We start from the raw sequence: 72,089 nt of genomic DNA on the forward strand, positions 1-72,089 counted from the left end.
TGAATGGTGCACCGTGCGGAAGATTTCCACCATCCAGCAAACAAGGGGAAAGTATAAAAGGGTGACATATAAATATTAGAGCTGCACCGATGTACTGGCCCATAATTGGTATCGACCGATAAAGGCGATTTTTCACGCTATTGGCCATTGGCTGATAGTTTAAAAACATCCGATGATCAGGCTCGATTATATCCTGTCAATCAAAAGAGGGCAGGAAAACATCGATTTTGTGCTGTGTGTAAAGATGATGTCTCTGGTGTGGAATGAAGACAAAACTGCAGTTTCTAAGCTCTGTAAGCTCTGCACTGTTAAAAATTTTGCACCAAAAGAGAGCAACAGTGAAGCAAGAGTTTCGGCGTCGAGTCTAAACAACCCCCCCCAGCGCCCCGGCTGCTCACTCACCCTTGGGCTGAATTAAAGGGCCATACACTGTTGAAAGATTTAAATGAAGATGAGTTGACAAAAAGGTATATATTGCACATAAAATATATTTGTAGAGTAGTGTATTTCATATCCATTTAATGTATATATATAAAAAGTTTTATATAATAAATAATAATATTATTTATTATATAATAAATAACATTCAATAAGTTAAGAAAACTTACTTTAATCTTCAGAATTTAGTTCATGTGTTAATGTTAATGTGTTTAATGTGTTTTCTGTTTATGAAACCAGTTACTGTGAAATAACTTTTTAAAAACTTTTTAAAGTTTTAATTTGCATTTCCTTCAGAATAGTGGAATAAATTATTATTCATTTAAAAGAAGGTATAAAAGGCAGAGCCACCAAACTATCGGTATCAGCCAATATCACTCTGAATAATTGGTTATCAGTAATGTAGTATCGGTTGTAAAGTAGTAAAGTAGAAAGAAATAGTATCAGTAGTATCAGTGCATCTCTGATATATATATATATATATATATATATATATATATATATATATATATATATATATATATACACACACACACACATATATATATATATATATGTGTGTGTGTGTGTGTGTGTGTGTGTGTATGTATGTATATATATGTATATATATGTATGTATGTATATATTAGACATTTTTTTCTATTCTATTCCCATTTAATGTGTATTCTTTCTTATTTTTTATTTTTTTTATGTAATTGAGCTGCTGTAACGAGGGAATTTCTCCAGTGTGGGATCAATAGAGTTTAAGCTTATCTTATCTTATCTAATGGAACCGACATTCCTGTTAAAGCAGATGAAGGAGACTATGTTACAGGCTCCTAGCCAGCCTAGTGGAAGGGGAGGTTCTTTTTTCAAAAAGTGGACCTTTATGCAATTTTTCCCCTCATTTTGTATTTAATTATGAGGTTCAAATACTTTATTTTTGGTGACTTTTTATGCATTATTTTGCATTATAATGCATTATTATGCATTATTTGTCAGCCTGTCCCTCTTTATTAAAAGCTCTTATCTGCACTTGCTCCTCCATTATGTTAACAATAGGGCTGCAACTAACAATTATTTTCATAATCGATTAGTTGGACAATTATTATTATTATTTTTTTTTAGATTAATCGATTAATCGGATGGGGCGGGGCAAACTTTCAGTGCCTTTTTAAAAAAAAATAAAATCCACAAGCCGAGTGTTACAAATATAAATTCAGACTAAAACTTTACACAACTGTTTATCCAAAACAGAAAAGAACCCAACACACACACACACACACACACACACACACACACACACACACACACACACACACATGAATGTATATTATTAATTTAGGAGTGTAGTTTAATTCTGTGCTTTTTGTGAATCCATAAAAAAATTATGCATAAGTACTAATATATAATATAAATATAAACTAACTAAATAAGATGGATAGATAGATAGCATTATTTTTTATGGATGCACAAAAAGCACAGAATTAAACTACACTCCTAAATTAATAATAAAAACTCACTTTCTCTGCACCTTGTGGTTTCTGTTACTCGTTGTTGTACTCGTTTCTGTTTCTTGTTGTCTTTAGACATATTATTTTAGGTCAACATTATTGAGGTCAACATGGTGACCGTCTCCCCAGAGCCCCAGCACGAGACCCATGAGGTGATCTCACCTGCTGAACTCCCATCGGAGGTCAACAAGGTGACCTCTTCCCCAGAGCTCCAGCATGAGACCCACGAGGCGGTCTCATCCCCAGAGCTCCAGCATGAGACCCACAAGGTGGTCTCATCTCCAGAGCTCCAGCATAAAGTCAAGTTCCTGCTAGAGGTCAACAAGGTGACCTTCCAATCCATGTTCCTGTCTGAGGTCGTAGAGACTGCCTCCCAAGCCATGTTCCTGTCTGAGGTCGAAGAGATGACCTCTCCAGCCAAGTTCCTGTCCGAGGTCAAAGAGACGACCTCTCCAGCCAAGTTCCTGTCCGAGTTCGAAGAGATGACCTCTCAAGCCCAGTTCCTGTCCGAGGTTGAAGAGACGACCTCTCCAGTCAAGTTCCTGTCCGAGGTCAAAGAGATGACCTCTCAAGCCCAATTCCTGTCCGAGGTCGAAGAGACGACCTCTCAAGCCGAGTTCCTGTCCGAGGTCGAAGAGACGATCTCTCAAGCCAAGTTCCTGTCTGAGGTCGAAGAGATGGCCTCGCAAGCCAAGTTCATGTCTGAGCTCAATGAGGTGACCTCCCACGCCAAGTTCCAGCTAAAGGCCGACGATGTGACCTTCCACACCAAGTTCCAGTCTGAGATCGACCATGTGACCTTCTATGCCAAGTTCCAGTCTGAGATTGACGATGTTACTTTCCATGCCAAGTTCCAGTGTGAGATCAACAAGGCGACCTCCCACACCAAGTTCCAGTCCAAGGTCGCTGACAAAGACAACCAAGTTATGCTCACACCTGAGTCTGTTGACACGACCAACCAAGTTCTCCTCATGCCTGAAGCCAACGTCACGACCAACAAAGTTTTGCTCATGCCTGAATCCAACGTCACAACCAACCAAGTTCTGCTCACGCCTGAAGCCGACGTCATGACTGACCAAGTTCTGCTCACGCCTGAGTCTGTTGACTCAAACAACCAAGTTCTCCTCATGCCTGAAACCAACGTCACGACCAACCAGGTTCTGTTCACACCTGAAGCTGACGTCACGATCTATTCAATTCAATTCAATTCAATTTTATTTGTATAGCGCTTTTTACAATAGACATTGTCTCAAAGCAGCTTTACAGAAATATCAACATGGTATACAGATATTAAAGGTGCGAATTTATCCCAACTGAGCAAGCCACTGAGTGGCGACGGTGGCAAGGAAAAACTCCCTAAGATGTTTTAAGAGGAAGAAACCTTGAGAGGAACCCGACTCAGAAGGGAACCCATCCTCATCTGGGTAACAACAGATAGTGTGAAAAAGTTCATTATGGATTTATATGAAGTCTGTATGGCCTTAGGAGCAGCCGTAGTCCCAGCAGTCTGGAATTAGAGAAGATTTGAGCTCCATCCAGAGGCAGAAAGGATCTGGATCTCTAGTATCTCCATAAATTCATGTGGGGCTCGGCGAAAGGAGAGAGGGAGAAAAAAGATTATTATGACTGCGAAGTAGTAGAACAGAATCTAGTCAAGGTAGGCTTTAGTAAACAAATACGTTTTAAGCCTAGACTTAAACACTGAGACTGTGTCTGAGTCCCGAACACTAATAGGAAGACTGTTCCATAACTGTGGGGCTCTATAAGAGAAAGCTCTTCCCCCTGCTGTAGCCTTCACTATTCGAGGTACCGTCAAATAGCCTGCATCTTTTGATCTAAGTAGGCGTGGCGGATTATATAAAACCAAAAGGTCGCTTAGATATTGTGGCGCGAGACCATTTAGTGCTTTATAGGTTAATAAAAGTATTTTATAGTTAATGCGAGATTTTACTGGGAGCCAATGCAGTATTGATAATATCGGTGTGATACGGTCGTACCTTCTAGTTCTAGTTAGGACTCTAGCAGCTGCATTCTGGACTAACTGGAGCTTATTTATATTCCTACTGGAACATCCAGACAGTAAGGCATTACAGTAATCTAATCTAGAGGTGACGAATGCATGAACTAGTATTTCCGCATCATGTAGTGACAATATGTTTCTTATTTTAGAAATATTTCTGAGATGAAAGAAGGCTATCCTAGTAATATTATCTACATGAGCATCAAATGATAGGCTGGAGTCAATAATCACTCCAAGGTCTTTAACTGCTGCACATGATGAAACAGAAAGACCATCCAGAGTAACCATGTGATCAGAAAGATTACTTCTAGCTACACGTGGGCCTAATAAAAGTATTTCTGTTTTATCAGAATTAAGTAGAAGGAAGTTAGTTAACATCCAATGTCTAATGTCCTTTACACAATCCTCAGCTTTACTAAGCTTCTGTCTGTCCTCTGGCTTCGCTGAAACATACAACTGTGTATCATCAGCATAACAGTGGAAGCTAATTCCATGTTTACGAATAATTTGACCTAGGGGTAGCATATATAAAGTAAAGAGCAGTGGGCCTAAAACAGAACCCTGTGGAACTCCAAAAGTAACCTCAGTACGCATGGAGAATTCACCATTTACATCTACGAACTGATAACGATCGGTCAGATAAGACCTGAGCCAGGAGAGGACTGTTCCCTTAATACCAACAACATTTTCTAATCTATCAAGGAGAATAGTGTGATCTATAGTATCAAAAGCTGCACTAAGGTCGAGTAACACAAGCAGAGAGACACAACCCTGATCGTAGGTCAGTAGAAGGTCATTTACTACTTTAACTAATGCTGTCTCTGTGCTATGATGAGGTCTAAACCCTGACTGATACATTTCATGAATGTTATTCCTATCTAAGTACGAGCATAACTGCTTTGCTACAACCTTTTCTAAAATCTTAGAGATGAAGGGGAGATTTGATATTGGTCTATAGCTGGACAATTGAGACGGGTCAAGATCAGGTTTTTTAATCAAGGGTTTAATAACTGCTAATTTAAGTGATTTAGGTACATAGCCAGTGCTTAGGGAAGAATTGATTATATTTAGAAGTGGTTCAATTACTCCTGGACAAATCTGTTTAAACAAACATGTAGGTACGGGATCTAGTATGCAAGTTGATGAATTGGCTGAAGAGATTAATGTAGCTAGTTCGGTCTCTCTAAGCGAAGCAAAATACTCTAAACATTGATCTGATATTGCTACATTGTCATGTAATGGGTTTGTTACAGTACTGTCCGGTTTTAATTTAATGGCCTGTATTTCACGTCTAATATTTTCAACCTTATCGATGAAAAATTTCATGAAATCTTCACTGCTATGTAATGATTGAGTGTTTCTCTCTGTAGTGGTTTTATTCCTAGTTAATTTTGCTACTGTGTTGAAAAGGAATCTAGAATTGTTTTTGTTCTACCACGTTCTGCTCATGCCTGAAGCTGACGTCATGATCAACCAGGTTCTGCTTATGACTGAAGCTGACGTCACGGCCAGCCAGGTTCTGCTCACACCTGAAGCCGACGTCATGACCAACCAGGTTCTGCTTACACCTGAAGCCAACATCACGACCAACCAGGTTCTGCTCACGCCTGAAGCCGACGTCATGACCTACTAGGTTCTTCTCACACCTGAAGCCGACATCATGACCACCAAGATCTGCTCACGCGTGAGTCTGCTGACACGGATAAGCAAGTTCTGATCACGCCCGAGTATGCTGACACGGACAACCAGGTTCTGCTCACACCTGAAGCTGATGTCACGACCAACCAGGTTCTGCTTACGCCTGAAGCTGACATGATGACCAACCAGGTTCTGCTCACGCCTGAAGCCAACGTCATGACCAACCAGGTTCTGCTCATGCTTGAAGCTGAGGTCACGACCAACCAGGTTCTTCTCATGCCTGAAGCCGACGTCACAACCAACAAAGTTCTGCTCACGCCTGAGTCTGTTGACACGGACAACCAAGTTCTGATCATGCCTGAGCCTGCTGACATGACCAACCAGGTTCTGCTCATGCCTGAAGCCGACGTCACGACCAAACAAGTTCTGCTCACACCTGATGCCGACGTCATGACCAACCAGGTTCTGCTCATGCTTGAAGCCGGCCTCACGATGAACCAGCTTCTGCTCACGTCTGAAACCGATGTCATGACCAACCAGGTTCTGCTCACACCTGAAGCCGACGTCACGATCAACCAGGTTCTGCTCATGCCTGAAGCCGACATCATGACCAACCAGGTTCTGCTCACGCCTGAAACCGACGTCACGACCAACCAGGTTCTGCTCACACCTGAAGCCAATGTTACGACCATCCAGGTTCTGCTAACTCCTGAAGCCGACGTCATGACCAGCCAAGTTCTGCTCACACCTGAAGCCAACGTCACAACCAACTAGGTTCTTTTCATGCCTGAAGCCGATGTCATGACCACCAAGATCTGCTCACGCCCGAGTCTGTTCTGATCACGCCCAAGACTGCTGACATGGACAACCAAGTTCTGATCACGCCCGAGCCTGCTGACATGACCAACCAGGTTCTGCTCACACCTGAAGCCAATATCACGACCATCCAGGTTCTCCTCATGCCTGAAGCCAACGTCACGACCAACCAAGTTTTGCTCATGCCTGAATCCAACGTCACAACCAACCAAGTTCTGCTCACGCCTGAAACCGACGTCATGACTGACCAAGTTCTGCTCACGCCTGAGTCTGTTGACTCGAACAACCAAGTTCTCCTCATGCCTGAATCCAACGTCACGACCAACCAGGTTCTGCTCACACCTGAAGCTGACGTCACGATCTACCACGTTCTGCTCATGCCTGAAGCTGACGTCATGATCAACCAGGTTCTTCTCACGCCTGAAACTGACATCACGACCAGCCAGGTTCTGCTCACACCTGAAACTGACGTCACGACCAACCAGGTTTTGCTTACACCTGAAGCCGACGTCATGACCAACCAGGTTCTGCTCATGCCTGAAGCCGACGTCACGGCCAGCCAGGTTCTGCTCACACCTGAAGCCGACGTCATGACCAACCAGGTTCTGCTTACACCTGAAGCCAACATCACGACCAACCAGGTTCTGCTCACGCCTGAAGCCGACGTCATGACCTACTAGGTTCTTCTCACACCTGAAGCCGACATCATGACCACCAAGATCTGCTCACGCGTGAGTCTGCTGACACGGATAAGCAAGTTCTGATCACGCCCGAGTATGCTGACACGGACAACCAGGTTCTGCTCACACCTGAAGCTGATGTCACGACCAACCAGGTTCTGCTTACGCCTGAAGCTGACATGATGACCAACCAGGTTCTGCTCACGCCTGAAGCCAACGTCATGACCAACCAGGTTCTGCTCATGCTTGAAGCTGAGGTCACGACCAACCAGGTTCTTCTCATGCCTGAAGCCGACGTCACAACCAACAAAGTTCTGCTCACGCCTGAGTCTGTTGACACGGACAACCAAGTTCTGATCATGCCTGAGCCTGCTGACATGACCAACCAGGTTCTGCTCATGCCTGAAGCCGACGTCACGACCAAACAAGTTCTGCTCACACCTGATGCCGACGTCATGACCAACCAGGTTCTGCTCATGCTTGAAGCCGGCCTCACGATGAACCAGCTTCTGCTCACGTCTGAAACCGATGTCATGACCAACCAGGTTCTGCTCACACCTGAAGCCGACGTCACGATCAACCAGGTTCTGCTCATGCCTGAAGCCGACATCATGACCAACCAGGTTCTGCTCACGCCTGAAACCGACGTCACGACCAACCAGGTTCTGCTCACACCTGAAGCCAATGTTACGACCATCCAGGTTCTGCTAACTCCTGAAGCCGACGTCATGACCAGCCAAGTTCTGCTCACACCTGAAGCCAACGTCACAACCAACTAGGTTCTTTTCATGCCTGAAGCCGATGTCATGACCACCAAGATCTGCTCACGCCCGAGTCTGTTCTGATCACGCCCAAGACTGCTGACATGGACAACCAAGTTCTGATCACGCCCGAGCCTGCTGACATGACCAACCAGGTTCTGCTCACACCTGAAGCCAATATCACGACCATCCAGGTTCTCCTCATGCCTGAAGCCAACGTCACGACCAACCAAGTTTTGCTCATGCCTGAATCCAACGTCACAACCAACCAAGTTCTGCTCACGCCTGAAACCGACGTCATGACTGACCAAGTTCTGCTCACGCCTGAGTCTGTTGACTCGAACAACCAAGTTCTCCTCATGCCTGAATCCAACGTCACGACCAACCAGGTTCTGCTCACACCTGAAGCTGACGTCACGATCTACCACGTTCTGCTCATGCCTGAAGCTGACGTCATGATCAACCAGGTTCTTCTCACGCCTGAAACTGACATCACGACCAGCCAGGTTCTGCTCACACCTGAAACTGACGTCACGACCAACCAGGTTTTGCTTACACCTGAAGCCGACGTCATGATCAACCAGGTTCTGCTTATGACTGAAGCTGACGTCACGGCCAGCCAGGTTCTGCTCACACCTGAAGCCGACGTCATGACCAACCAGGTTCTGCTTACACCTGAAGCCAACATCACGACCAACCAGGTTCTGCTCACGCCTGAAGCCGACGTCATGACCTACTAGGTTCTTCTCACACCTGAAGCCGACGTCATGACCACCAAGATCTGCTCACGCCTGAGTCTGCTGACACGGATAAGCAAGTTCTGATCACGCCCGAGTATGCTGACACGGACAACCAGGTTCTGCTCACGCCTGAAGCCGATGTCACGACCAACCAGGTTCTGCTTACGCCTGAAGCTGACATGATGACCACCAGGTTCTGCTCATGCCTGAAGCCGACGTCATGACCAACCAGGTTCTGCTCATGCTTGAAGCTGACGTCACGACCAACCAGGTTCTTCTCACGCCTGAAGCCGACGTCACAACCAACCAAGTTCTGCTCACGCCTGAGTCTGTTGACACGGACAACCAAGTTCTGATCATGCCCGAGCCTGCTGACATGACCAACCAGGTTCTGCTCATGCCTGAAGCCGACGTCACGACCAAACAAGTTCTGCTCACACCTGATGCCGACGTCATGACCAACCAGGTTCTGCTCATGCTTGAAGCCGACCTCACGATGAACCAGCTTCTGCTCACGTCTGAAACCGATGTCATGACCAACCAGGTTCTGCTCACACCTGAAGCCGACGTCACGATCAACCAGGTTCTGCTCATGCCTGAAGCCGACATCATGACCAACCAGGTTCTGCTCACGCCTGAAACCAACGTCACAACCAACCAGGTTCTGCTCACACCTGAAGCCAATGTTACGACCATCCAGGTTCTGCTAACTCCTGAAGCCGACGTCATGACCAGCCAAGTTCTGCTCACACCTGAAGCCAACGTCACAACCAACTAGGTTCTTTTCATGCCTGAAGCCGATGTCATGACCACCAAGATCTGCTCACGCCCGAGTCTGTTCTGATCACGCCCAAGACTGCTGACATGGACAACCAAGTTCTGATCACGCCCGAGCCTGCTGACATGTCCAACCAGGTTCTGCTCACACCTGAAGCCAATATCACGACCATCCAGGTTCTGCTCACGCCTGAAGCTGACATCATGACCAACCAGGTTCTGCTCATGCCTGAAGCCGACGTCACAACCAACCAGGTTCTGCTCACACCGGAAGCCAACGTCACAACCAACTAGGTTCTTTTCATGCCTGAAGCCGACGTCATAACCACCAATATCTGCTCACGCCCGAGTCTGCTGACACGGACAAGCAAGTTCTGATTACGCCCGAGACTGCTGACACGGACAACCAAGTTCTGATCACACCCGAGTCTGCTGACAGGGACAACCAGGTACTGATCATGCCTGAGATTGACGACACGGACAACCAAGTTCTACTCATGCTTGATAATGACGCTCAGCCTCTCTGCATGACTGAGGATGCCACTCAGCATCCCTATATAGCTGAGGACGCGGCTCGGTCTCCCTGCTTCACTGAGGACGTCGCTCTGCCTTTCGGCTCGGCTGAGGTTGCTGCTCTGCCTTCCTGCTCAGCTGAGACTGCTGTTTAGCATCCTTGCTCAGCTGTGGACACCACTCAGTCTCCCGGTTCAGCTGAAGACATTTTGCTAAGAGGACCAGGACCGCCAGGGGAGGGCAGTGTGTTCTGGGGTGGGGGGTGGGGGTGTTCTGTCATATCACAGCAAACCAGTGACTACATTTCCCATCCTGCACTGGGCCTACAAACATGGCCGCCATGGACTGCAATTCCCAGAACACTCACTTTCATTCTAATCATGCACACCTGCATCCAATTCACAGCACTCACAACCACAGTATACAGAGACTGTTTGTACACAATAACTTTGCGAAGAATTGAGTGTTATCACCATACGAAGCGTTTATACCCTGTTCCTGTTTTCCTGTTTTCCTGTTTATACCTTGTTTTGTTTCATATTCCTTGACCTTGTTTCTTGTTTCTCGTTCTCGATTCTTGCCTTGCCCAGTTTATGCCTGTTTGCAGATCCCCTGATCCATTGCCTGTTTTTGACCAGGCTATTGTCTCATGATTTGAATTGTCTGCCTGCCTCTGTTTATTAAAAGCTCTTATCTGCATTTGCATTCATCCTAACCTCCATTACATTACCAACCTGACACACCCACATATACACACAGTTCAAAAGTTTAAAGACCACACTAACAAAAGAATACATTTAAGGAACTTTACTGGAATATTATTAAACTACAAGTTCAACTCCTCTCATCATCATCATCCCCTCTTGTCTCTCTTGTCAATGCCTCTTCACTTGTAGCTGTATTTGTCTTGACACATATGGAATGAGAACACTGGTCAGTTCCAAACTTCTTGGGTACAATTTGGAGAATATGTTCATAGCTTCATCCAAGTTGACTGCCATTTCATAGTGTGTATGGATGAGGTCCAGGGATGACAAGCGGTCCTCTCCCATGCTGCTACGCATGAATGTGTTCAGTCACTAGAGTGCTGGCTGACTGTTCAAATTCACATGAGGTGATTGGCAGAGTACAAGCTATTTTGAGAAACTTGAAGACATTTGGGTAACTCAGCACATCATATTCTTTGATTGCCTCAGCACATGAAGTTGGCCTTTGTTCTGATGACTTGTTTTGCCACTTCAGTTTCCAGCGTTTCAGTTCCTGGTTAATCAGCTCTGGTGAAGGTAAGTCATCTTGGTAAAGTTGGACTGCTTCAGAGATGTCCACATCTGAGTTGCACTGTATAGACGGAATTAGACCCAGGATCCTTGATGCGGTTACAGATAGTGGACTAAATCTGGATTCAAACTCCAAGATGACACGATCTAGAAAGGTATAGCCATGTTACGACAATAGTAGTCCTTCACAGTTTCAGTAGGTACATTTTCTCTGTGTGTCTGCCGTCCAGCAGCCTGTGGTTGACTGGTAGGCTGCACATTGACCTGAGCAGCCATCCTGATTGCTTGCTCGTAAATCTGGTTGAAGTCATCCTCAATTGCCTCACGTAGCTCCTTGTAGATATTCCTGACCTCATCTACCATGCGAAATGCCTCGACGATGTCAAATGAGGTTTTTTGCAGCTTCACTGTGATTCCTGTAAGGTGGGACAAAACTTGATATACAGCGAGGAAGGTCAGGATGAAACCGAAGTTTTGGAGCTCAGACAAGAGACTAAAGGCTTCTGCTTTGTTTTTGCCCTGCCATCCAGTGGTGAAATCTTGGCTGTGATCTTCTGTATGGAGACCAACTGTGATGACTTCTAGAGCCTTAACAATAAAGACGAAGGCACTATAAAAGTGGCTGTAGGCGTCATGTCTTTCTGCCCATCTTGTGCGACATATATCAATCAGGGGTTTCCTCTGTCCGGTAGAGTGTATTTACAACCTGCACAAGTAGGTGTTCCCTCTTTGGGCTGTAGGTGAAGAATATGATGGTAGACTTCATCTTGTCAATCATGTTGTGCACAACTGGTAAAACACAGGAGCGTGCAATGACAAAATTCATGCAGTGCCCATTACAGTGAGTGTACACTGCCTTAGGTGCGTCCTTCTTGATCAGAGCCTGAACACCGACATTTTCGCTGCTCATGTTGCTGGCACCGTCATACCCCTGGACTCTGCAATCACCAACCTCTATGTTGAGGTGACTAGGAACATCCTTAACTGCGGTTGCAATGTGGCTGCCTGTGGTTCATGGCAGAGAGCAAATCTCCAGCAATTCCTCCCTAATATTTAGGTCTTTGTCCACAAACCTTACACACAATGGCATCAGCTCTACATTATGGGATGTCACCTCATCAGCCATGAATGTATAGATCTGTCCATTTTTGACCTCTGACCACAATCTGGGCCTGAATCAATCGCTTTCCTATCACGTCAATCATCTGATTTGGGATTTGGGGTGAGAGGTAGGTGGCATTTCTGAGCTTTGGCCATTCCATGTGCTGCTTCAGCTTCTCATCTTGGTGTGCAAGTAGTTTTATCAGGGCCAAGAAGTTTCCAGGACTGCCAGTAGAATACTGCTTCTCAGATGTACCTCTAAGTGCAATGCACTGGTGACCACACTCTCTGCTACAGACTTGAGTATGTGCCTGTTTTTCCTGATATTGCCTTCCTTCTTACTGTCCATAAGGACTGATTTTAAACTGCAGCTAAGTGATATGCTTTGTTGAATGGCTGCCTATTACCATGCTTTTCTTGTGCCATTTTGTGAATGGAACATTGACTAACACTCCCATCTGCTTTCTCTCTTTGGCATTGACAAACAGAGCACAGCACATACAGAAGGCACCATCAAGCTTGGAACTGTATACCAACCACCAGCCACATTCCTCCAACCACCCTTGCTTGAATGCCCTATTGCAGCCAGCAAGTAATTGTGTTGGGAAAATGAAGTGTTTATAAGGCTTGTTGTGGTTCCTGAATAAATGGTATTTCTGGCCATCAGACATCTTACACACACACTCTTTATGAAGATAATCAAGATGAACCCCCAGTTAACCCAGTGGACTAAAGAGATTGTGGGCTGTTCTGCCAAAATCACTTCTAATTAAAAGACTAATGCAAAAAGTAAACAGTCAAGTGTGGTTCATTGTTTCTTTATTTCCTGTAATTGCAGAAGACATTTTTATTTATTGCTTTACCATTCAGCAATAAATCACAGAATAATCATCACTAGGCCAATACCTAACGTTAGCCAGTGCTTCAGTAATTCAGTTTCAAGCCTGACCTTTTTTCCTCCATTTGAAGTTGTATAAGGTCCATGTCCATGTCACTTTTCCTAATTTGCATTTGAAGATGGACCTTATACAGTTCCTTTGCAGGCAGTTAGTGTTGCACACATTAAAACGAGTAATGCATGTTTGGGGTAATGTAGCTTCTTTATTTATTCACCATTGTCTTTATGTTCCGCAATTAATTACAAGACATATTAATCATTAGAGAACAGAATACACACTGCAACAGTGCAGCTCAACACCCAGAGCAGTGATGTTCTAGCTCTGTTACAAAATCAACCTGAACAGTATGTACACAGATTAATACAGATACAAAACAATACCAGTGTCTTTATGCTTTGTGACCATGCCACATTTCAACACAGATGAATACAAAACCCAAACAGTCTGAGCCGTACTTCTAACGCTTTTAGCTTTGCATACTGCACACTTGCTAGCCTTAGCCTATTTAGCGCCGCGGCTAACTAGTGAATGCTACAACCAAAAAACTCTTATTACTGGGGCTTACGGCCAACTTCCCCACGTAACCCACGACTCATCTAACACACAAAACTCACTATTTCATTCGGTTCATATTCATTTGCTTACCTGCAATTAATTACAAAGCATATTAATCATTAGAGAACAGAATACACGCTGTCAGAATACGCGCACATCAGCGCCCTCTATTGGTATAAGTACCAAGTATTCTTTCTGTCTCTCATCACGACTAATATTTCAATGGTAATTGTTCAATAATTATAACAACAAAAATTACAGGCCTCCAGTCTTACTGATTACTGTCAATACCAATAACCAAAATAATATGGGGGGGGGGGGGGTTCTTCTTATTAACAGTTTCCGGGGGGTGTCTTCTTATTAACAGTTTCCTCACAGTAGGAAGACAGAATGATGATTTAATATGACTGATATTATAAATGTCTGTAATACATACACAGACCAAATATTTGTAATTAGGACAGCTGCAAACAATTTTTTACAATGCCAAGATTCTGTAGATGGACCTTCCTCTGTACAGGAATCCCCAGCTATAATCTTTAAGGGGACAGTGACAAAGTTTTAATAATCACACATCCTTAAAAAGGGAATTCATTATATGTTATACCTCTGTGAACCTCCCAGCATCTTCATTTTGTACCTCTGTCACAGCAGAGGTAGTCTCTTCATCTTCATCCTACAGTGCAAATTACTAATGATTTTTGGTCTAGCAAACAGAAACAATACTTGAAGACAATAATCACTTTCAACTGTGGAACTTTAAGAAAATTAAATCAGATGCTCAGTGTACATTCTCAAACAAATACAACTAATATATAAAGACATAAGGAACATCTAGTAGGGGCACTACCATTAAGATTACAGTAAACACCACATGCAGTAAAATAAAATAAGCATGCATAATACAGAAGTGAAATGTTGCCAATAAAGAGTTATTTTAAAATTCCTTTTTTTAAACTGTAGCAGTGTTTATAGTGTATAGTGTTGACTGTTTAATAGGGGTATAAATATGAGGTAACACATATGCAAATTCCCTTAGTCATTCATAACAATGGGTAAGACCAAGGAATATAGCTGTGATGTGCAGCAAAAGGTTGTTGAGCTTCACAAAATGGGAAATGGCTATAATAATATGGCAAAAACATTGAAAATGCCCATTTCCACCATCAGGGCAATAATTAAGAAGTTCCCGTCAACTGGAAATGTTCTGAATCAACCTGGAATTGGACCTGCGTCTATGTTGTCTCAACAAACTGTGAAGTGGATGGTTTGAGTGGCCAAAAAATCTCCAAGGATCACAGGTGGAGAATTGCAGAAGTTAGTTGTGTCTTGGGGTCAGAAAGTCTCCAAAACTACAATCCGAAGTCACCTACATCACCACAAATTACTTGGAAGAGTTTCAAGAAAAAAAAAAGCCTCTACTCTCATCCAAAAACAAACTCAAGCGTCTTCACTTTGCTAGACACTACTGGAACTTCAAATGGGATCGGGTTCTATGGTCAGATGGAACCAAAATAGAGCTTTTTGGCAATAAACACCAGAGGTGGTTTTGGAGTACACAGAGAGGTAGCCATATGGAAAAGTACCTCATGTCCATGGTTAAATATGGGGGCGGTTCTTTAATTTTTTGGGGCTGTTTTTCTGCCAGAGGACTTGGACTTTTTTAGGGGGCAGTGGTGGCTTAGCGGTTAAGGCTCTGGGTTACTGATCGGAAGGTCAGGGGCTCAGCACCAGCACTGTAAAGCTGCCACTGTTAGGCCCTTGAGCAAGGCCCTTAACCCTCTCTGCTCCAGGGGTGCTCTATCAATGCTGACCCTGCACTCTGACCCAACTTCCTGGCATGCTGGGGTATGCGAAGAAAAGAATTTCACTGTGCTCTAATGTATATGTAATGACTAATAAAGACTCATTATCATGGACTCTATCAAATATTAACAAATATTAAATGAAAACCTGACTGCCTCTGCCAGAAAGCTTCAAATGTGCTGTCGTTGGATCTTCCAGCAGGACAATGATCCAAAACATACATCAAAATCAACACAAAAATGGTTTACTGACCACAAAATCAAGGTCCTGTATTGTGTTTGCAATTGTTTGATATCCATGAGAGCAGAGTATTTTTGTAAATTCACTGAACAAAAAATCAAAAGGTTAAACAATAAAGAGAATTTTTCACAGCCTTCTTTTTTTTAATCAAATATTTATCAAAGGTGCCAATATTAGTGGAGGGCACTTTATCCCACCCCATGACAGTTGCCACTGTAACCATATAATCAATGTTATTCACTTCACCTGTCGGTAATTTTAATGTTATGGCTGATCAGTGTATATGGAGTTAATTTTGCCAAAATTTTCAAATGAATAATGAAATCCACAATCAAAATATTAATTACCAGAATGAAAAAAGTATTTTGTAAATGCAAATAATGAGAATCAAATGAAAATTAATCCACATATTTTGCTTTAATTGTTTTCTCAACTTTTTTTTTTTTGCATTTGTTTTTCATGAGGGTGGGCCTTACATAAAAGGTGCTCACCTTAAATCTCTTTTGGTTAACAGACCTTGGAGGTTTTGAAAGTTAGCCACACCCCACCATTAAATATGGAGCTTTCAATTCAATTCAATTTTATTTATATAACGCGTTTAACAATGGACATTGTCTCAAAGCAGCTTTACAGAGATATATAAACACAGGATACAGATTTTAAATGTGTGAATTTATCCCTATTGAACAAGCCGGTGGCGACGGTAGCAAGGAAAAACTCCCTAAGATGAAATGAGGAAGAAACCTTCCTGAGCTGAGCAGCCTCTGACATGCAGAAAGAACAGAGCAGAGTGCTCTGCAGCAAGGACAGTGTATAAAGTTGAATTATAAAGCTAAAATAAATAATATAAGTAGCTGTTGAAGTATATGTAGATGCACTCACAAATATTTCTTTATCATACAAGTGTCTTATGTCCATCTGAGATTGAGTCTCTCTCTCTCTCTCTCTCTCTCTCTCTGACTAAAGTTTAAGGTCAGACTGCTGTTCTCTGTTCAGCTTCAGCTTCTGACAGTTTAATATGACACACAATAGTTGAGAAACGAAATATAACACTCAGTACGATCATTTTTAATTACATTGTTAACTGTAATAAACAGGTGATATTAAATCCTCATGTCATTCTGAATAATAAAATTAAATTACAAAAATGTCATCTTTAATGTAATTCATAAACCAAGATAAAAATCCTTGATGAAGACTGTGTCATTGTGTCTCTCTACAGATTGTGTGAGTGTAGTGTGTCAGATGAAGGCTGTGCTGCTCTGACTTCAGCTCTGAGATCAAACCCCTCACACCTGAGACAACTGAATCTGTCCTATAATAATGTAGGAGACTCATGAGTGAAGAGTCTCTCTGCTGTACTGGAGAATCCTCACTAGCTGCGTTTACATGGACAACAATAATCCACTCTTAATCCGATTAAGACCATACTCTAATTAAGAAACTACCATGTAAACAGCAATTTTTACTTACCTTAATCTAATTAAGGTCATAATCGAAGTAAGCAATAATCTAATTAAGACAGGTGGAGTACTCCTGTTTTAGTCGCATTATGGACGTGTAGTAGTGACATGTAAACACCTTAATCACATTATGAACGTTGTGTGAGCGTTTTCACCGCATTTTGCGACAGGACACGATCACACACGGCAGATTTACGTTTTACGGCGAACAAGAGAGTTCGGATGTGTCCCAAATCGCATACTTACCTACTATAGGCCTGTAGTGGGGAAAAATACATGTATCTCGGCTACTATATAGACGGTAACTACGCGATTTGGACACGCCCACCGCTTCAAGCAGTTGTCTAATAGCACGTATAGCATGACAAATAATTAACTGCACTTAAAGCGTTTGTAAAAAAATAAATAAATAAAAACACCCAAAACTGTATACGGTACCATAACGAAGATGAACTGTATGTTGATACGTGAAATTCTGGAGGGATGTCGGACAGCGTGGCGCGGTGACGTAATGACGCGGTCAATAATTAGATTACTGCTGTCCATGTAACCGTAGCAACTGACTACGTTTACATGGACAGCAGTAATCTAAATGTTGACCTTACTCTGAGTAAGATAATAATGTGATTAAGGTGTTTACATGAGTCGCTTTTAGAATACTCCTTTCATGTTCCCGTTTTACATGTTATAGAACACGTCATCATGTCACCGCGTCACGCCATCTGACGTTCCCTCCAGAATTTCACGTATCAACATACAGTTCGTCTTTGTTATGGAACCATATACAGTTTTGTGTGTTTTTATTTAAAATTGTTACGAACGCTTCAAGTGTAGTTAATTATTTGTCACGCTGTACGTGCAAATAGACGACTGCTTGAAGCCGTGGGCTGTGTCCCAAATCGTGTACTTACCTACTATATAGTAGCCGAGATACAAGTATTTCGCCTACTATACAGTAGGTAAGTACGCGGTTTTGGACACAGCCATGCTCTTTTGTTTGCCGTAAAACGGTTGAGCACTGCCATGTGTGTACGTGTCCTGTCGCAAAATGTGGTGAAAACTCCCACATGATGTTAATAATGTGATTAAAATGTTTACATGTCTGTAATACACGTCGATAATGCGACTAAAACAGGAATACTCCACATGTCTTAATTCGATTTGTGTTTACTTCGAGTATGACTTTAATCGGATTAAGGTAATTAAAAATTGCTGTTTACATGGTAGTTTCTTAATCAGAGTATTGTCTTAATCGGGTTAATATTGGATTATTGTTGTCCACGTAAACATACTGATTCTCTAATAGTGAGACTGAAGCAGAAGTGTTATGGGTTTTTTCATTGTAACTAATGATTTGTCTGATGATTTGAGTCTTTGGGTCAGATGTACGTATATGAGAAGCTGCAGCTCAAATTTGTGAAATTTACTAAAAAAAATGTAACTATTCACACAAACTGCATGAAAGGAAATTCTCTTATATCATGTACTCTCATATTTTAAACTGTATTAAGACACCTTGGATATGGGGAATACTGGGTTATAGTTTCTGTTTGTGTGTCTCTGTGCTATCAAATACCTATGATGAATGTATACATTTAATTACATCTTTAAATAAGCTGATCAACTGCCATCCTTTCTTATAGCTGGCACATGTATTTTCTGTCTCTTGAAAATACTTATTTTCATAGTATGCTGTGTGTTTTGTTTTGTCTATCTGTCTGGCCCTTGCACCAGTAGAAACCGTCCACGCACTGCTTCTTATCAATGTGTATATATACTCTTGGTTTGCGTGAATAAACTCGGATGTCTATTTGAGCATGCATGTGTTAGTGTGTGTTCATTTAGGCTCCCCAGATCGATCTGAAACGCTCTGAGGAGAACCACACTTTCTAAGCACAGAACTAAAAGTTAATATAAGTAATTGTAGAACAGGATGGAAGGCATGACGGAAGATCTGAAAGGCATAATCTGAGATTCCCGAGATACATGGAAATCTAACACTGCACCTGGGCCACAAGCTAAATGCATTGTGTGTGAGCTGCACACTTACAAAGCGGCAGTGAAATGGAAATGATTTTTAAAAAATTGCATTTGGAAACTAAAAAGTAAATAAAAAAAGGTATAGTACATTTTACCTTGAGGAAGATTGAACGTTGAGGAAATTGTTCCACAAATTGTAGACTCAGTTTTTCACAGATTGGTGAACCTCTGCCCATCTTGACTTCTGAAAGACTATGCCTCTGTAAGATATTATTTTTATACCCAATCATGTTACTAACTTGTTGCCAATTAACCTCCAGCTGTTTCTTTTTAGTAACACTTAATTTTTCTGGCGTTTTGTTGAATCTGTCCCAATTTTTTTGAGACGTGTTGCAGCCATAAAATTCAAAATTACCTTATTTTTTTTTAACCTTTGATATGTTTTCTATGTTCTATTGTGAATAACATATGGATTTATAATATTTGCAAAGAATTGCATTCTGTTTTTATTTACATTTTACACAGCATCCCAACTTTTTTTGGAATTGGGGTTGTAGTAACACAGAGCTGAAGTTAAGACCAGGATCAATAGGTGTGTGTATGAGAGGAGATCACAGTGCATGCTCACTACTGTATGTTTTAATATACAGATATGATTAAAATAATGTACATAAATAATGCCCCCCTTTAATAATATTGTTAATTGAAGAACTTCACAGAGGAAACTGCTGCTCTCCAACAAACACTGTGTCATTGTGTCTCTACAGGTTGTATAAGTGTGGTGTCTCAGATGAAGGCTGTGCTGCTCTGACTTCAGCTCTGAGATCAAACCCCTCACACCTGAGAGAACTGAATCATGTTTAATAATACACTAGGAGACTCAGGAGTGAAGAGTCTCTCTGCTCTTATGGATGATGAAAATTAAAAACTACAGACACTGAAGTGAGTAATGAACTTTTTAGATAAACGTTGAAAAAATAAAAGACTAATAAATGAACCTGGTTATCATTAGTTTGTACATTTCTCTTTAGTTCCAGTAAATATCAGATTACCAGGTTAGGGAATAAAACCAGTTTTAGAAATGTCACTATATTCTATTTAATCAGATTTTTTCTACCAGTTGGCTTTAATGCTGTTTTGTGTTCAGTAAAGTGTGTTGATTTAAAATTCATGTGACGGTAGAAGACAGGGAGTCAGACAGAGTCTACAAAATATCACAAATGAGTGCATGAGAGTGATTGTAAATGAACACCTGATCTCCTTGTGACAGCCTGCTATCTCTGACTTCATACTGCTGCTTTTGTCTGAACAAGATGATCTCTGCTTTTCCTTGATTCTGATAAGCAGCACACTTTCTTCTCAACTCTCATTAAAGCCCATTGACATGGTCATCTTTTATGCCACAAATATTTAAGCAGCCACTTTACTCACTCTGACACTTCTTCCAGCACCCTACCTCCACACCGTGTCTTCTGTCTTTCCTGTAACATTCACCTCGGCTTCTTCTTAAAGTCTGCACTTAAGTCATCAGAGACAGCGATGGCTCCACTAGATTCACTGTAAAATATCTAGAATTTACATTTACAGTATTTTACAACATTTAAGCAAAGTTTAAACAAAAAGAAATAGGTTGAGCATGCTCAAAAACAGGTCATACACAGGGAAGATATGTGAGAAATTCAGAGCACAGAAATGCACCACCAGTAAACTGTGATGAGACTTCATAGTGATTCATATCTAACAGGGATAGATACGCTGATTGAAGTTTATACCGTAGCACACAAGTTTGCAGGCAGTTCAAAATTCTGGCGAAGGTGCAGATAGTGATTGTTTACTGTCTAGAAAGTATCCTGTAAAATGAAGTAATTTTTTTTTTACAATTCAATTCAATTCAATTCATTTTTATTTGTATAGCGCTTTTTACAATGGACATTGTCTCTAAGCAGCTTTACAGAAACATATAAACACAGGATACAGATTTTAAATGTGGCGACGGTGGTGAGGAAAAACTCCGTAAGATGTTAAGAGGAAGAAACCTTGATAGGAACCAGACTCAGAAGGGAACCCGTCCTACATCTGGGTAACAATGGATAGTGTAAAAGTAAAGGAAAGTTCATTATGGTTTAATATGAAATCTGTTTGGCCTTAGAAGCAACCGTAGTCCCAGCAACCACAGTGAGTGTGTCCATCTGGAATTGGAGTAGATGAGAGCTCCATCCAGAGGTAGGGCATCTGAAACGGATCAGGCAGGTCCGGAGAGCAGAAAGGATCAAGATCTCTAGTATCTCCATAAAATCGTGTGGCTTGACAGGAGAGAGGGAGAGAAGAGATTGTTAGGACTGTGCTTAGCGTAACAGAAAGTCTACTCATGGTAGGCTTGAGTAAACAAATACAGGTTTTACAGGTTGTTGTGCTGTTGATGTTCAGTTTGTTAACATGATAATTATGGCTTATGTTGTATATAAAATATACATGAAATAAACACGATGGAGACCTAGTATGAGTAATATGTAATCTTATTGAGAATTCACTGGGCTGGTGGACCGTATGAATGGATGTTCACCTAAGACACAACACAGAGATAAGCAAGGTGCAGGGGGATAACAATACATGTATTTGATTAAGTGGCGAGCCATCCAGGAGTCAGCAGGTCTCAGAGCGTAGGTGGAGTACGTCTGCACGCAGGCAGAAGGTCAACTAAAAGACACACACACACACAGAGAGGCCTGGTGTGTATGCAGAAAACAGAAATTAATCTGTTTCATATTCTGTTTCATATTCTGTTTCATGAAAAACTATTATAGGGTAATGTACATGCAAGCACTATAAACAAAAAAAAAAGAATTGTAGAACAAACATAAAATTTACTCATAATGTAGAGATGGTGTGTTTGAAAGTGTCCGTTCTCAACGAAAATCCAGTCAGGAAGCGACACAGACAAGGTCAAGTTATTTTTAAAGAGTGAACCAAGACAAAATTTATTTTGGAGCCGGAACTGCACCTGCGTGATAATGGTCGCTCAACAGTGCCAACTGATGTACGTAATGGTGTTCCGGGATAGCTAACTCTAAACATATTGATGTCTGGGTCATCCTGACCCTAAGAAAACTGTATAAATAGAAAAGCTTCAGCTCTGGTTTTTTAGATCGCATTTTGGGGTGTCTCAAACTGTGTGGATCTCATGTGGTGGAACGGAACGAATAAACCTGGACCCTTGCTTCTTCTCACTCATGGCTGGTGTCTTATTTTTCTTTCTCCAATTGAATATGTGAGTATCTGTTTCTATGTTAAGTGTCTTCAGGTAATAGGCAAAATTTGAGCCAACACTTACTTCCATGTTGTACAATTTACAGGTTTGCTTGTAATAATAATAGTAATGATAATGCCATTAATCTTATTGTATTTATCCATGCAGATTAACATCAAATAAAGTAGATTTCAAAACAAATACAATGCTGTTTAACATGCTGGAAAGAGATGTATAGGTATGTCTATACATTTCTATAGACATGCCTAAAATCATATTTCTGGTTACTCTACTAATATTAATCCATAAATATGCAAATGAGTTTGAAGCAAGTGGGGGTGGTCTTCCAGAAAGTTTTTGTTTGTGTGACCCTATGCCCTGGAAACACTGAAAAATACTTGGTTGCTGGAATAAAGTCATTTTTCATTCACAAATCATAACAACAAATAACAATTGTAGAACTAGAAGCTTTTTAAGCTTTTCAAAAAACAAAAATGGCTTTCCCGAATCAAGAATTATTTACAGTTGACAACAAACCATCTAAGGATATTTTATCCAATTTACCACTTTAGTTTTTGGGATTGTTACATTCCAGAAAGATCAGAAAATGTCACCGGACATGATATAAAGAATCTACTATGAAGCTGGGCCACCCTTGCAGTGTGAAAATGGGGTCCTTTAGGCACCATATTATTATAAATTATTGATAATTTCCAGAACAAAAACAGACTAAATCAACATATATGCTCAATTTTCTTTTTAAGTATTTAAGGGATTTTTTTTATAGAGCCTAACATATATATGCCCTGTGCAATGTGTATGGTATGTGGAGCAGCATCTCCATAATTAAAATAATGTTCATTTTGTTTGTACATAACTGTAGTAGCAATATGGTTTTATTTTAGCGTTTAGAAAGGCAGTGTATAGGCTACTGATCCAAACCATTTGTAGAAAAATACCCCCCCCCCACCTCCAAAAAAAAAAAAAAAAAACACTGTGTGTCTCCTATTGGTATCTTGGTCTTTGTCCGGTGTATTGCAAATCAGATAAGTCTGTTTTTTCCTTTTTTTCTTAGTTGTACTGTACTTGGGGTATAATTTTTGCTGAAGCCTGGCAACCCTTTCTGCAAGCTTCCGCAAGTCAGTTGAGATTTTCATTCATTTGCAGCATTTGGCAGGCACCTTTATCCACAGCGACTTATATTTATCTCTATTATACAACTGAGCAGTTGAGTGTTAAGGGCCTTGCTCAAGGGCCCAGCAGTGGCAGCACTGGGATTTGAACTCATGACCTTCCCATAAGTAGTCCAACATCTGAACCACTGAGCTAAACAAAATATCAGATATATTATAAATGAATTCCAAAATACACAGTATATTCATGGTAATGTCGACCTGAGATAAGTACAAAAGGTTGGTGACACACCAATAATTTTTAAAATCTTATCAAAGCCCATGCATTCCTCTTTACTAGAGTTTTTGTATTGTAATTACTTGACAAGGACCCCCCCCCCTGTGTGTGTGTGTGTGTGTGTGTGTGTGTTTAGTGAGTTCTTGCTACCTGTGCACATATATAAAGGCTCCATTATTAGGATGTTCATTGATCTATTTGTCTGTGTGTCCACCATTTCCTCTGTCTATCTATATATCCATGTGCCCTCTGAATCTTCACAAATCGTTTTCATGAACATCAAGTTAGCTGGTTTAATATTGTGATGCCACTCTTCACAGCCAGGTGGTGCTGGAAGATAGCAGTTTCTCTTCTAGCAATCCGTCCCAGTTTCATAATGGATAACAGACAGAGATTTCAATGTGTAAAAATAATTTTCCTTTGATAGAAGATATTTGCTATACATCAACATATGTACATAACTGAGATATGCAAGTCAATCCTGAAAATCACTGAAATATACTATGCAATATACAATTCAATAAACATGAATCTTTATATTAAGATTCACTATAGATAAGATTCAATAAACATTATACAGGAATCTTTATGGCCCAACAAACTTAATTTGAATTATGAATCAACACTTCATTTATTCATTCTCCTGAGTTATTGAAAAAAAAAAAAAAAAAAAAAAACATCAGGTTTGATTTCAGGGACCATCTGTCCCTATTACATATCTAATATTCAGATTTCCCATTATAGGAAAAGGCACCCAGTAGGGGCTTGGCAAGTAAATGCTGAATTAGAGATAAGACTTCAACCATTTCACACTGGCATATTCTGCCCATCTCCGAGTTTCCAGTATACTGTAACACCTAGTTGTTCATTTCTAGTTACACTGAGTAACCAAAGGAAGACAAGTGTAAACTTGTTCATCCGATCTAGCATGCACACCTGTGATATTGCTAAAGGCATGCCATCAACAGCCACAGTCCACTCAGGAGAAAGCAAATGCTCACGAAATCGTTTGAAGGAGCTGACCTATATGTTTATCTCAAAGAGTGTTTGTATCCCTAAAATAATGTTATAAATATCTCATTTATAGATCTATAAGAATGTTCCGAGAAAATCACACACTAATTGCTACTTACTAAATAACCCCTAGTGTGGAATATTTTGCAGGGGTTCTCAAAATGGGTTATGGGGAGCATGTATAGGGGCACTTGTTTATTTATTTATTTAAACATTTTGTTACACTGGTCAAAGTTCATATAAATATTAATGGGTTCTTATACGTAAGCAATTAGCTTGTTTAACTGGTCGCTTGAATTTAATTGGTGGTTGTTGTTTTTTTATTTGCTTTTTCACCTTTAACAGCATTTTAGGGTTTTATATATATGTATATATACAGTATCTCACAAAAGTGAGTACACCCCTCACATTTTTGTAAATATTTGATTATATCTTTTCATGTGACAACACTGAAGAAATGACACTTTGCCACAATGTAAAGTAGTGAGTGTACAGCTTGTATAACAGTGTAAAATTGCTGTCCCCTCAAAATAACTCAACACACAGCCATTAATGTCTAAACCGCTGGCAACAAAAGTGAGTACACCCCTAAGTGAAAATGTCCAAATTGGGCCCAATTAGCCATTTTCCCTCCCTGGTGTCATGTGACTTGTTCGTGTTACAAGGTCTCAGGTGTGAATGGAGAGCAGGTGTGTTAAATTTGGTGTCATCGATCTCACACTCCCTCATACTGGTCACTGAAGGTTCAACATGGCACTTCATGGCAAAGAACTCTCTGAGGATCTGAAAAAAAGAATTGTTGCTCTACATAAAGATGGCCTAGCCTATAAGAAGATTGCCAAGACCCTGACACTGAGCTGCAGCATGGTGACCAAGACCATACAGCGGTTTAACAGGACAGGTTCCTCTCAGAACAGGCCTCGCCATGGTCGACCAAAGAAGTTGAGTGCACGTGCTCAGCGTCATATCCAGAGGTTGTGTTTGGGAAATAGACGTATGAGTGCTGCCAGCAATGCTGCAGAGGTTGAAGGGGTGGGGGGTCAGCCTGTCAGTCCTCAGACCATACGCCGCACACTGCATCTAATTGGTCTGCATGGCTGTCGTCCCAGAAGGAAGCCTCTTCTAAAGATGATGCACAAGAAAGCCCGCAAACAGTTTGCTGAAGACAAGCAGATTAAGGACATGGATTATTGGAACCATGTCCTGTGGTCTGATGAGACCAAGATAAACTTATTTGGTTCAGATGGTGTCAAGAGTGTGTAGCGGCAACCAGGTGAGGAGTACAAAGACAAGTGTGTCTTGCCTACAGTCAAGCATGGTGGTGGGAGTGTCATGGTCTGGGGCTGCATGAGTGCTGCCGGCACTGGGGAGCTACAGTTCATTGAGGGAACCATGAATGTTCTGTGACACACTGAAGCAGAGCATGATCCCCTTCCTTCAGAGACTGGGCCGGAGGGCAGTATTCCAGCATGATAACGACCCCAAACACACTAAAGAAGCTGAGGGTGAAGGTGATGGACTGGCCAAGCATGTCTCCAGACCTAAACCCTATTGAGTATCTGTGGGGCATCCTCAAACGGAAGGTAGAGGAGCACAAGGTCTCTAACATCCACCAGCTCTGCGATATCGTCATGGAGGAGTGGAAGAGGACTCCAGTGGCAACCTGTGAAGCTCTGGTGAACTCCATGCCCAAGAGGGTTAAGGCAATGCTGGAAAATAATGGTGGCCACACAAAATATTGACACTTTGGGCCCAATTTGGACATTTTCACTTAGGGGTGTAGTCACTTTTGTTGCCAGCAGTTTAGACATTAATGGCTGTGTGTTGAGTTATTTTGAGGGGACAGCAAATTTACACTGTTACACAAGCTGTACACTCCCTACTTTACATTGTAGCAAAGTGTCATTTCTTCAGTGTTGTCACATGAAAATATATAATCAAATATTTACAAAAATGTGAGGGGTGTATTCACTTTTGTGAGATACTGTATATAGTTACAGTACAAGTTATTATTGTAAATATGTGTTGGAATACACACAGTATCTATGATTATAGACACTTTTGTTGAGTAAAAGGCTGAGTTATGTTAGTTAACATTGACTACTGGTTATGTTCAAATCTGGACTCACACACAGACCCAAAAACCATCAGAAAATGTGCTTTGAAAATTAAGTAGAGTGTTAATAGTTGCCCTTTACTTAATATTTTATGTTAACTAAATTATATGACAAATCTCATAAAGTTCTTAGACAAATGTACTTTTTATTTTAATGTATCGGGCGTACGGTGGCTTAGTGGTTAGCACGTTCGCCTCACACTGCCAGGTTTGGGGGTTTGATTCCCGTTTGCATGTTCTCCCCGTGCTGCGGGGGTTTCCTCCGGGTACTCCTGTTTCCTCTCCCAGTCCAAAGACATGCATGGTAGCATATGCAAAGTGTCTGTAGTGTATGAATGTGTGTGTGAATGTGTATGTGATTGTGCCCTGCGATGGATTGGCACCCTGTCCAGAGGTTACCCTGCCTTGTGCCCGATGCTCCTTGGGATAGGCGGTATAGAAGATGGATGGATTTTAATGTATCACTGTATATGTACAAAATTAGTTTGTTAAAATGTTGAAAAAAAAAATTAGAAAATATAAAGAAAACCCATGTACACATGCCGTCTGTCTTCTATTATAAAATTACAACTGTGTGTAAGTGCAAATATTGAAGACATACAGTTGAGGGGTGGCATGAATCAGTCCAGTACTGCCCACATCTCTCGATTCAGCCTCTGGGTGAGATAGTATAAGAGTGAGAGATTTGAGAGGGAGAGATATTCAAAACACCATTCATAGAATTCATAGAAAACCGTGTTAATTAAACGAAAACTGTATGCAACCCTTTTTCCTTTTATCATAATGACAACCACGGTGAATTAGGTTAGTTACTCTAAATTGTCATCCTATGGTCACTATGGTGCTAGATTTATTGTCCACACACATGACAAGAAAATATCCTTTAAAATCAAACAGACTTGAATATTTTGGCTCAAGAAAAATTCAGTTGTCAGTAGTTAGTAGGTATGATGACCAGCAACATGATCAGTTTTTCAATAACTGATTAAGTGAATATCTGATAATTAAATATAAAGAAACTCCTACTTACCAAATAAGACTGAGATGAATAAAGAAAGAAGGATCCATCTTTTACATGCAATTTTGGTCAAATGGCTTTTCTCTCTGTCCCATTAGGCATTTGGATACTCAAATACTGTTATTTAAGATATTTTAGATTGTTAATTAGCAGGTAAAGTGGAACAAAATATATACTATATGGATTTGTGGACACTTGACCATCACACTCATATGTGGCTCTTCCTTAGACTGTTGCCATAAAGCTTAAAGCATCAATTGTATAGAATGTCATTGTATGCTGTAGCATTATGATTTTCCTTCACTGGAACTAAGAGGCCCAAACCTGTTCCAACATGACAATGTCCTTGTGCACAAAGTGAGCTCCATGAAGACATGGTGTGTGAAGGTTGGAGTAGAAGAACTCGAGTGTCCTGCACAGAGCTCTGACCTCAACCCTACTGAACACCTTTGGGATGAACTGGAACACAGACTGCACCCAAGACCTCCTCAACTAACATCAGTGCCTGACCTCACTAATACCTTTGTAGCTGAATTATCACAAATCACCACAGCCACGCTCCAAAATCCAAAAGTGGAAAGCGTTTACATTCCAGTGTAGAGTAGTGTAGTGTACAGGGTGTCCCAAAAATCTTGATACATAGGAGAACTTATTCTATTTTCTGAGGAAGCTCAGATCTTTCAATGTATGCACCAAGATGCTGGAGATCTTCTACCAGTTTGTGGTTGCAAGCGCGATATTATGCTGTGGTCTGTTGGGGGAGTAACATCAGTGTCAGAGATGCCAGCAGGATAAGTAAACTCATTCACAAGGACAAAACTATGGGACAAAACCTGGAGACGTTTGAGTCAGTGAGGAGTAGGAGGTCACTGAGCAAACTGCTCTCCATCATGGCCAATCCAGCCCACCCCCAGCATGATACACTACAAGGACATCAGAGCTCATTCAGCTGCACTGCCATAAAGAACGTTTTAGGAATCCATTCTCACTTTTCACCATAACATTGTACAACAGGTCATCTCTGTGTGATAGGTGAACACAATACTGCACAACCATCTGTACAGACTGTTTATGTCATACATATGTTACATATATTATTCCCTCCATTTTTGAACACCTGCTTTTATTGCCCATTTTTTTCTTTTATTTATTAGTTATATTGTAGTGTAGTTATATGTATTGTAGTGTATTGTAGTTATATTGTATTGTAGTGTAGTGGTATTTTACTGATGTGCAGTGTTATATTGTTTTGTAGTATTGTTATATTCTATTATAGTGTTATATTGTAGTGTAGTGTAGTATTACTATATTGGTAAATGGCGCACTTATATAGCGCCCTCATTCACATACTCACACACACGCTCACACACCAGTGGTAGCAGAGCTGCCATGCAAGGCGCTAACTTGCCATCGGGAGCAAGTTGAGTGTGTTGCCCAAGGACACTTCGGCATGTGGAGTCATGTGGGCCGGGAATTGAACCCCCAACCCTACGATTAGTGGACAACCCGCTCTACCACCTGAGCCACAGCCGCCCCATTGTATATATTGTATATATACAATGGGGCATATTGTAGTATAGTGTTATCTTGTAGTGTAGTTATATTGTAGTATAGTCTTATATTGTAGTGTATTTATATTGTAATATAGTGTTGTATTGTAGTGTAGCTATATTGTATTCTAGTGTAGTTATGTTGTAGTGTAGTTATTTAGCAGTGTAGTGTTGTTATATTATAGTACAGTGTTATATTGCAGTGTAGTTATATTGTAATATAGTGTTATACTGTAGTGTGGTTATATTGTATTACTGTGTAGTTATATTGTAGTATAGTATTATATTGTAGTGTAGCTATATTGCATTGTAGTATAGTGTTAGATTGTAGTGTAGTGTTGTTATATTGTAGTATAGTGATATATTGTGGGGTAGTTATATTGTAGTATAGTGTTATACTGTAATGTAGTTATATTGTATTACTGTGTAGTTATATTGTAGTATAGTGTTATATTGTAGTGTAGTGTTGTTATATTGTAGTATAGTGATATATTGTAGGGTAGTTATACTGTAGTGTAGTGTTATATTGTAGTGTAGTTATATTGTATTGTAGTGTAGTTATATTGTAGAATAGTGTTATTGTAGTATAGTGTTATATTGTAGTGTAGTTATTTTGCAGTGTAGTGTTGTTATATTGTAATATAGTGTTATATTGTAGTGTAGTTATATTGTATTATAGTGTTATTCTAGTATAGTGTTATATTGTAGTGTCGTTATCTTGTATTGTAGTGTAATTATTTTGCAGTGTAGTGTTGTTATGTTGTAGTATAGTGTGGTGTATATTGTAGTGTAGTATAGTGTTATATTGCAATATAGTTATAGTGTAGTATATTGTAGTGTAGTATAGTGTTATATTTCAATATAGTTATAGTATATTGTAGTGTAGTGTTGTATATTGTAGCATTGTAGTGAAGTGTAGCTTGTGCATGGAAGATAATAAGTTATTTTTCCTGCTTTGTTTGGCAAATTTTCTTATTCGGGTAAGATTTTGATATCCATACGGTAATAATGGATCCCTCAGTATGGGACCATATGGCAACTGTTGACATGAGTCATTTATAACGCTGAAAAACATGATTATACATGGGGTGGGCGTGGTTGCCTGGCAGCAGCGGTGACGCGGGGGAGTGGTCTGCTGCTGGTGGCTGTGCTATGGCGGTTCGGGGTTAGTTAACCGCGGAAGTGTGGAGCTACGATTTTACCGTCGGGGTTCACCTTTATGTATAAACAGTCGGACTGCTCGGTGAGAGCTGCACCTTGTCACAGGTCTGCTAGTGTCTGTTTGGGGTTTTTTAGTGCTAAAGAAGCAGAATCGCTGTGAACTCACCGGTTTTTCTCCATCTAAACGGATTCAGGTGGGCGCGCCCGAGACAGACACACAGGAGGGATGCAAACAGAGACTACTTGTCGCTTTCCTCTGGTGTGGACCTCCATCGTGTGAGCGCATTCAGTTTACAGCAAAAATGTGTTTGGAGATCGAATTTGACACTAAACGAGGTGCTCAGGTGCATATGGACTGATGTGATTTTGCGTCCATGCTGCATAGTGCATCTGTATAGACAGGTTTGTTTCTTGGTTGGTGAATTAAATCAGTTTATTGTACAAAAATAACAATAATGTCGAGCGTACCGAATAGCGTTCCCAGCACAATGTAATGTGTTGATTTAAAACCCATCAGCACCAGAAAGTGACACTGACGATGCAGGTTTGTTTTATAAAAAATATATTTTTCCTTGCAACCGCTGTGGCTCTGGCAGACAGGGACAATGTGCACAGCAAGGCATCCAGCGCCATGCGGTCTGCGAGGCGACAAGCCACAGGTCCAGCTCAGTGGACTCCCTCACTGGATGTCAGGATGCCTTTATTACTGAACAGAGGTAATGCTACACATTTCAGTCGAAGATGCAAAACTAAAAAGTCTGGATGTTACCTTCTGTCACACAGGATGGACAGGACCACCCATGGTGACAGGGTGGTCCACAGTCAGTACGAGATATGGAGAAAGTTCTCTGAACACGAGAGAAACCACAGGCACAGAAGAGGCGCAAAGGAGCGCCACAAGAAACTGGCATGGGAAGTAAAGAAGAGAGTAACTGGAGGTAATAAGATGTCAGCAAATGCCCTTACTTCACCTTTAACGTGGTGGGAACCGATGCCCAAGCCTTTGGCGCTCGCCTCCACCGATTTCCCTTTCGATATATCCAAACACCTGGACTTTGACACCCGGAGCACGGCCCCAGATAACCCGTGGGACGCAACGCCTATGACCCCACCATACCCTGAAGATGAGGAAAACGAATATTTCCCTAACCCCTTCTACCCGGTCACGAGCGAGACTTACACAGCCTACGCCATCACGTGTTTCTCTGCACTCATTTTTGTGATAGGGATCATTGGAAATGTTGCAGTCATGTGCATTGTGTGCCATAACTATTACATGAGGAGCATCTCCAACGCCCTTTTAGCTAACCTGGCTGTTTGGGATCTGGCCGTGTTGTTGCTGTGCATGCCCCTTGTGGTGTTCCACGAGCTGACTAAAACCTATCTACTGGGCCACTTCACCTGTAAAGTTATCCCCTACATTGAGGTAATTGAGCTGGTCAAACTGTAATACTATTATCGTTTATATCTTTATTGTACAATTTAAATTTTTCTTGCTGATTCCTTCTGAGCCTTATCAGTTTGTTAATAAGCCCTTCATTATGGTAAAAAGGGTATTTTAGAACAGGGAAAGCCCTACAGTGTGCCATGCAGAATGAGGCACTGCAGGACTGAGCTGGGGCAACACTGATGTAGGGCTTATTATGTATATACAATACTCTTGTGTCAACCTTTCATTCACTATATAAATATATTCTCTTTTACCGATATTGGTTTATTTTGATTTTTCTAAGCATATATGTGTTAAATCAGATATTCTATCAATTAAAGCACTACACTAGCAGAGTGGTTCACTGTCACTACGTTTAAAGAACAGCAGTATTTACAGAGGAAAAAGAGCATCCATGTCTCGCGTCTGGACATATCCTTAAGCAGACATACACCCAGACACTGCAAAATCTGGGCTGCATGGATCTTTTATGCCCTTGGCATAGACCTTCCAAAACAACCAGTAAAGTCTAGTTTTAGCAGAGAGTCATTCATCCCTCAATGATTATTTCTCTTCTTGTTGTATTGCAATCTCAAATTGATGTACATCAGAATGGGATTTTTTTCTGCTCATTTTGAAGTGACACTACAGAAATAAAATTAAATAAATTATTTAGAAAAAAATGAACAGTCAAAATTAGAAATAGTATTTACGTTTTGAAAGCTCATACTAAACAGAGTATACCTGTGTTAATTTTCCAAGTCTATGTGTGTCCAGTTGTAGGCATGCACAATAAATATCTCTGACTTTGGGAGGTCTCTCAGCTAAAATGGCAGATCAGATCCTGCTGTGCTGCTTTCATGAATTCCAAGGAAGTGGCCAGCTTCAGGAAGCTTCAAGATGAAATTGTTAGGAAGAATAAAAGATAGAGAAGGTTATTAAGACATCTGCAAACCTCTGAACTTTCTTAAGAGCACTGTGGAATCCATTATAACAATGTAGAAAAAATATGGTGTAACACAGGCCCTACCAAGATCAGGCCAAACTGAGTGCTTGGGCAAGAAGGGCAATTGTCAGAGAAATGCTCAATCATCCAGCTACAACACTGAAGTAGTTGCAGAGCTGAAATAGGAGAACCTGGGCAGACATCAACAATATCATCTGTTCTTCACAGATCCGTCTTCTATGGGTTAGTGGCCAGAAGGAACCCACTTCTGGGAAAGGCCATGTTAGAAAATCTGAGAGCTTTTTGAAAAAGATTTTATGGTCTAATCAGTCTAAAGTTGAGCCATTTGGTCTAAAGCCAAAGCATAATATTTGGTACGACTCAAATACAGCTCAACATCCAGGTAACACTATTTCTCTGATCAAGCACAGGGGTTCCTTTTATCAGGAGGAGCTGGAAAACTTCTTGCATTATAGGCAACATGGATGAAGCCAAATCTAAGCAAATTGTAAAGGAGAACCCAGTCCAGGTTGCGAGACATCTGCATTTAAGCACTGAGAAAAAACTACAAAGGAATGACTTGGAGAGGAAAAAATAGTTTGTGTTTTGGAATGGTTGGGTCAATGCCCAGGCTTATTTGGGAAAGGTGAAAATTTGCATTGAGTGGAAGAAAATGCCAAAATCAGAATTTGCAAAGATCATAGAGACCCATCCGTGACAACTCAAATCTTTAATTGCTGCAAAAGGACAATTCACACTGAGGGTGTGAATACTTAAGCATAATACTTTTTAGATTTTTTACTTTCAAATAATTCTGAGGACGTACAAATATTTTATTCCCATTCTGAATACAAAATCCCATTCTGATATACTTTAATTTGATGTTGCAGTAGAGCAAAAAGAGAAATAATCATTGGGAAGTGAATATTTTCCAGAGGCACTGTATGTGTGTTTTTATGTGTGTGAACACAATTTTGACATTTTACAATGGTAAAGTTTAAGTACAAAATATTAACATAACATAGCTACTTATGCAGTTTATAATGATTGCAAAAATTACTGAAGGGGAGCATGGTGGCTTAGTGATTAGCACGTTTGCTTCACACCCCAAGGTTGGGGGTTCGAGTCCTGCCTCCACTCTGGCGTGCGAAGCTTACATGTTCTCCCCATGCTTCGGGGGTTTTCTCCGGGTACTCTGGTTTCTTCCCCCAGTCCAAAGACATACATTGTAGGCTGAGTGGCATTTCTAAATTGTCCATAGTGTGTGAACAGGTGTGTGTGTAATTGTACCCTGTGGTGGGTTGGCACCCCATCCAGGGCGCTCCTGCCTTGTGCCCCAAGTCCCCAGGGAGAAGCTCCAGGCTCCCCATGACCCTGTGTATGATGAACAGTAAAGAAATTGGATGGATGGATGGGTAAAAATACTGATAGTATTTCTGAAAAGTGTGCTGTGATATAATTTATCAAGATATCAATATATCATCATATTTCCCAGATCTACACTCACGGCAGCACAAAAAATGAGCTGTGGTAAGCAATTTTTTGTTTGTTTGTTTTTTGGATCTTGCTCAGCCAAATATATTTTATGCCAGTAAAAATAGGAGTTTAAACCGAGAGTAGAACTCACATGTATAAGCATGCATTATGAGATATTTCTAACTAAGGGAGATGAGTTTTAGGTGCTTTGTCAGTAAACTCTGCCCATTTGACAGTTAGCACTTGTGCCTGGAAAAGACTACTGCCTCGTTTAATTCAGCCTATGAAAAGCTTGGAAAAAATAATGCTGAAACTGCCCATGGTACATAAATATCCATAAATATTTGAACATTGACAATTTCTTTATTTTAGCTGTCTACCACAGTATATTGGATTTAAAAATAAATAGTGATTCTTAGTTCAAAGTGCAGAATTTAACTTTCAGCCTTATTTTAAAGTTTTTACATCCAAATTGGGTGATTGATGTCAGCACTTTGTGTATATGGCCTCCTCTTTATTAAGGAATCAAAACTAATTGGACAATTTAACATAATCATAAATTAAATTGTCATTTTTAAAACTTGGTTGCAGTAAATGACTGCCTGAAGTCTGGAAGACACAGACATCACCAGACTCTGGGTTTCTTCCATGTTGATGCTCTGCCAGGCCTTTACTGCAGCTGTCTTCAGATTCTGCTTTCACTTTGCTCTCAACAAGTCAAATGCAGCTCAATTGGTTGCAGGTCAGGTGATTGGCTTGGCCATTGGAAAGCAGTCAGTGTGGTCAACTTAGTGACTTTGTTGCTAGGCTTTTTAGACCCCTTTAGTGACTTTTTGAGCAGATGTTCATGATCACCATTGTTCCCAATAACCAGTCACTGATCACCATTATTCCCAATGACCAATCGCTGTTCAGCACTATTCCCAATGACAACCACTGTTCAGCACTATTCCCAATGACCAATCACTGTTCACCACTATTCCCAGTGACCAATTACTGTTCACCATTATTCCCAATGACCAATCACTGTTAACCATTATTCCCAATGACCAATCACTGTTCACCACTATTCCCAATGACCAATCACTGTTCACCACTATTCCCAGTGACCAATCACTGTTCACCACTGATCCCAATGACCAATCAGTGTTCACCACTATTCCCACTGACCAATCACTGTTTGTCCCACCCTTACACTTTTTTCATTCTTTGTTTTAATCTTTATTCTTGGAGATTTTTACAAGTAATAAAAGTTTGTACAGTTTCCCTCATGACTACTGACCTTTCACACCTACTCACTGTCACTGCTTTTATAAAAGAATGCTTTTGTCTGCATTCTTGATAGAAAGTATAGTGTTTTGTAAATGTGCAAAAGTTTACTTTGTGGTGCCATAAGCAGAGATGACGTATTTCTAAATTCTTTAAAGAATGTATTATCTTAGATTAAAAATCTATTATTTTCTATTCTGATAAAACTATTGTATTCAATTTTATTATATTATAAGTTAAAATCTTCCCTCTTCATGCATCCTGATTTGTAATTTGATTTGCCAATGATCATGATGAATAAATTAATATGAAAATTAGCCTATGACGTCATCTAGTGACTGCTAGCGACGTTTTGAGCACACTTTGGTTACTTTCCTCTAAGAAGAGTTGGCAACACTGAGAAAATTCCGCTTCTTTGCCTAAAAAAGTCTTGGGTTGCTATCAAAGTATGCTGTCTACCTCTGAACGTCATTGTCCATCTGCCCTGTGAAGCGCTGTCCAGTGAGTCCGATGAGATAATATAGCTGTATACTTCACCCCGCTGTTTTTTCCCACAGTCACATCATCAGTAAATATAAAGGAATTAGTTCCATTTGCAGCCATGTATGACCACGCTATAAGATCAGGTAATATGTGTCTGTTAATGAGCAGTTCCGGCACTTCCTCACTCCTATCTTCGCATTGTTCTAGTACAAGTTGATCTTTGTCGCATCTGTCTGTAGGATATTGTTCAGAACCGTACAGGCCATTTTAAATGTTGTTAATCTCGAATCTAATCCGGTTTTCCTGTTTTCAAGGCTTACCAATGTTTTACATCTTGTGGTAGACCCTCTGTATTTATCCTGATGAAGTCTTCTTTTGGCTGTTGACTTTAACAATGACACACCCACCCCCTGAAGGGTGTTCTTGATCTAGCCATCTGTTCTGAAAGGGTTTTTTTTCACCAGGGAAAGAATTAATTTGTCAGTGTCCATATATTTATGGACCAGAGTGTATGCAGAATTCACAGCAAACCTGTAGCGCCCACGTGTTGTATGTGCCACTGTACATGTGCGCTCACATTTCACAGTGCTAAATCACTGTTTAAAATGGATGCCTGTTAATTGTCTTATTAAAATGGATCTTCTATGTTTGATGCAAGACAGACCCACATCTAAAAACGATTCCAATGTGTGTCCGGTGCTGGTCTTTAGTGTGATTCAGTAAGTGACTCCTAATCCTGTAATAAATCACCCAATGTAGAGACCTGCAAATATGCTGAAAAAGATAAATTGATGGTACACAAAGACAAGATAGATATGAGTACTAGAGACATCTATGTTCTTGGCAGACATAAGCCCATGTGAGTTCTTGTTTAAGCGTTATATATTTTCAATATTTGGAAAACAGATATATGAAGGTGAGTTGAATGACAACCTTAAATTTGGAAATTTGTTTGTTGCAAATATGTGTAATAAAAGTGTATCGATTTTACATAATCTCTACATAATCTGTTTCGTTAGTGCAAGTGTTACTCTTCACAAATGTGCAGATTTATGTATTTAAGATTTTTTTTTTTACTTGCCCTCGTATATTAAAAACATTAATCAGTATAATAAATGTTATCACCTCATAGTGCTTACAGTTGAATAGTTATAGTTAATATACTGCATAATTATTGGGTAATAGTCTGTTAAACAATAGACTAAATAATATGTTTAAAATACAGAAATGCTGATATGGGCCAGGCAGAGCTTGAGTTTGACACCCTTGTTGTAGAGGTTGCATAGAACAAGGCCAGGCATGTCTACATTCCAGATAAGAGGTGTGAATTGTTCTGTTCTACTCGCTGACCAAAGTGCCTTCATGCCTGAAATGGCAAGATTTACTTGGTGTAGAAATGTTGATTTACAAATCCTGGTATTTCTATGACAGCCCCAGAAGTGTTGAATATGTATGTCTTAGGATTATTCTCATAATGCATGGCCTTTTTATTTATTTATTTATTTTTAACAATTGGCAGGAATATATTAAAAGCTGTACATCAACCTGTTAAATACTGGAAAACTTGAATGTGAATGATTTTTTTGTGTTATGGAAAAAGCAACAATGGAACATAATTGAAATAATTATGAAATCAGTTTTCTTATACAATCTAAGTAGTGTTAGCAGTTGGGCTTGAACAGTGAACAGGCAAGAACATCCGTTTTTGTTCCTAAGTCACTGCTCTGCCCTCAAAATCCTCATGGCAATGATCATTTCTGAATTCTTTCATGTGACTTTTGAGTCTAATTGATCAATTGACTGTATATAAATGTAAGCATGTTTAGAGTGGTGTCTTTGTATCTAATGATAGCACTTTGTCACATTTTCTTTTGTCTGCTGTCTCACCGTAGCCATTATGGCTTTTGTCTGTAGATGACTCCCCATGCCTTCCTGCAGTCCCTCACTGTAATCCCATTCATCAGTAGAGAGGAGTTATTGCCACACACCCCTACACCAAACTGTCCCCTCCATCCTCCCAAGAACCCTGTATGAAAGCGCCACTAAAGGCAGATTAATAACTGCTGCTGTCATTGGGCTAAGAGCTCTTAATCAGGAGTTTAATGGACCATAATTGAAGCCAGTAGCACAGAGTGGCATATCATCTGCTGCTAGGAAGCGTGAATGACCCAGTGTACCCTGCACAGTTTGCACTTTGTCATTGATTGCGACTGAGAAAGAGCAGACTGAGTTTGCTTTCACACCTGAGTCCAATAAGAGTGATTGATACTTTTGGTTTGTGTACTAATTGTTTTGGTTTGGTTTCATACTGCATATAATTAAAGGGAAAACATTGACTCCATCAGCTGGAAATATGTAATCATCATGAAACTGTTTGGAACTCGTGTTAACCGGTAGAGTTCTCCACAGCTAGGCTAATCGATAAAGGCAATGATGTAAGAGCAGTCATCTCCTGTTCATTTCTAAGCTTTGTTAGCAGACACACAATCGAAACGTTTGAAACATGATTGGTACATGATTCACGGGACATTTCTGCCTGAAAACAAATGCAGCGAGTGGAAGGTTGACATAATAAATGTGTGTGACACCCTTCTTCCAGTGCAAATGTTATGAAATCCTATCACAGGTGGTCACTGGACACGCATTCAAAATGCTAGGTGTAAACGGTTAATGTAATAAAGCTGGTAATTTAAGTTTTTTAAAAACTAATGTTTAAAGGCTTTCCCCAGAACATTTGACAGTGTTTAGCAATGTATAAATCGAACATTTTAGTGAGTATTCAGAAATGTCAATGATATACAATCCTGGGCTTTTGTCTTTTTAGCACAAGATTAATACTGAGGAATATTTCCACATTGTGGTTATTTGGACCTGTGTATACACCCATAGATATGGATGGGAAGCAGATAATAGACAGCCATACTTAAATGTTTGATATTGTGATTACAGTAGTAGTGTTCTTCAGTCAAAATGCAGCTAGCCTCTTTACAGTAATAAAGGTTGCACTTATCGAATGTTGCCAATCAGAAAACCACAGGTGGTTGAGTGATAATGGAGCACCAGTCTAAACTACTTAATTAATGTCATTCCATTACTGGATACTAATGGATGTTATGATTCATAATGGCTTCTGGACATTTTGTCAGGGTGCTTTTTGTCAGGATGTTAAAGCCTTGACGTATCCAGTTTGACATGGACTTTTAAGGCAACATGCAACATACAGATCTTAATGCATCAGTTTGTCCTGTATTTTTTAGTTTTCACACATCAAATATCAGCTAGGGTAGTATATAGCAAGGCTTGTTATATGTCATAGTTGGAATACTTCTAGCTTATGAGCTAGAATTTAATGTTTACTTCTGCTAAAATATGGCATAGATAGGTGACATTTCTAGCTAGTGAAATTATACAGTACATGTGATGACAAATTTGAACATTTCTGTAAAGCATAGAGTAACAAGGACGCAGTACAATTAGACTGGGACACTGAAATTTTTTTTTTGAAAACATGTCAACACCTGAACACCACATGGGAAATGTTGTCAGCTCTTAAACTAGGTTTACCTGTCTGTCAAATATAATTTAGCCTGCAGATAAGGCTGATGCCACGGCAATGCAGCATAAGGCCTTGTAATCTTTCTTTTGAAAATGCCAACATGCTCTAATGCAAATGCTGAATCCTGGCCTTTGTTGCAGAGTGGAATTTCTCCCTGTTTCTTTTGTGACTATGACTGAACTGCATTTCAGAAATCAGAACCCTTTATTCATCATATGTACACATGAATTTCACAAGGCAAAACAGCACAAGGAGGTCCAACACATGTGCCATGCATGTTAACAGCATATGTATAACAACTGTATGTGACCAATAGAAAGAAACTGACCATAGTGCACATATACAGTGTATATAAAACATCTACATGCCCCTGTGAAAATAGCAGGTTTTTGTGATATTTAAAAAAAAAAAAAAAAAGACACCCAGATAAGTCATGTCACACATTTTTTCCAACTTAATGTGATATACACTATATTGCCAGAAATAATGACACCTGAACATCAATCAATCAATCAATGTGCTTTTTGAACATCCCATTCCAGATGTAGTGTGTCCCCCCCCCCCCCCCCCCCTTTGCTGTTATAATAACCTCCACTCTTCTGGGAAGGCTTTCCAGTAGATTTTGGAGCGTGACTGTGGGGATTTACTCATTCAGTCATAAGAGCATTAATGACGTCGGGCAATGATGTTGAGTGAGGAGGCCTGGAGTGCAGCCTGTGTTCCAGTTCAATTCAGTGGGGTTGAGATCAGGGCTCTGTGCAGGACACTCGAGTTCTTCCACTCCAACCTTCATACACCATGTCTTCATGGAGCTCGCTTTGTGGCATTGTCAGGGTGGAACAGGTTTGGGTCTATTAGTTCCAGTGAAGGGAAATTGTAATGCTACAGCATACAAAGACATTCTATACAATTGTTTGCTTCACACTTTGTGGCAACAGTTTGGAGAATAATCGCATATGGGTCAGTGTGTAATGGTAGTGTGATGGTAGTGTAGCAACCAACAACATTTTTTTTTTTTAGAGTTAAAAACAAATAGAAAGGTTTTAGGGGAAAAAGTAAAAACATTTACCTGGTTGCACAAGTGTGCACACCCCTTAACTAATACTTTTTTAAGCACCTTTTGCTTGTAATACAACACTCAGGGTTTTTGGGTAAGAGTCTTCCATGTACTTCACAAATCTTGATTTGGCCATTTATTCCACTCCTCCTTTCAAAAATGCTCCAGATCTATCAAATTGTGATGGGATCTCTCCTGTGCACAGCCCTCTTTAAGTCATTCCACAGATTTTTGATAGGATGTAGATCTGGACTAGTGACATAATTTTTCATCTTCAGCTGTCTGCCTGTAGGTTCAGAATAAATAAGTATTTGGAGCTACCCATGTTTCCCTCTATCTTGACTAGAGCCCCAAACCCAGCTGAAGTGATGCAGCCCCATTGCATGATGGTACCACCATCATGCTTCACCTTGGATATGGTTTTCTTTGGGTATTCTTTTATGTCCAAAAAAAACAAAACACATTTTGCAATATTGTTTGGGGTAATTTAGGTGGCCTTGAATGTTTGTTTGTTTTTTTTGAGAAAGGGCTTCTCTCTAGCCACCCTACCCTACAACCCAGACATGTGAAGAATACAAGAGGTTGTTGCCATATGCTGAACGTTACCAGTACTTGCCAGATATTCCTGTAGCTGCTTTAATATTGCTGTAGGTCTGTTGGCAGCCACCCTGATAAGTTTTCTTCTTGTCCTATTGTCAATTTTAGAGGGATATCCTGTTCTTGGTAATGTCACTGTGGTGCCGTTTTTTCTCCATTTGTTGATGAAAATCGTACAGAAACAGCTGATCCTTATTTGGGGTGAATCAGAATCATTTAATTGATTACAGGTGTATGATAACTACTTTTGCACATGAGTTTGAATATGATTGGTTAATTCTGAGCAGTCACACCCATATCATGCCCCATTATAAAAGGGTGTGCTCACTTATGCAACCAGATTATTGTTATTGTTCATTATTAAGGTTTTTTTTTTCCTTCCTTAATGACATGATTTATCTTTATTTCATTTTTTTTTACATCACAAAAACTTTTAATTTTCTCAGGGGTGTGTAGACTTTATATCCACTGCATATGCTCATGTTGAAAATAAATATAGACTCGTTCAGTGGTTAATGTAGACTTAAGGTGTGTTTTTTTTTTATGTGTCTTTCAGGTAGCCTCACTTGGTGTGACCACCTTCACCATTTGTGCCCTGTGCATCGATCGATTCCGTGCCGCCACCAATGTGCAAATGTATTATGAGACAATTGAGACTTGCGCATCTGCTGCTGCTAAGCTTGCCGTGATCTGGGTCGGTGCATTACTTTTGGCGTTGCCCGAACTCCTGATCCGGCAGCTGCTGAAGGATTCAGACACAGAGGAAACAGAGCGGTGTCTGGAACGCATCTCCATATCACTGCCTGAGACTCTTTATGCACTGGGCCTGGCGTATGAGAGTGCTAGGCTCTGGTGGTGCTTTGGGTGCTATTTCTGCCTGCCTGCTCTGTTTACCATTGGCAGCTCATTAGCAACAGCACGCCGCATGCGCCGGGCCGAACGTGGATGCCCACGTGCCAACAAGAAGCAGATGCGCCTGGAGAGCCGCATGAACTGTGTTGTGGTGGCACTGGCTGTGGTCTACGCTGCCTGCGCAGTGCCCGACAATGTCGCAAACATGGTGGCAGCCTACATAGGGCACCTGGACATGGTGGGTGTACTGCGCACACTTGGTCAGCTCTTACTCTTTCTTCGCACTGCGATAACACCCGTGTTGCTGCTTTGCCTATGCCCACCGTTTGGTCATGCTTTCCTAGAGTGCTGTTGCTGTTGCACAACTATGTGTGGTGCGGCGGCCTCCTCAGCAGTGGGCAGTGACGATAACGAGCATGAATGTACCACCGAGCTGGAGCTGTCTCCATTTAGCACCATCCGTAGGGAGATGTCCAACTACACTGCGACAGGGTCCCACTCCTGAGCCACTGGTGCCAGTGTACAGTATGTGTCAGTGCCAACAATACTACACAGTGTACTGCAGAAACACATACTTTCTCACTTCTGTAAATACTCTGACCACTGTCTTTTTTTGTATTATTATTTGTATTAGTATATGTTTTTAAAAACTAGTGACTCTTTACATATTTTTTGCACTGCCAACTGCTTTAGCTTTGTTTATATGTCTCTGCATCTTACTGCTAGTAATATTCCTATGATATCTGTATATGGCAATATGTTCCATGCCTTGACCTTTCTTTTAATGAAGGTGATTGTGTAAATCTGTCTTGAATTGCGTGAAGCAGTACACTTGAACACCTGAAGAAAATCCCTAGTGTGTGTGTGTGTATGATAGCAGAAAAGAAAAGTAGATATCAACACTATGCTCAGTGTGCTTAATGGTTTCTAAGTCCATTTTTATATAACCAAAAATTCTCTTTAATAAACTCAAGTGTTTGCTGGGAAGTGGCATATCGTTTGAAATTCTTTGCTGGAAATTGGTATATTAAAATGCAAACATGGCCTCTTTTTTTTCATTCAGTACATTGTTTGTCAGCAAAATAGATGTTACAAGTGGTCTGTCTAGTGATTTATTTTCCCCACAACATGCTATTGAACGAAAAGAAGAAGAAAAAAAAACCTTACGAAGATATTAACCATGCTTTGTTGTCTTTGTTGTCTTTATGTTACAAAACACAGATACCACAGATCTGTCACTGCTGTTCATGTGTTTATCTGTATAATCGTATTAGCTGTCAGACTGAACAGATCCAGGGAGAGTCTGTTTTTATCACAGAGCATGGAGAAGCCTACTTCCTACACACAGCTTTCTTATGTTCCCCCATGTGTCTCATGTAGTTCATGTCATCTGAACAAGACCTATCTGTTGTTTTGCCCACTTTTAACTTTCAATTTGGGACAGAAGCTCAGTTATGGCATAATCTACAATTTAAAATGTCCACCAGGAATGTCTGTGTTCTTGTTGGACATTGGATGCTTCACTTGTACTTGCTGGATTCCTGATTGGAATCTAAAATACCTATTGTCACTTTAATGCCCTTGGTCAGTCTCTCTCTCCCTCCCTCCCTCCCTCTCTCTCTCTCTCTCTCTCTCTTTCTCTCTCTTTCTCTTTCTTTTCCCTGTCTTTATTGTGAATGTGATTTGCATTTCCTTGGTAAGTGTTCTTGTTCTAGCTCTGGCGTGTGATTACTGCACTGGTGTTCCATTTGACTTTAATCCAATTATGGTGCCAAATTCAAGCATCAACCAACAGCGTCTTACCTAAAGCTAATTTATATGCAGAAATAGTGGAAATAGAGACTCCAGAGCCTGCTAGAACGGTCTGTTAACCTAACTAAAGAGTGAGTCCTTAAAACAATGACAGCAGTTTTCATGGCACAGGAGTTAAATACACAGTAGTTCCAATGCCACAGTATTAACTACTTCTGCATACAGAATATATCTATTTATATAGCTATATAATCTATTTATATGTTCTAACATCTTTAATCCAGATACTGTATAACTGTGTGTGTGTGTGTGTGTGTGTGTGTGTGTGTGTGTGTGTGCTTGTTTCCGGAGCCTTTCTCCTCTTCCTAACCCTTTGATAATGAAGAGCTCAGCCGATGCTTGTCTAAGTTGATTTCTATCTCACTTTGCGGGTGAAGGTTGAGAGTACTCTTCAATCTGATCTTGTTAGCACAGTCAGTTAGCATTACTTGCTGTTTTCTTGAATGCTTAGCTGCTGTGGAGGGATAACATTTCCCTGGGCTGTGTTACTACCTTCTTGATCTTGCTGTTACTCGATGCTTGCACTGAAACCTTTTTTCTACATCTGAGCATCTACAAAGAGCTGTTCTTTGCATGAATGGTGAAATATGTACTGATGCACTGATGCTTGCTGAAAATGCACAGTACCTAGTCAAGTGTATTAGGGGAGGCCATGGATTATTAGGATAAATGGAAATAAATCTTCAACAATTCGTGACTGTTCTTTATTAAATGCTTAGCAAAGTCATGGAATGCTAGCAGCATTCCTATCGCTGTTAGTAGCCTGAGAACAATTATTACTTGCAGGCATGGGGAATTTAGTTAATGTGGAGGATGCTACTCCAACCAACCAACAACCCCAATGTGGCTAACCTTTTTTAATTAAAAAAAAAAAAAAAAAAATCGAACAAGGAAGCAGGACCTCAAGAATACTTGACTGTACAGTACACTGTCTTTGCTGAAAGTCCCACAAAAAGAGCTGGAATTCCCATCATTACAGCACAGCTCATCCACATCCATTCAACCCTCTTCCCCTCATTTCTGCTCCAACAACCAATCACGAGATCACTCTACCGTGACGTATTCTACCAAAGAGTAATGGTTCGATGCACATGGATAAAATGGGAACGGTGGAGTGGAGAGTGAAAATATATTTTTTTAAAGAAACAAAAGCCCTTTTCCAAAACCTCTCAAATGCTCAGAATTTACAGCGCATAATATTTTACAAAAGGTTTTAGCACACAGGTGTTTGCAAGTGTTAAGCAGGCAACAAAATATATCCAAGACCCAGAACTCTTAATTTATCCTGCTTGATAAAGTGACAGGACTTTATATAAATAATGAGGTGAGATAAGTGTGTGTGTGTGTGTGTGTGTGTGTGTGTGTGTGTGTGTGAGAGAGAGAGAGAGAGAGAGAGAGAGAGAGAATTAACCTGTATTTATGTGGCCATTTGAGTATTCTTGCACCAGTACTGATAGAAAAACTGCAGGAATAGCAGAGCATTTTAAGTATCATGGATAAACTGATGATGTTTTGTGAATACAAATATGGCTCTTGGTCTGCTGGTCACAGATACCCAAAAACTGGGCGGGTCATGAAAAAAGAATTTCCACATTAACATCTGGTGTGAACAGCATTTGCCTGCAGCAGTGCAACACATCATCTTGACGAAGTGTGTCACTTGAGGAAGTGTGTATAGACCCCTAAAATATGGGGCCATGCACTGTTCTACTGAAAGGTGCAGTGATCACGTATAAATGGAACAAAGGGCTTCGGGATCTCATTGTAATATCTCTGTGCATTCCAGTTGCAACTGATGAAATGCACTTGGGTTTGTTCTCCATTGGAAATGCTTGCCCATATCAAAGCCTCACCATCACTATAGGCCACTCTATTCAGAACACTGACATCAGCCAAACGCTCACCCACATAATTCCATACACGCTGCCTGCCATCTGCCTGGTACAGCTGAATCTGTGAAGATGAATGTTCACAAGTGTGCCAGTGGCCATTTTGCCCACTCTTGTCCTTTATGACGCCAAACTGCATTAAGATCAAAGCCCTGATAAGGGAGTCAAATGACCTTTCCTAGGACAGTTTCTGGTTGCGCAGGAGTTATTCCATTGTGTTTAATCAGCTGTCTGTATGACTGCTCTCAGACAATCCTGCAGGTGAAGTAGCCTTACATGGCAGTCCTGGGCTGTGGTTTTGAGGCTGGTTGGCCCAAATCTCTGGAGCAGCATTGGAGGTGGCCATTTAATTCATCGGCATTCATATGAGGCATCTGGGGCATTGTGTTGCTAATAATAAGGAACACCTGTCTACATAAATCATTTTGTGCTTATTACAGATGTGCACAGCTCCAGTGCTGACTTCAAGAAAAGTGTGGCAGTCCTGAATTTTAACTGCATAAAAGGTAGCTTAGGTAAACTACCATACAGTATCTACTTTATGTTTAGATAAAAATGCACTGATACATACATGCTAGTCATGTATCTTGATGCTGACTGAATGGGTTGAAGCAAGTACTGTATAGTTTAATCTGCCATGAGTGCCATGAGTGATTTTCGTCTGTCACATTCGGATCTATCTTGCACAATCTCTCTATGGATGCAGGCTGTAGTGAAAAGATATACAGTGGCTGTTGAGGAAACACCTGCTACTCTATTGCTTTCATTAAATATGGCTAATGAGCAGCAGGATTTGTTATGGCTAGTGGGTGGGGTTGGAGCCAATTATTCTGGCTGTTGCTCACAAGTTCACAAACTGAGGTCTTGTTGTGTTTGCTTTTTTTTTCTTAAGTACACAAGCATACTTTATACATCAAATACAATGCATTTTGTATGCACAGTAACAAGGACACATTAATGGAATTTCAAGCAGCATAGATGTGGCATGAGCTATAATATGTCATCACACCCAAATAATTTTTCTTTAAACAGAAATTGTGTCAATTATAATAATTATACCAAAGTGCAGTTATTTTTTTTTAACAGTAGCATGGATATAAACTGTAACATAAATGATAAGTGCAGTTTTTTTTTTTTTAACAGTAGCATGGATATAAACTGTAACATAAATGATAGGTTTATAGTAATGTACTCATTCTAATACATTACATGTATTAGATTACACATATTCATTTAGCCAAAGATATGCATGGTAGGCTGATGGGCGTGGCTAAAGTGTCCGTAGTGTATGAATGGGTGTGTGAGTGTGTATGTGATTGTGCCCTGCGTTGGATTGGCACCCTGTCCAGGGTGTACCCCGCCTTGTGCCCGATGCTCCCTGGGATTGGCTCCAGGTTCCCTGTGACCCTGAAAAAGAGTAAGCGGTAGAAGATGGATGGATGGATGGATGGATATTTATTTAGCAGACACTTTTATACAAAGCAACCTACAAATATAGAAATACAAGGAAAGCGATATATCAGGCAGAGAACAATACAAGGAGTGCCACTATACAAGATTTTAATTGAGTTCTAGAGATGCAAAGTGCTCAGGGTAGAGGTGTAAGAACCAGTCTAAGTGCAGAATGTTTTTTTTTTTTCTTGGGGTTTTTTGTGGAGTGGGGTGGGGAGGGTATTGGGGACAAGTTATGGGTTCGTTAAGTGTTCATGGAAGACGTGGGTCTTTAGCTATTATTTGAATATACTTACAGACTCTGCTGTCGGGATTGAGGTTGGATGTTCATTCCACCACTGAGGTCTGTGAGCATCAACGCCTTGAATTTGATGCGGGCAGCTACAGGAAGCCAGTGGAGGGAGTTGAAGACATGGGTTCTTTTGGGCTGGTTGAAAACAAGTCATGCTGCTCCATTCTGAATCATCTGAAGGGATTTGATGGAGCTGGCTGAGAGGCCCAAGAGTAGTGCATTGCAGTAGTCTAGTTTTGGGGTCTGATGTTCCTGACATTGTACAAAATGAACCTATAGGACTGTGCAGTTGTTGAAATGTGGCCTGTAAAGGTGAAGTGGTCATTGAAAGTCACCCCAAGGTTTCTGGCTGTCCTGGGTGGTTTGAGTGTGCTTGAGCACACCTCACAACTGTGAGGTTGTGATTGATTGAGGGGCAGGCAGGGATGATGAGTCCAACATCAGCCCTGAGTAACAGTTGAACTCAGTATCCCAACATGGGATAGTAGTTCCCTCACCAGCCTCTATTTTTTCTCTCTCTCTTGATGTTAATGAGACCAAAAAAAAACACAGCTTGTCATGTTACAGAGAAACCAGAAAGTGCAAACTCCTCTGTTCTCAAATCTCTGAAGTCCTTTGAAGACTCAAGTCTCACGGATGTTCTGTAACATTAAAGCCTCTGGTATACTTCGTTTTTTTTACACATACACTAGCGTATGCACACAGTCGTACGCATAGCCTTTCAAAGTATATTCCATTGGACATGTATGCATACACGGCGGTCGATGCATGCACATTACGACAGCTTGGACTACCCTTCCTGGCCTAGAGTTGGTACAGAGCAGTAAAGTAGATCTTTTGGTGTGAAGGATGACAACGAAGGAGAATCACAACAACACGAAGAACAATGCTTGGGCAATCTCTCACCACGATTAGCACCCATATATAAATCCTTATACACTTTAAGGCTAGAATTATATAAATGTGGTTACTTTCTAACTTGTACTCATTTATTTGTACTTGTACTCGTTTCTAACTCTTCTGTTTATTCAGTTATTTCTTCAACTACCTTGAGAATCAACGGTCCTGTGTCACTGTTGCCACTTTGTGGAACAGCGAAATAGTGCAAAAGAATTAAATGCTCATGTGCGACCTGCCTGTAAAAAGTATGCACGGTTAGAAAAATTGGACGGCATGCGTACAGTATGTGCTTACTCTGCTGATGACGAAATTTGCATCATGCGTACTGTACGCTGTTCCTAGCGTACTCTTAAAAGGTGAAGCATACTTTCTGCTTAACTGTAACTATAAACTGTTAAAAAGCATGATGTGTTTTATAGTATATTTTGACTATTTCTTTATTTGTTTATCTATATGCTTATTATTTTAGCAGTTGCAGCTGCATTTGCAGTTCGAGAAATCTTGAAAAAATTGTGGATGCTGCACCCCTATGTCCTTGTACAGTAATCACATTATACTGTTTGATGTTAAGCAACGCATTAGCTGATTTGATTCCAACGTTTACCAGAACACAAGTTAAACAAGTTGTTCTTTTCACAAAGTTGACTTAAAGGTAGACATGGAATTATTTTCAACATTTTTTGTGTACTAAGTAGTCTGGAGAATAATATTTAGCTCCGATTTGTTGCCATTTTTCTTCTATGGCTTCTGGTATAGAATTCTGATTCTATTCATAAGGGAAATATTGGAGTAATGTAACTGAGCCAATTAAGAAGCCGACCCCTCCACCAGCACAAACAGCACCTCCCATTCCTTTTTACCGCACCTAATTGCATTAGGCTATCTGAAGCACTCATTCTTAGTAATTACACATCAGTAGCTCTGTCTTTTGCCCTTCCCCCCCATTACCGTGACAACTCCAAACACTGTTGCCTTGGTAATGGCACGGTACTATTCAGAGTCAGTCTATCCAGAGCTGCACCAACCAGAGTTTCTTCTTTTTTCATTAGAGCGAAAAACACATTGTCTGTGTGCAGAGTTTACCGAGCACATTAGCCCAGCACCACACTTTTTATTGATCTCCCGTCACTCAATAATAACCTTCACTTTACAAGCAAGCCTTGCTTGCAGTGCTCACATGCATCACTTGCTGTGTTAACTCTCTTCACAACAATGACATATCGATGTAGTTTTATTTAACATTGGGGAAAGGCTTACATTTGAGAATTTAGGGTCTTAGTCTGTGTCACTTCCCTTTGGGCAAAACAGGTGTAGGACAATGAATCCACTAAATACATGTATGGTATGGTGACCGATGGAAAGCAGATGCCCTTGGGGCTTGATATGGATACAGGGAAAGACTGCTAAACGAGTATTGCTTTCTGTGACATCACCCCAGAGAGTGAAAACAGAAAGACAGTAAAATAGTGGAAGGTTTTTTGTTGTTGTTTTTCAGTGTTGACTTCCAAACACTGGTACTATGAGAACCAGTGGCAGCTTCTTCCTTTTAAGTGAATAACAGTGGTGAATCATGACTTATGACACGTTGAAACATTGAGGGTCTATTTATAACTCTTGAGTTGTCTCCCTATAGACGGATTCAGCAATGCATGTCCACTAACTTTAAGGCACGTCACAAGTGTTTTACAGGTCATCAGCCAATTATACAGACGTGGAGATGCTATATATATATATATTAAATTTTGATTAAAAAATCATAATCTCTATTGACAACAGACAGAATTACAGGTTATTGCTTGTTGCTTGGTCAGCTAATCTATTAGACTAAATAGTGGTTACTAAACTGTGTGCACAATTTAAAAACAAATCTCTTTTTAAAATAATAGCCAAGCACTATTTGAAGAAATGATTTGGAATCCATTGGTCATGTGGCTAAATATGGATGTCAAGGACAGGCTTACCATTGCAGACACATAAGCACATAAGCAAATGTGTTTTTGTTCCGCTATGCATACCTTAACTTCTAATGTATTGTTGCTTTCTCATAGACAGTGAAAACAGTTTCTAATGAAGAACACTCCTGGCAGTGACTGAACTTGTTATTTTACCCAGAAATGCCATTGACTGTCACATATCCCATCAAATGTCAATGCATTTAATTGCTCTGGCTCTAAGACTAGGGTGAAGAATGCTCGACATTTCCTGCTGTTAGACAACTTGCTCATGGGCCTCAGAGCATGGAAACTGTAGAAATTTTCCTACAGTTTTTTTTTCTAAAAGGAAGATACCTTTTTTAAGAACTGCAGTTTCCAAGACAACGTTAAACATCAAGACTGGTTTATGAAATATTGGACTGAGAATGGTTCTAAATTTAGTCCTCATTGACGAGTGTATTCACATAAATCCACTCTCTTCCAGGCTGTCCAGTTTTAATTTCATTTGAGATCTTTAGTACTGTAGATAATGACATTGTCTCCTAGTCTTGGCAAGGATGCAAGTAGTAATGTATGGGTTCTGTGATGTGATCTAAAAGCAATGCTTGATTTTTTTCCCTTTCTATTTTTTTTTTTTTTTATCTGTACAGCCTCTGTGATTCATTTAAATCCAGACACCTTCTTCTCTACCCACCTGTGCTCATTTCATTTCAGTGAATGCAGAATGTAAGTTAAGACAAGGTACCTGAAACAGGGGGTACCTTTCAGCTTAGAGCATAGCACATGGTGGATCCATACAAATGCTGGCTAAAAAAAATGGCTGTTGATTTTTGATGAGGATTCTACATACAGATGCTGTCATCTAAGAACTGCTTGAAATCTGTATGTAGAATGACAGAACGTTGTTAGCATAATATTGTTCAAATATTTACATAATTCACCATTAGTCCATCTATTATGATGCCCTCGTTAAAATGTTAAATCAATGTCTCTTCATTAAGAGCATATAAAACACCACCCTGTCCTTATACCATGTAGTCTATCGGTTATTTAAAAAAAATAATGCCTCTAATAACACTAATGTCCCCAACCCCGAATTTTAATCCTAAATGTTCAGCATGGCAGCAAGCTTATCCTTCAGAGATATTCAACAAACAAACCACTCCAAACTCCTTATCAGAATGCAGAAAAACAGGCGTTTTTGTGTTTTCCAGGCTCCATCACCCCTCATGCCTCAGAGTTTTGTGAGTCCTGCCCACTGCTATAGTATCATATGCTGCTGGATATTATTTGGTCTGGATTGAGGGGTTGCAGAACAATAGCTTTTTCTCAAAGCAGGAGCAAAGCTGAGTGTCTGTCCTATTGATCCTCAACAATGAACACCAAGCTCTATAACTTGGCAGATAAAACAGGCTGAGTGCAAATAGCATAACTCACCATGTTGGCCACCCAATGTAAAAACGCTCAGACTGTACCAGCACATGTGTGAGGCAGTCCCAGAAAACCTGTCAGATCCCTCCGTTGTTGAATTCTGAAAAACCAAAATCTGTTGTTTTTTCTCTGCCAACACTTTGACAGCTCTAATTTAAGAAAACATAAATAGTATATTTCCCCAAAACAATGTGGAAATGTTTTTATTTCTAACCTTGCCTTGGCTATCTGCCTGCGAAGATCACGTTCACTAAAAAGCCTGTTTAACAAATCCAACCAGTCTGCCTTAAAATGTCTAAAACCTTGCTAGCTAAATGCATTTTCCACTGCAATTTGATCAAGTTTATGGATAGCTACATGCCAGTGCAAAATGGACATAAGTCTAATCAATTCAACTTGTAATCACAGACTGACTGTCAAAATGTCTGCAATGTACCTGTGTCATCACATCATCAAAAGCAGAGAAGAGCCCATATACACTCGGTACAGACAATACATGACGTTTAAATAACCTAATAAAAAACATTAATAACAAGCCATTTATTCAAGAAAACGGACTGTATTAATCAACGATTAATTCAACATCAATGTTAGCATGAATGATGAGGAAGCTCGTGTAAATGCTGTGAGTGACTTTTACCTCAGGTGATGAGACAGAGACTGATGTGAATGATGCTTACAATCAGTTTCTTTAAAATTGGGCAGTAATGTAATCTCTGAATGTTATATTCTCCCTTTTCACTTTTTAGGGGTAACGAGACATTACAATGGAACTTTACTTTCAGCTGAGACCAATGCAAAAGGGAAACATCTACGGAAAAATCTGTAGTGTTCAGAACCATATATACAGTGCTGTAAAAAAGTATTTGCTGATTTATTCTGTTTTTGTCTCTCATATTAAACAGTTTTAGAGTCTTAGATAGTTTAGAGATTTAAATAGGTTTAGATCTTCAAATGAAATGCAACATAAGACAAAAGCAACCTGAGTAAACACACAATACAGCTTTTATTTATTTACTGTTTTTAATGAAGAAGAAAAAAAGTTATCCAACACCTATCACCTGTGTGAAAAACTATTTGCCCCCTCAAACTTAAAATCTGGTTGTGCCACCTTTAGGAGCAATAACTGCAACCAAACACGTCCGATAACTGGAGATCAGTCTTTCACTTACTTCTAGGATTAGGACTTACTCCTATGCTTTGGATCATTATCTTGTTGCATAATCCAGTTGCACTTGAGCTTCAACTTACGGACTGAAGACCAGACATTCTCATTTAAGATTTTTTGGTAGAGAGCAGAATTCATGTTTCCCTCAATTATTTTAAGTTGCCCAGGTCCTGAAGCAGCAAAGCATCCCCACACCATCACACTTCCTCCACCATGCTTGACCGTAGGCATGATGTTCTTTTTGTGGAATTCTGTGTTTGGTTTACGCCAGATGTAATGGAACCGCTGTTTTCCAAACAGTTCCACTTTCGACTCATCAGACCACAGAACATTCTCCTAAAAGGTTTGAGGATCATCAAGCTGTGTTTTGGCAAAATTCAGTCGAGCCTTAATGTTCTTCTGGGTTAGCAGTGGTTTTCACCTTGTCACAGTTCCATGGATGCCATCTTTGCCCAGTGTCTTTCTGATAGTGGAGTCATGAACAGTGACCTTTATTGATGCAAGAGAGGTGGGTAGATCCTTTGATGTTGTCCTTGGGTCTTTTGTGACTTCCTGGATGAGTCGTCGCTGTGCTCTTGGAGGAATTTTGGAAGGTCGGCCACTTCTGGGAAGTTTCACTACTGTGCCGAGTTTTTCCATTTGGAGTTAACGGCTCTCACTGTGGTTCTTTCGAGTCCCAGAGCCTTTGATATAGCTTTGTAACCCTTCTCAGACTGATGTATTTCAATCACCTTCTTCCTCACCATTTCTGGAATTTCTTTCAACTTTGGCATAGTGTGTTACTGAGTAAGACCTTTTAACCAACTTCATGCTGTTGAAAAAGTTCTATTTAAAAAGTTAGATTTTACTGAACAGGGTTTGCAGTAATCAGGCCTGGATGTGTCTAGTCAAGCTGAACCATGTTATGAATGCAGTTTCATAGATTTGGGATTAATTAGTAACTATGAGGGCAAATGCATTTTCACACAGGCCCAGTTGGTACTGGATAACTTTTTTCCTTCAATAAATGACATTAACACTTAAAAACTGTATTTTGTGTTTAGTCGGTTCCCTTTGTTTATCTTAGATTTTGTTTTCATTTCTGACACAATTTAGTATGAGATATATACACAAAAAAAAAAAAAAAACCAGAAGAAATCTGTACTTTTTCACAGCACTGCATTTGAAAATGTCAAGGGTTTTCCCAGGTTGCCACACATATAACAATCTCCGTGCTCTGTGTACAGATCCGGTATTACGAATTGTAATATTCTGCTGTTCATGCTTGTGTTCTTCCACAGAAAATCCTCTTGGAAATTATGAAAGGTTCCTTCCCTGACACTGTCCTGCAGCAAATCTCTCACACTTAGTCCAATTCACCACAGCTGAAAATGTATTCTCATAAATATCCAGACTGCAAATAACATCCTCTTCCTGTCCCTGCAGCTCTGTCTGCACAGCAAAGGCTTTATTGCTGGATTGTATGGTTGTCCATTTATTAGGTATCCCTATCTAATTCTCCTGTACATTCCGAGAGGACAGTAACCTCTCACGACCTTAAGGGAGGTCCCATAATATAATGTAACAACATACTGTGTTATAATAGCTTTTTTTGGTCTCTTTCTAATCTATAAATTAAAACCATATGTACTGTGTATGATGTCCACTATATATACTACATCTGGGCAAACAGTGGGTCTGATCCATATATTGTTTCAGTCTAGAAAGCCATTTTGACAGTATTTTATAATCAATACATAAGAGTATGACAGGTCTTCAATTCCATAAACACCCCAACATTTTAATCTCTTTTGTTTACAAAACACATTTTAAAAAAATTGATACAGACAGACAAAAAAACCCCCCCAAAAAACAACAACCAACCAAAAAAAAACCTCCTCACAGACTTTCCGAAGGTTTCATCTAAATCATTTTTTAAATTATTATTATTGATTAAAACTGTTGATTTTCTGTCATCTATATTGCCATGTTGAGGATATTTGAGAGAGATTAATATTAAGAGAGAATATGAAGCACTATGCATGAGCCAAGTCCATTTTTACTCATTTTTCATTGTTCCAGAGATCTGTGCATCAGAATTGTGCTTTACTGTATTACAGAACAAAATGTTCTCCATGTTTTTTCTTTTTTTCTTTCTCTGTCACTTTCTTTCTCCATCTCACCTCATCTCTCTCTCTCTCTCTCTCTCTCTCTCTCTCTCTCACACACACACACACTCTCACACGCCCCCCCCCCTTCAAAAGCTCTCTGTCCAGCTAACAGTCACAAATCTTGTAGCATAGTTGTAAAAAGAAAGCTATTGATTTCATGAGCAAACACCTTCTTGCTTCCTGCTTCATATAACATCCTAACTACATCAAAGCTATTTACCTCAATTAGGCATTTCCAGATGTGATGTCCTTCACAATTTTTTTTTCTTACATTGATTCATATAGCCAGTTCTCTGAAAGGTCAAACTAAGGCATCTCATTTGCATCACTGTCAGCGTCACATGCCAGGCCAGGAACAATAGATGCTGTGTGATGTGTGGCCTGGGTGGAAGGTGTTAGCGCACATCGGTCCTTAGAATCTCATACACAGCTCTGATGGGAAGGAAATCAGCAGTGTATCCACAATGCCAGCCTGTCCAGAGGACACAAGAAGGAATTGACAGTTTGGTTCCTGTACAGAATGCTCCAGAAATTCATCACACAAGCTCATTGGACACAGTGGATCTCCATGCTGCAGAGCTTAAATATTAAATAGCAATTTTAACCCATTCTTAAATTTGGCATGTTCTCATTACATTGATTTCAAGTAAAATCGCAAAAGATATTAATCACACAAACTAATTGTACACAATGGAATTCTATACCAACAGTCCCTAGCTAAAATCTTAATTAGGGGTAGAAGGAAACTGGCTGTAGCAGAAGAGCTTTGCAATCACACTGTTTGTCCTTCATTAATGACAACACCTCCTATAATGTCCTGCTCAGTTTAAAATCAGGGTTGGAAATGACTCGATCCGATTCAACATCACCCCTAAAATCCTGCAGCCCATCCGTGTAATTTCCTCAGAATATCTCTGAGCTCTGGAAGAAACAGTTCATATATGTTGCTGATGCAGTAACATCTCTGTGAACATGGTCAGCAGTTTGAGGGACGATTCAGGGTTCCATAATGTAGGAGTCATTTTAGCCCTTGATAGACTATGGTAGTGATTCATGCTCACCAGGGGAATGGGCTGTTGCTGGGTAAACAAGGGAGAATGTGTGGTTGTCATAGCAGTGCTTAGTGAATTGGACAAAAACGGATGAAGCGTGTAGGGGAAAGTGTTAAAATGAGCTGAAAGCATGCATGTAATAGACAAAAATAATGTGTGAAAAACCAAGACATGATCAATAAATGATACATAAAAGCTTGGGCCGAACCTGGACTGTGAGACGGTACACCCCTGCATGAGGTTTAACTGAGAAACTAATAAAGAAAATAAATGCATAAACAGTCATTTTAAATTAAGATGTACTGTATTATATATCTGCTCCCTGGGATAGGCTCCAGGTTCCCCCGCGATCCTGAAAAGGAGTAAGCAGTTGAAGATGGATGGATGTATTATATATCTGTGTTCATTTCATGAGGGTTCATGTGCATAATAATGATTGTTTGTCTTTTTATAAGTGACCAGTTTTGTTAACTCTGCATCTGTTATAATTCAAACTAAATAAGTGAAAGATTCTCAAACCCCAGACACTGAGAAATGCATTACCCAAGTCATTACACCACCGCCAGGGCAATATATTCCACTCCGTAAGATGCAATCTGATGATTATATCTTAGAAAATAGTTTTGAAGGAAGTGGGTCACTGGTATTGAGACTAGTCCATGTCCAGTACATTCTATACTATGACCATTGGTACATCCTGGTATATATTATGCCATGGGTGCATGTACAGTGTCTGCGTGTACACTCTTGTTGGTGGTTTGTGGTCTTTTATTTATTCATCTTAGCATATTTGCTTTGCTTCATCACCAAACTCATGCAGTATCTGAGTAAAGTTAATACTGTAAATGGTTTGGATGTATTTTGGCAATTCAGAAATGGAACAAACTGAAAACTGCAAAGCCATGCATTTATTTTATAGGAGTTATTCCTGAACCTCAAAGCACTAACATACACTAACACTGCACTAACATGTCAAACCCAGACCACATAAAAAATACGATGTAAAATACGGAGCTGTTGTACTGCCATGTATTAAATTACTATTTATTAATCTACTTTAATCAATTTCACAATATTCATCCTCTGTTCTGCAGTCATACTAACACTGATGAACTTCTAATCTTGTTAGGAGATAGATACCATAACTGCGGTAATGGTCATGCGGCTGAATGAAATTAATTGAATCAAGACAGAGACAGATTAGCACACCAGCAACAATTTCTGCATGTATTTGTTTGAATTTGAACTGTATTTGGGACAATACTACTCTGAATCATGTGAGAAAACCTTCAGAAATCAGGTCACATTTCATCACAGTGTTTGCAGGTAAGCATCACACCTCCACACCACCTCAACCAAACAGTGTTCACCTGAAGACTGGTTGATGCAAAGAACTAAAGATACACATGACATGCTGTTAGATTTTGAGAGAAGTGTACGTTAGTGCATCAGTGAGCCTCTGCTCACTGAGACTCAAATACGCTTCAGTGAAGAAGTATAGACTAGCCCAAAGAGAGGAAGACAGCACAAGTCTACTGGCAAAGGAGGCATGATGTGCATGAGAAAAAAAGAAAAAAAATTACATCTGTGCAAGCATTTGAGAAACCCATTCCCCTAGAAATAGATTCAGTTGAACAGGATGACCAGTTTCAAATGATATTTTGCAGATTCATTTTTAGAAACCAGTCTTGAGCTATTTTGGCTGTATATTTGGGGTCATTGTCTTGTTCTCCTCAGATTCAATTTCTTGGCAGATGAGATGAAATTCTCCTCTAATATGTCCTGGTACATCACCTATGCATGTTTCCTTTCCTTTGATACACCAGTACTGTTTGCAGAGAAGCAGCTCCATATCATGATGCTTCCACCCCCATGCTTCACTGGGGACATGGTGTTCTTGGAATCATATGCACAACTCTTCTTTCTCCAAAGACGACGAGCTGAATTATTGCCAAAATGTTATATTTTGTTTTTGTCTTTTGTTCCAAGAGAGTTCTGATTTGTGTAAGTGCTTAGACACACGTCTGTGCTTGTGTTTTTTAGCATGGGGGTTTTGCATGAGGTGTAGGAATGTTGCAGTGTTGCAGTTCATTGCTTAATGTTCTCTGTGTAACTGTTCTTGCTGCTTTCAGGTCGTCGTGCAAATCTTTTCCAGTGACCGTTGGTTTCTCTCTTACCTTTGTTATCATTACTCTAATAGTATGTTGTGAAATCTTGTGAGGCGCACCTGTCCATTAGTTGTTGTTCCATGAACGTTCCACCCACCTGTTATGTAACCAGTAGTACTGACAGGGATGTTTAAGATGAATAGGAAGCTCCTTCACTGTCACCATGATTGCTCTTTGTTGTGTAAAATCCAACCAATGACAATGTCTTTTATAACTACACCAGGTTGCAGCATTTATATCTAGAACGTAATTGATTTTTGTGTAGCCTTTTCCTTATCAGTTTACTTTTTTAAACATATCTTTGTTTATCCTTAAAAATACACACTGTTTTGTTGATATACATTTAAGTACAAAGTCAAAAGGCATTGTGTGTGTATATTTGAAGTGAATATATGTACTGGAAGTACATTAAATAACTGTTTACTATGTCATTAGATCAGATTTTATCCATCATTCTTAGAAGCATAACCATTAACCTATTTTCTGTTTCACAAACCTGAACAATTCCATCGTCTTATTATTATTTTATTTTTTTCAGAGTTGTAGACTATCTTTAGGGAAAAGGAGTGAATGATAAAAATTTAATTGTTGTGATCTAATGCTGTATCCAGATGCTTTTATGTGCTCATATAAATCCAGATTTTGCAAATCCCAACTGGTCTGTGTGGAATCACTTCAGCCCACTGACCTCATCGCAAGGACAAGTTGCAGTGACATTAACCAGCACACATGCACTCAGAATACAGGATCTGTGACTGTGAGATGCATGGCAATGTGATTATTAGGCCAAAGCAGCTTATTGCTGCCAGCTGCTTGAAAGCTCATAAGTACAGCACCCAAACAAATAAAAAATATTTTTATTATTTTAATAAGGCTTTGTATTGAAGTAAAGGCTTGGTACATTGTCTTCTGAATAATTCAGATCCCACGAAGCATAAGAGGTGTATCTGGTGCTTTGACTGATTAACATAACACTACTGTTTCCCTGTGTAATGGATGGTGTACCACTTTATTTTGCAGAGCCTTATCTATGGTTATCCATCTATCCATCAAGAAGCCTCATGCATCAGAATTTAACTGAATTAAAGTCTATATTTTACCTAAAACATCCAAGAGAAACAGCCTTTCTTCCCTCTCCTTCTTAATGCCTGACTTGACACTGATATATTCAAGCAATGCTGACAGGACATCAATAAGGATCCCTGTGATCATTGATTGATTTTATGTCAACAGCCATTAAATCCAATTATATTAAAGTGTCTCTAATTACAAAGGAGCTGCTGATAGTATTTATGATTTTGGAACTCTTTACTATTACAGTACCAACTAGTGAATAAGGGAATCTTGCATCCCCCAACATCTAACATCTAATAAAGTTTGTGGTTTCTACAAATGGCAATGGGAGGAAATAAACTTTCAAAATGTTCTATTAATTAATTTATTTCAGTGCCTTCTCTAATAGCTGATGCACATTAGGTTTTTTTCTTAGCTTTATATTACTTTTCTTGTATATTAGATCTAACTGTTGATTTAAAGACAAAACAATTTATGTAAACACTGTTTAAAAAAAAAAATGTAAACACTCAAACAGGCTTGACTGTTGGAAGAGATCAACATTATATTCTATCTCAGTATGTAAACTGGTTCTAACTCTAATTTAGATATTCCTTTCAGTTTCTCTGTGATTGATAAGTGTATACTACATAAAGTTTGAATAATGGAATAATTTTCTTGCTAACTTGATCCAGGTTTACCATGGAAGTATTTATAAAATAAAAGGCTAATAACTGATTATTATTTTTATTCAGTTACTTATTTATTTAGATACACTGTGTTCAAAGCTCAGGAAAAAAAAGCATCTTTCTTTCAGAAGAAGGTTGGCGATATACTGTGACATACTGTAGCTCAGAAGCTAATTTTTAATTAAAGGTTCATTAGCATAAGGCCAGCAGGTTGGTCAGGGGAACTCTAATGCATCTCTAATGCAACTCTAACCAACAATCTGGCATGCAGTACAATGAACAGATGCTTAGTTGCTCAGCATAAGCCTGGCACATGAGGCGCTACTGGAGTCCTTGTCTCCATGGTGATAACCTTGACCTGATTCATTGGCCCTTGCAGAACAACCTCTGAAATATGAATTATAGATTAGTGGAAGAAATATATTCAGCCAACTATTAAAAAAAAATGCAGGGCCAGTTATCATTCACCAGGGTTCTGTCCTACAGTGATTTACTGTAGGTGTCAGTGTAGGCTCAGAGGAGTCATGGAAAAAAAAACAGACTTTTAGGTTAAATCTTCTACAGCTGCAGTGAGTGAATGCAAATTTGAGAACTGTGAGTGAGACCGTCACACATATTAATGATCAGAATCTATTGCAACCCAATTTTACTTTACCTTCCTCACCAGAACCCTTGGTCAATCTATTCAAGAAAATGGGCTATCAAATGACATGTCATAGAAACCCATTAAAATGTCATGGACGGGAAAGACTAATTTATAAACCAGATATCACAGGCTGTGTAAGAAAATTTGGACCCTATGTTCTTGGGGTATTTATTTAAGGTTGCTTTAAACTGTACGGATTTCATTAAAATGGTTAAAGAGCCTCATTTAACAAGCTGGATATGAACAAATTTATTCATAATTAAAGGAATAAAGGACCATTTACAAGAGATGTGGTATTCATGAAAATCCAGTTATTCTGGTAAAAGGAGAACCACTAGAGGGAATTTATAATCAGGTCTAGCTGAGCCTGCTGTTTAAGCCCAATCTCTTTCAGCTCTGACAGCTCAGTCTGCTGCTACGAATAGCCCCACGTAAGCGTGGAAACCCATGTGTCACAGAGCTCCTAGCCTGTCAATCCTCTACCAAGCGAATGTCTTCCAGGAGTACTTGCATAGACAACATTACATACTGAGTGCTAATTCCCTTTGTAGTGTGGATCCACATACGTTGTCTTAGAACTGATCACCTTAAACAGCATGCGGATCATAGATACCATTAGGATTAGCTTTCTGTACTCTGTCTAGTTAAGCCATGAGAGACTGTGAACAAGTATACATCTCTAACACCATTTCTAAACTATCTAAAGCATTGTTTTTAAACTCCACAAGCCTTTACGTAATTTCTGTTTTCTGATTCAGCCTTAAGATCATAAATAAAAACACCACTTTCAGCACTGGAAATATTTCTGATAGAAATACATTGCCTAAACTCTTCCACGCAGTTCCTAGAGAAAATGGATAATTTCTTGTCTTTGGCGATGCACACATCTATCTGTTTTCTCACAGAGTGTCATTTATAAAGCTGGATATTTATATATTTATATATTTATTTATTCGATCGCAGGATAATTTACATATAATGTAATTTTCATGAAAATCCAGGTAGTCTGGAAAAAAAAAAAATGTATCCTGTGAGAACTCCTGAGTGTTTGGAAATTTACATATAAGGAGACTCACTGATGTGAACCTTAATTGATAGGCTTCAAATCATATAATTGACCTGAGTTACTGAAATTTTATATATGGATTATTATGCTAGGATTAAACATTTATTATTTTAGCTTATTTATTTCTATTACAATATTACAATATTTTCACTATGAAAATGTGAACTACAGTTGTTTCGTATTAATGCAATCCAAATATATCCATACATGAAGCAGAATAACAGTAGCCATTCAATAAGGAAAAAGAAATGGCACCCTATAAAAGTAGGAAGCGTTAGCATGTGTCTCTGGTAGCTGATGCTCTACAGTGGCTGAGCTACATTACTGGAAGACTTGTCATATGCCACAGTTAGGCGCTCTTTCATTTTTTACCTGTCATCATGCCATTTTCAGTTCTGTAAGCTTTGCCTTTTATGGAGTTTTCTGGCTGCCACTAAATGTAAATCAGCTATCTCATGAACACACTTGATAATTTACAAGTGTTTGGTATCCATCAACATATGCACCTGAGAACAAAGAACATCAGCATTACTGAAACTTTTGTAAGTCTGTTTACGCACAGCTTTACTAAATGATTGATAAATCATAAAATGAGTCCCATAAGCACATCAGAGGCTATCTCAGTTCTTCTTGACATTCTTGGGCTAGAATCTATGGAGAAGCAAGCATTTTCAGCAAACAACTGCTGCTTTTGTTCCCACAGCCTACGTATTGCCTCATTTATAAATATGTAAAGAAGCTATCTCTGAGACATTAAAATATAACAAATAAAATAAAATAAACAAGGGCAGGAAAGAACAGTGGTTGCTCTGCACTCTATAGCAAGCAGTCATATAAAAAAAAAATAGCAACTCAGTAAGCTGAATCTGTTTTATGGGTGCACATAAACAATTCTAAGTTTAACCTGCCTATATTGCCTAACATGTTTTGGCTTTTATGCTTTCTTGTGTTAGTACTGCCATCTAGTGGTAGGGGTGTCCAGTACAAAATTATTGCATACAAAATTCTGGGGCTATTTCAGAATAATCCCTTTTTCCTTTACTTCTGAATCAGCCACCAAAAAGTTATTATTTTCTATTTTTGATGCTAATTTTTTTTTGGGGGGGGGGGGGGGTTGAAAACTGCCCGTGAGCAGTTTGGATCACAGTTTTGCTTCAGAAACCAAATTCCACCAATTAACGTTTACATTGGAGAGACTCAAAGAGCCGATGATTCGAAAGATGGTGTCACCTACAACAGCAGTCTGACTCTCAAAGACTTAATTATTGCTCATACCCTGTTGTAATGTGAATTCTGGGCCTCTAGCTCACAGCAGAGGTGGACGATGTACTGAGAAATTATACTCAAGTGAAAGTTAAAATAATGTGTCAAAATCTTACTCAGTTTAAAAACATATTCAGCTAATGGACATTTTAAATGGATTCATTCATTAAAAAGTAAAAAGTAAATGTTTTAGCGGATGAAATTAAGTTGATGTTATGTTTTGATGTGAAAAGTAATCTTTATTACTAAAACTGAATGATTTTGCCTGAAAACATCATTCAATCTTTGTAAATTTGCAATATTTACCAGAATTTTATTTAGCTGCCTAGTCAGTCACGTTAGCTACTGGAATTCTAAGTCTAATATCAACATATTGTATATTATTATTAACGCACGTTCCTTCTAGAGAGGTAAAGGAGATGCATCATATTATATGAGTCTTTGCTTACTCCAGCATACTGAAACATTTTACTGAGGTAAGGCCCGGGCTGCTCATCCTCAAGTTCCACGCTGCAGTCCGGTGGATTATAATCATTAAACACAGACTGATAGTTATAGAGTTAACTATCTTGTGTATCATGAGAAGGTCACGGCAGCTGGATTGCATTGGATGCTAAACTGAAATGACTGGATGCTAAACTGAGCCCATTATATTGATTTATAGTGTACAGAAGGAGACACATCAGAGATTTGTAACAAATACTTTGAAGCTCTAAATAAAAATGCAAGTAATTACAAAATTATTGGAAATGTGGTTGTGTAAGAGTACAAGTATTCAATTTCAATAATACCTAAGTAAAGTACAAATATGCAAAAATAATACTTAAGTATAGTAATGATGTACAATTACTATAATTATTATCCACCCAAGCCTCTCAGGAGTTGGTGTTTTAATTAGAAAAATACAAACTATTTGAACTGATGGAACTGATTCTACAGTGCAGTCTCAGATCAGTAATATGCAGCACGTCTTATGTTTCTGCAGTATGTTGTTTTGTACTGTGGTCACACACACCTGTTGTCAGATGTGCTCATTTGCTTTTCAGTTGAACTTATTGGGTAAGTGACACACTGAAATCACATGACCGATTATACACCCAGAACACAGCAAGTGCCGGAACAGCACCACAACCACCAATCCCAGAGACACACATTCCACACTGTCACCAACCACATCTACCTGTTTACCAAATAGGTGCATGCCAGCAGAACAAACAGAGATACTGAACACAGATATTGACACAACAGTGTATTTAATGCAATTATTTACCAAATGAGCAAATGCAGTCAGTGCAAGTGTGAACTGTACATACATACTGTGGGTAATGCACAACTATTTGTGTTTTTTGAGCATGTCATGGCTGAATGTGAATTGTCTATACAAAATGATAGTTGTGTTTACTTTTTGTATATACACTGTACCAAAAATGATGTGTGCTGCAATATATTGCCACCTATTGACCGTGTCTATTAAAATAATAGGTCCAGACATGAAATGGATACATGCAGCTCCTCAATATCTTTACTCTCTAATCTGAACACCTCTGTGTCCTGATTCTTTCCACACCGGACTACAGACTTACCTCTTCCGACAATATTGGAACATCTATTTCTTGTTCTTTTTTTTATTTATTTTTTTTACTTTGCACTGATTGTTCTTGTTTACTTTGTTTTTGTGAAAATCTTACTGTTTACTGCTGTAGTACTTACAAATTGTTTTGAATAAGAGCACTGATCAAATGCCTAAACATAATGCTGACGTTTTGGGTTTGGTAAGGCTGATACCCAAGTTGTTGTAAAGGAAAATGAAGAATAGGCAGTTCTACTCTCCAGGTTTCTCAGGATGCTGGTTGATATATCAAATAAGTCGGTGTAAGGTATTTTTAACTACTTTGAGCTGATGCAGTGTTTTTACCTTCACTGGGTGAGAGCTGTTTTAAGTGTTGAGCTTTCTGATCTCCTTTATCAAACATGTTCTTATGGTTTCTGTTCCTCCTTTTATTCCTGTAGGTATCTGTTTTTGTCATAGTTTCTTTTTTGGTAAGTATGAGCAGACGACAGTCAACGTCCCTATTAATGTAGTTGGAATGTGGGGTGTGTGTACAGTATTCACAGGAATCTGCACGTGTGTATCACAAAACAGCAGATATAAGATCTAATGAGCACATTTACAGTTAAAGCATAAATTAAATGTTGCTTCCGAGAATGTTGAAGCAGTTAAGTTTGATTTAATTATTTTATTATATTTTATAGGAATTTTTTATGTATATATTTCTATTATGTATGGCTCTAGTGTAAAAAAAAAAAATTTAAAAAGACAATAATCCTATTTGCGAGTAGTGATTAAATGAAATAATGTCCAAACTAATTTAATGTGCACATATCCTTACACAAAAGTATATTTTGCTGTCAAAGCTTCAGAAATTAATATACAGAGAAATATTTAAACTACATCAGTATATTAATTATCAACTGTATAATTACTAAGATTAATTGAACAACTGGTCAAAAAGAGTTTGCTGATGCCATCATATAGGTATGGTCTGAAAAAAAAGGATATGGATATGAAAATCAGATCATATCATAGAACATGAAGTTTATGTAGTGACAACACAGCAATCTAATTCTCTAAGCAAACAGCATGCACACTAAATCAATTCTTCCTGCCTTTTTTTCAGTGAGTTTAAGGCCAATACCTACTGTAACATTTTCTTTTACAACATTCGATTATACTGAATCATATTTTTAAAAACTAAGCTGTTACTGGGAAGTTGAACAGATCTTGTACTGGCTTGTTGTTCTGTAATGACTCTCTCTCTCTCTCTCTCTCTCTCTCTCTCTCTCTCTCTCATCTGGCTGGTTCTTCAGGTTCTCTCTCCGTACTTCATTGCTCAGTCATGTATGGGTGTGGCTTATAGTCTGAAAGCTCAAGTTGTTTATCATGAAGTGTCAGTCAATGATGTAAAATATTATATCAGATTATGTACATGTGTAATTACTTACATATAGTGGATATAAAAGGTCTACACACCCATTTTAAAACTGCAGGTTTTGGTGATGTAAAAATGACATCAAAATATATCATGTCAGATTTATTTTATTTTATTTATTTTTTTGTCACCTTTAATGCGATACAGCAACCAATATATTTCAAGTCAAAAACAAATCGAAATGTTTGGGGGTTTTTTTCGAAAAAGAAACAGAAAAATTACCCTTGTTCCATAAGTGTACACACCCTTTTATAATGCGGCGTGTGACTGTGCTCACATTCAAAAATAATTGTCATACATCTGTCATCAAGCGATTCTGCTTAAATAAACATAAGCTGTTTCTGTATAATTTTCATGACATTTCATGACAAAGCCTGTATGGGATCTTATTGCACAAAGGCATCGATCAGGAGAGGGTACAAAAGAATTTCCAAAACATCATCATCAAGAAGTGGAAAAATGGGGCACCACAGTGACATTACCAAGATCAGGACGTCCCTCCAAAATTGAAGAAAACTTATCAAGGAGGCTGCCAAGGCACCTACAGCAATATTAAAGGAGCTGCAGGAATATCTGTCAAGTACTGCTCTCTTCCTGCATGCAGGGCCGGAGTGGGACTGATTATCAGTTCGGGAATGTCATCTGAGAGGCCCACACACTCACTTGGGATTTCCACAATGACAAATCCACAGTTTAAACTCTTTTGACTGTTTATTTTCAACATAAATGTAATAAATATATGCCAAAAAAAATTCTAGGCTTAAAATAAGTATAAAATGCTATAGCTAATTGCAAATTAACACATTATTGAACTTACATTGTTAATTATATATAGGACTTTATGCTTAAACAGGCACTCTTATTTTTATTTCCACCCTATTTCCTTTAGACTGTTTTGGCATTTACTACTCAGGCAAACATACACAGTAGGCCACTAGTAATGCAAATATGAATAGAGCTTCTCAGAAACTAAACAAATCTCAAATACCTTTCCACTGAGATGGCCAAATACCATTTTGAAACTAACAAATCAGTCATTCATAAATTTCCCAGCAATGCTTTGAAAATTCTGTGACGCTAAAATGACGTGACACTAAACCAAAAGTAGAAGGAAAGCTTCTCATGATTTAAAGTATGTAAAGTATCTACTATGAATTTTTCTCTGTAGGTTATTTGCAGGTATATTATTTGCACTGGGATGATCACAAAACAGTAATTGCTAGAGTAGTGTGTATTATGTAGTGCTTAGTGTACTAGTGCCTAGTGTACTGTGTTTACCATAGAGACCTGTCTCAGCAGCTGCACTGCAATTATCTGGGCTTGTTTCTGTCACAAACAAATCTGTAAATTTGGCACATGCACTTATGTGTTTCTCTAATGCATTTCTCTTCTTTAATCTGGCTTTTTCTGCTCCTTCTTTTCTTTTTTACTGTCCATATTGATTATAGGCTAAGAGGGCTCTCTAGTCTAACTGTAAACCTGTTCTTCCGATTAGCCACTCTGGCACTGCTTGAGTGTGAAAACAATCTCTAATATTCTCGACATGTCTGGGCTCTGGGGTAGGGTGGTTAGACAGAAGAATTTTCTCATGAAAAAAAAAAACCCCAATCAGACCTACCCAAATTTTGCAAAACATACATACAGTCACCCCAAACAATGTAGACCATAGTAGAACCTTTTGAGCATAATTCTAAAAGATATGTTCAGTGCAAAAATAAGACAGCTTATCCCCCAAACAACACCAAACCCGCAGTGTAACATGGTAGTGGCGGCATTATGCTATTGTGTTGTTTCTCTTCAGCTGGGACTGGGGCTCTGGTTAAGACAGAAGGAATCATGGGTAGCTCCAAATACCTATCTATTCTGGCACAAAGCCTGCTGGCCTCTGTTAGACAGATGAAGAGGAAGAAAATTTTCAGCTTCCAGCACAATAATGACCCAAGCACAAATCCAAGTCAACTAAGGAATGGCTACAGAAGAAGAAGATCAATGTTTTGGAATGGTCCAATCAGAGTCCAGATCTAAATCCTATTGAAAACCTGTGGAACGACTTGAAGAGGGCTGTGTACAGGAGATTCTCTCGCAGTTTCACAGATCTGGAGCATTTTTGGAAAGAAAAGTGGAATAAAAATGTTTTAAATCAAGATATGCTGGTAGACTCTTACCCCACTCTTAAACAATGAGTGCTGTATTGCAAGCAAATGGTGCTTTGAAAAGTATTATTTGCTAAATAAACAAAATCCACTCAAGCAGAGGACAAGAGAGCTGCTAGTCCAAAGCAGTAACTAAAGCTCAAAATGTAATTATGAAATCATGGGGAGAAGCTGGAGGAGCACAGACATCTGTTAGTCCAGCTGTCTCACTGACTGGCTCCAGGAACAGACAGTATAAATGTTTATTTGCATTTCCTTTCATTGTCTACACCACTTGTAATTTCACATCAAATCAAGGTTGGACTGAGGCAAATATTCAGGGCAGGAATTTCACACCCTACCCAGGCCACCCTCTACACCCACAACAAATTTTGGAATCACTGACCACCTACTGTAATGTACTGTGTCTCAAAAGAAAAGCATGACTTACATTTCTTTTAACATTAATTTAAAAAATGTTGTGACAGTTTCTTTCGTGTGCATTTCTAGAGATTATAGAAACTTTACTACTAACTGCTAGCTAGTTAACTGTCACTGACTTTTAATTTTGGTTTTCAATTTTAGTTACATTAAGTTATAGCTGCTTGCTAGTTCGCTGTATGTTATATGGGAATGTGACAGCACTTACTGCTTATGAAAGGGCTTCATTTTTATTGTGAGGTTTCTGAGACAATCCTGAAAATTATTAGCTGATTTTCAGAATGAATTGTAACAAAAATACGTTCAGCTGTATAGCTTACTGATGTCAATTATGCAGCCAGATGTAGTTTTACTTGCTGGATAGTAATATTGTGGTAAATATGGCCTATAATTAGATAACGTTTACTACTTGCTTTCGGATCCAACTGACCCCCACTTGAAGTTACGAAAAATGTCAGTTATTTAGCTGTATTGGGCAGCATACTTTGGGGTCTTTTTATTTATCATGTCCTTTGCTTTATCCTCCATCTGGCTGCTTCTTGTTGTCCATTCTTCAGTGCATCTATATTGCTTTGTTTCACACTGCTTTTATTTACAGAAGCCCGATGGAGTCAAGGTGAATGATGACAAATCACGTTGCAAGATTAACGGGTTCATGGTTCAGGCCAACAGGGTTTCTCCCAAATCTCCCAATCACCAATCTAGGCCTGCATCAAATAAAGGGAATAATAATTGCTGAGGTTATTATTGCTGCATTTACTTTTTTGAGACATTTATTTATCTTTTCTTCATTCATTCACCTTCAGTAACCTTCTCACAGACATGACATAGTCTAGGTGTTAAATAAGTGTACTTTATTGTGTGAAATCATGGCTCTCATGCAATAATTCAAAAATGCTGATAGAAACAAAAAAAAAGTAGTTTATCAGCAAATTTGTAGGACATTGTTCTTCAATAAATTAAAAAAAACCTGCATGTATTAATTTTAATCACCTTTGTCTGTTAGTCACATATATTGCATGACTACAGTAAGTAATGAATAAAACATGTTACTGCATGCCAATATAGAAAAATAATCCATGGCGGGGTGATGTGATGTAACCTGATGCTAACTGGAAGTTGATTATTTTACAATAATAGGCCTTGAGTGTTTTAGTACTCTTATACCACAGTGATTTACCACTGATTATAATGTTTTTGTTTGTAATTTTGGTCATGGCCAATTCCCAGCCACCAGCCAGCTCTCTTTTATTCATATGACAGCTACCATCCTTGGAGGTTGAAGGCTAACATGCTTCCTCTGAGACACGTGAAACCAGCCATGCACACCTTTTCCAATTGCTGCTCAGAGAACACCTGAAGGAAAGCACTATCAACCCTCTTCTGCATACCTACGCTCACAGACACCCACGATTGGCTAGTGTCGCTGTGATTGACAGGGGAGAGAGAGAAAGAGAGAGAGCAAAAGAGAGAGAGAGAGAGAGAGAGAGAGAGAGAGAGAGAGAGTATGCGTCCCTCCCATCCAGACATCACAGACAATTTTGCTCTCTTGGTCTTCCAGCCACAGATGGCTGGGGCATTGTTGGTATTCAAAATCATGGTTTCCAAATGAGTGAGCTCACGCTTTTTTGTTGCACTACTTGGGAGCAATGATTATCATTTTAAATTTATGGATAAGCTACACATTGTGCTTTTTAACCATTTATGGTTACATTTACTGTTATGGCACATTCAGAGACAAGCGAGTTCCTGTTATGACTTAGGAACTAGCCTCCCTTACCAGCCTCTCTCTTTTCTCTCTCTGGAAGTTAATAAGAAAAACAAAATGTAGCTTATGTTACTGACAAACTGGAAAGTGCAAAGTCCTCTGTCCTGAAGACTCTTCCACAGCAGAAAACATACTGACTGAAGTACTGATACTTCAGGCTATTTCCATAAATGTTAAATCAATATCTCCTAACAGAATATTTCACCATATCGACCAGTTTATGGTGTTTTTTGTTAAATAATATTGTTTCTAATCCTTTATTGTTAGACTTCCTCCTCACTGGGTCACAAACCTAGCCTACAACTGTATATGCTCTTTATTCTTGACAGGTAAACCTGCTTGTTTTGTTCAACACACACCCAAAGCGACCAACAGCTTATGAAGGAAGCATGTGAATGGACTGTAATGTGTGAGTGATTACGACATGCTGCTGGAGCCACAAGCGTTGCACTGCTCTCCCCCTCCACCCGACCCCAAGCTTCATTCATATGATAAGAACCAAATAAGAAACAAGGCACATTATTTTTTTTTTGGAACAGGTTTAAAAATGTATTTTAATGTGACAAACTATATAGGAGAAGTTGTGAATTTATTTGGGTGGGGAGCACACTGTTTGTATGTGTAATAGGCCTGTGTCATCAAATTCAGTATTCATTTTATGTTAAAGCTTAAACAATCCCATCCTGCTTTATTCGTGATCACTAACTTCCATCAGGATTGCTCCTTCAACCCTCCTTCAGATTATTTATTTAATAAATTAAACTTAAACCAGTCAGTCATAACATTAAAACCACTGACAGGTGAAGGGAATAAAATTGATCTTGTTATAATGGCACCACAAAGGTGAACAGTCAGTTCTCCAAGTTGACGTGTTGGAAGCAGGAAAAATGGGCAAGTGTAAGGATCTGAGGGACTTTGACAAGGGCCAAATTGTGATGGCTAGACGCCTGGGTCAAAGCACCTCCAAAACAATAGGTCTTGTGGGGTGTTCCCGGTATGTAGTAGTTAGTACCTAACAAAAGTGGTCCAAGGAGGGACAACTGGTGAACTGGCGACAGGGTCATGGGTGCCCAAGACTCACTGATGCATGTGGGGAGCGAAGGCTAGCCCGTCTGGTCCAATCCCACAGAAGAACTACTGTAGCACAAATTGCTGAAAAAGTTAATGCTGGTTGTGACAGAAAGGAGTCAGAACACACAGTGCATCACAGCTTGCTGTGTAAGGGGATGCGTAGCCGCAGACCGGTCACAGTGCCCATGCTGCTCCCTGTCCACTACCAAAAGTGCCTACATTGGTCACGTGAGCATCAGAACTAGACCATGGAGCAATGGAAAAAAGTAGCCTGGTCTGATGAGTCACGTTTTCTTTTACATCAAGTGGATGGCCAGGTGCGTGTGTGTCACTCACCTGGGGAA

At 39.5% G+C, this 72,089-nt stretch overlaps 2 protein-coding genes and 1 long non-coding RNA gene across 3 annotated transcripts; 2 read left to right on the top strand and 1 right to left on the bottom strand.

Annotated features, from left to right (window-relative positions):
* Nucleotides 1-380: 380 nt before the first annotated feature.
* LOC128623679 (microtubule-actin cross-linking factor 1, isoforms 6/7-like) lies at nucleotides 381-3,157 on the top strand. The gene is made up of 2 exons (XM_053650831.1): nucleotides 381-467; nucleotides 2,007-3,157. Exon 2 carries the CDS (start codon nucleotides 2,042-2,044, stop codon nucleotides 3,155-3,157), a length of 1,116 nt encoding a protein of 371 aa, XP_053506806.1. The 5' UTR covers nucleotides 381-467; nucleotides 2,007-2,041.
* A 28,340-nt stretch (nucleotides 3,158-31,497) lies between these two features.
* gpr37b (G protein-coupled receptor 37b) lies at nucleotides 31,498-43,672 on the top strand. The gene is made up of 2 exons (XM_053650861.1): nucleotides 31,498-32,139; nucleotides 42,083-43,672. Exons 1-2 carry the CDS (start codon nucleotides 31,498-31,500, stop codon nucleotides 42,881-42,883), a joined length of 1,443 nt encoding a protein of 480 aa, XP_053506836.1. The 3' UTR covers nucleotides 42,884-43,672.
* A 2,988-nt stretch (nucleotides 43,673-46,660) lies between these two features.
* LOC128623734 (uncharacterized) lies at nucleotides 46,661-49,717 on the bottom strand. The gene is made up of 3 exons (XR_008388637.1): nucleotides 48,872-49,717; nucleotides 47,828-48,627; nucleotides 46,661-47,486 (listed from the first exon to the last, which is right to left on the bottom strand). It is a non-coding gene; the product is annotated as an uncharacterized LOC128623734 (long non-coding RNA).
* Nucleotides 49,718-72,089: the final 22,372 nt, after the last annotated feature.

Source organism: Ictalurus furcatus, chromosome 19 (assembly GCF_023375685.1).
Source record: "Ictalurus furcatus strain D&B chromosome 19, Billie_1.0, whole genome shotgun sequence".
Classification (NCBI taxonomy): domain Eukaryota; kingdom Metazoa; phylum Chordata; class Actinopteri; order Siluriformes; family Ictaluridae; genus Ictalurus; species Ictalurus furcatus.

Bases quoted from the DNA above. Each gene is read 5' to 3' on its own strand.
- gpr37b (XM_053650861.1), top strand. From the start codon at position 31,498: ATGGACAGGACCACCCATGGTGACAGGGTGGTCCACAGTCAGTACGAG. The intron at 32,140-42,082 runs GTAATTGAGCTG...TGTGTCTTTCAG, and splicing joins AAGTTATCCCCTACATTGAG to GTAGCCTCACTTGGTGTGAC.
- LOC128623679 (XM_053650831.1), top strand. From the start codon at position 2,042: ATGGTGACCGTCTCCCCAGAGCCCCAGCACGAGACCCATGAGGTGATC.